At 42.9% G+C, this 72,089-nt stretch overlaps 1 protein-coding gene across 1 annotated transcript; it reads right to left on the bottom strand.

Annotated features, from left to right (window-relative positions):
* Positions 1–20,454: 20,454 nt before the first annotated feature.
* LOC134359247 (C-type lectin lectoxin-Lio3-like) lies at positions 20,455–50,760 on the bottom strand. The gene is made up of 6 exons (XM_063072210.1): positions 50,744–50,760; positions 39,505–39,575; positions 28,445–28,593; positions 26,591–26,728; positions 22,267–22,381; positions 20,455–20,658 (listed from the first exon to the last, which is right to left on the bottom strand). Exons 1-6 carry the CDS (start codon positions 50,758–50,760, stop codon positions 20,591–20,593), a joined length of 558 nt encoding a protein of 185 aa, XP_062928280.1. The 3' UTR covers positions 20,455–20,590.
* Positions 50,761–72,089: the final 21,329 nt, after the last annotated feature.

Raw genomic sequence — 72,089 nt, 5'->3', positions numbered from 1 at the left:
GAATTCCACAGATTCACCACTCTCTGTGTGAAGAAGTTTCTCCTAATCTCGGTCCTAAAAGGCTTCCCCTCTATCCTCAAACTGTGGCCCCTCGTTCTGGACTTCCCCAACATCGCGAACAATCTTCCTGCATCTAGCCTGTCCAATTCTTTTAGGATTTTATACGTTTCAATCAGATCCCCCCACAAATTCTAAATTCCAACGAGTACAAGCCCAGTTCATCCAGTCTTTCTTCATATGAAAGTCCTGCCATCCCAGGAATCAATCTGGTGAACCTTCTTTGTACTCCCTCTATGGCAAGGATGTCTTTCCTCAGATTAGGGGACCAAAACTGCACACAATACTCCAGGTGTGGTCTCACCAAGGCCTTGTACAACTGCAGTAGTACCTCCCTGCTCCTGTACTCGAATCCTCTCGCTATAAATGCCAGCATACCATTTGCTTTTTTCACCGCCTGCTGTACCTGCATGCCCACTTTCAATGACTGGTGTATAATGACACCCAGGTCTCGTTGCACCTTCCCTTTTCCTAATCGGCCACCATTCAGATAATAATCTGTTTTCCTATTTTTGCCACCAAAGTGGATAACTTCACATTTATCCACATTAAATTGCATCTGCCATGAATTTGCCCACTCACCCAACCTATCCAAGTCACCCTGCATCCTCTTAGCATCCTCCTCACAGCTAACACTGCCACTCAGCTTCGTGTCATCTGCAAACTTGGAGATGCTGCATTTAATTCCCTCATCCAAGTCACTAATATATATTGTAAACAACTGGGGTCCCAGCACTGAGCCTTGCGGTACCCCACCAGTCACCGCCTGCCATTCTGAAAAGGTCCCGTTTATTCCCACTCTTTGCTTCCTGTCTGCTAACCAATTCTCCACCCACATCAATACCTTACCCCCAATACCGTGTGCTTTAAGTTTGCACACTAATCTCCTGTGTGGGACCTTGTCAAAAGCCTTTTGAAAATCCAAATATACCACATCCACTGGTTCTCCCCTATCCACTCTACTAGTTACATCCTCAAAAAATTCTATGAGATTCATCAGACATGATTTTCCTTTCACAAATCCATGCTGACTTTGTCTGATGATTTCACCGCTTTCTAAATGTGCTGTTATCACATCCTTGATGACTGACTCCAGTAGTTTCCCCACCACCGACGTTAGGCTAACCAGTCTATAATTCCCCGGTTTCTCTCTCCCTCCTTTTTTAAAAAGTGGGGTTATATTAGCCACCCTCCAATCCTCAGGAACTAGTCCAGAATCTAACGAGTTTTGAAAAATTATCACTAATGCATCCACTATTTCTTGGGCTACTTCCTTATGCACTCTAGGATGCAGACCATCTGGCCCTGGGGATTTATCTGCCTTCAATCCCTTCAATTTACCTAACACCACTTCCCTACTAACATGCATTTTGCTCAGTTCCTCCATCTCACTGGATCCTCTGTCCCCTACTATTTCTGGAAGATTATTTATGTCCTCCTTAGTGAAGACAGAACCAAAGTAATTATTCAATTGGTCTGCCATGTCCTTGCTCCCCATAATCAATTCACCTGTTTCTGTCTGTAGGGGACCTACATTTGTCTTTACCAGTCTTTTCCTTTTTACATATCTATAAAAGCTTTTACAGTCCGTTTTTATGTTCCTTGCCAGTTTTCTCTCAATCTTTTTTCCCCCTTCCTAATTAAGCCCTTTGTCCTCCTCTGCTGAACTCTGAATTTCTCCCAGTCCTCAGGTGAGCCACTTTCTCTGGCTAATTTGTATGCTTCTTCTTTGGAATTGATACTATCCCTAATTTCTCTTGTCAGCCACGGGTGCACTACCTTCCTTGATTTATTCTTTTGCCAAACTGGGATGAACAATTGTTGTAGTTCATCCATGCAACCTTTAAATGCTTGCCATTGCATATCCACCATCAATCCTTTAACTGTCATTTGCCAGTCTATCTTAGCTAATTCACGTCTCATACCTTCAAAGTTACCCTTCTTTAAGTTCAGAACCTTTGTTTCTGAATTAACTATGTCATTCTCCATTTTAATGAAGAATTCCACCATATTATGGTCACTCTTACCCAAGGGGCCTCTCACGACAAGATTGCTAATTAACCCTTCCTCATTGCTCAAAACCCAGTCCAGAATAGCCTGCCCTCTAGTTGGTTCCTCGACATGTTGGTTCAAAAAACCATCCCGCATACATTCCAAGAAATCCTCTTCCTCAGCACCTTTACCAATTTGGTTCACCCAATCTACATGTAGATTGAAGTCACCCATTATAACTGCTGTTCCTTTATTGCACACATTTATAACTTCCTGTTTAATACCATCTCCGACCTCACTACTACTGTTAGGTGGCCTGTACACAACTTCCACCAGCGTCTTCTGCCCCTTAGTGTTACGCAGCTCTACCCATATCGATTCCACATCTTCCCTGCTTATGTCCTTCCTTTCTATTGCGTTAATTTCTTCTTTAACCAGCAACGCCACCCCACCTCCCCTTCCTTCATGTCTATCCCTCCTGAATATTGAATATCCCTGAACGTTGAGCTCCCATCCCTGGTCACCCTGGAGCCATGTCTCTGTGATCCCAACTATATCATAATCATTAATAACAATCTGCACCTTCAATTCATCCACCTTATTACGAATGCTCCTTGCATTGACACACAAAGCCTTCAGGCGCTCTTTTACAACTCTCTTAGCCCTTATACAATTATGTTGAAAAGTGGCCCTTTTTAATGCTTGCCCTGGATTTGTCGGCCTGCCACTTACTTTTCTCCTTTGTACTTTTTGCTTCTACCCTCACTTTACACCCCTCTGTCTCTCTGCACTGGTTCCCATCCCCCTGTTGTGAACTAACCTCCTCACGCCGAGCCTCTTTAATTTGATTCCCACCCCACAACCATTCTAGTTTAAAGTCACCTCAGCAGCCCCCGCTAATCTGGCTGATTGTCCACAAGCGAAACAACCTCTGTCCGGACCATGATGTAGCCACAATACATATATCATGCACACCACATTAAATATATTACCATATTATTTAATAAAGCGTAATTCAAAATGCATATAAGTGCGCAGCACAGGTAAACAGTTCGCTGTCCTAATCACGAGACCTCGGTGGGGGCCGGGTATTTATTAAAATCTATTTTTCCTTCTGAAAACGGCTGCGTTTAAACCCAGCCCATCGTGGGCTTCGATGTACCTGTAAATGGAAGTGTTTCAGGAAGAAAGCCGAAGAATTTGCTTGCTGCGAGCGCGATTTTCAAGCTGTCTTCGCGGACGAATTTGGAATTTCGCTCCAATTTAAACCCCGCTCAAATCCCCTTTAAGGCGCCAGCGCGCCCCGCCCGTGTAGGACAGCCTCGTGTAGTCCGGTTGTCACCGCCAGCCTTGGGAATCTCTTCGCCAGGCTTTCGTACTTCATCGCCGACAGTTGTCCGGATCATTTCAGCGTCATTACAGACGGCAGTAACTGAACTGAGGAATATGGAAGCGATAGAGGGATCGACTGTAAAGCCCACCCACAGAGAAAACTGATAGGTCCAGAAAGAAACCATAGAAAAACTACAGCACAGAAACAGGCCTTTTGGCCCTTCTTGGCTGTGCCGAACCATTTTCTGCCATAGAAACCATAGTCTACTGAGCACAAAGAGAGATCAAGCAGGATTCAAGCAACACACATCAAAGTTGCTGGTGAACGCAGCAGGCCAGGCAGCATCTCTAGGAAGAGGTACAGTCGACGTTTTGGGTATGTGGGAGACTCCCGGAACTCCCGGGAGAGGTGGGATGTCTGACTTTGGTTTGTTTGGGTTGATATTCCTCTGCTGACTCCCCATCCCAAAGCCCTTGAATTGGTGATACTTTACCATGTTTTTGTGGCACATGAGCATAACAGTGGAAAGATTCACAGACAGATCAATGTTGAAGGACTCAACTCCAGACCTTAGAAACAGCAAAGGAAGCAGGACAGAAGTTGCTGAATTAATCCACAGATTATTGGAACTGAGAGTCAACAAGAATCAATGGAATCTGGCACAGCTCTGGAGCACTGGAAAATTGCAAATGTTACACCACTCTTGAAGTGGGGGGTGGGGGAGGCAGAAGAAAGGAAATTATAGGCCATTTTGCCTGATCTCAGTGGTTGGGAAGATATTGGAGTCAGTTATTAAAGATGTGGTTTTGGGGTATTTGGAGACACATACAAAACAGGCCGAAATCATCATGGTTTCCTTTTTGGACAATCTTGCCCAACAAATCTGTTGGAGTTCTCTGAAGAAATAACAGGCAAGATTGACAAAGGTGAATCAATCACTTGGGTTTTCAGAAGGCTTTTGAAAAGGTTGTGCATATGAGGCAGCTAAACAAGAGAAGACCCAGGGTTTACAGGAAAGAAACGAGCATAAATAGAGCATTGGCTAATTGCCAATGGCCTACTGGCTTATAATTTCCTTTCTTCACAGGGCCTCCACAAAGGGAAAACCTCAGCATCAAATCAGAATTCAAAATATGCTCTGTTCCTGGGTATAAATTGATAAAATAACAGGATGGTACAATTTCAAAGAACCTAAATGGAACAGGAACACTGATACTGTGCATTTGTATATGTCCAGTGAATCCACTAATGATAACTAACAGCAGTTGCCTCAGTTTTCTAGTTGCTAGGTAACAATTTAGATGTGTTGAGAATAGTGTGGGAGCCTCCTGTGTCCAGTAAGAATTGTTGAGGTGGTGCTTTCCCACACCATCCACTAGAGGTCGCCCAACACCATCCCTTCTGCAATGAATGCTGGCGAACGCAACAGTCCAGGCAGCATCTATAGGAAGAGGTACAGTCGACATTTCGGGCCGAGGCCCTGTCAGGGTCTCGACTGTACCTCTTCCTATAGATGCTGCCTGGCCTGCTGCGTTCACCAGCACTTTTTGTGCGTTGCTTGAATTTCCAGCATCTGCAGATTTCCTCGAGATTGCACCTGCAATGAGATGCGCAGTGGAAAGCTACGATAGTCAGGACTCTGGAATTGAGTATCACTATGTGGCTCAGAAGGGAAGTGGAGAGAAGAGGTGAGCAGTAGTGAGAGGAGATTTTGTGGACAATAATGAACTTCCGGATGATATGTTGCCCACTCAGGTGCCAGTGTTAGACATGTCCGCAAGCAGGTTTCCCAGAATGTTATGTTGCCTGGTGAGTTGTTGGTAAGGGAGGTAAATACAATGTTCGTATTCATTTTGGGAGAATTGGAATCTAAAAGCAAGCTTGTAATCCCGAGGCTTTATAAGGCACTGGTGAGGCCTCACTTGGCATATAGTGAGCAGTTTTGGGCCCCTCAGAAGACAGAACATAGAAGTCTACAGCACAGGAACAGGCCCCTATTCCACAAGTCTTAAACTTCTAATTGAACCTGTGGATCCTCTTTGAAGGAACTATGAATTTGGAGCCCAAGAACTCTCTGCTCAGCAGCACTGTTATGAACATTGTCCTTAGCTGTCTCCTTGCTTTTGCCTAATCCAGGTTCAATACCTCACATTTATGTGGGTTAAACTCCACCTGCTATTTCGTAGCCCACTTTTGCAACTGGTCTATATTGTGCTGTATTCTCTGCCAGTCTTCTACACCAGACAACTCCATCAATCTTGGTATCATCCGCAAATTTACTGACCTAGCCATCTATACTTTCATCCAGGTCAATTATATACACCACAAACAGCAGCGGTCCCAGCACAGATCTTTGCAGAACTCCGCTAATTACACACCTCCAGCTCAAATAAGTCCTTTCAATTACTAGTCTCTGTCTTCTAAGCGCAAGCCAGCTCTGAATCCAAACAGTCAATTTGCTGTGAATCCCGTGCATCTTAATCTTCTGGTTTAGTCTCCCATCAGGGACTTTGTCAAACGCCTTAATAAAATCCATGTAAACAACATCCACTGCCCTACCCTCATTAATCTCTCTCATCGCCTTGTCAAAAACACTCAAACAAGGCAAAGCATGGACTGCCACACACTAATCCATGCTGGCTCTCCCAAATTAGGCCATCGGTTAACAAATGCTCGTATATCCTATCCCTAAGAAACTTCTCCAACAATTTCCCCGCAACTGACATGAGACTTATGAGTTCATATTGTTCAGGTTTTTCCCCTTGTTCCCTTCATAAATCGAGCTACAGCATTAAGCAGTTGCCAGTCATCCAGGACCTCACCTTTGGCTAGAGGGGACAGAAAGGTATTGGTTAATGGCCCAGCAATCTCATCTCCTCCCTCCTTCAATAACCTAGGGTAAATCCCATCAGGCGCTGGGAACTTATCCACCTTAATAATCCTTCGGAGGCCCAACACATCCTGCTCCTTGACCTCTAAATGCCCTAACGCATTTATACACTCAACACTAATCACCTGGTCCTCCATATCCTTTTGCTTGGTAAATACTGAAGCAAAGTAGGATGCAGAAGAACTTAGATTAGGAGAATGGGCAAGAAAATGGCAAAAGAAATACAATGTTGGAAAATGCATGATTATGCACTTTGGCAGTAGAAATAAATATATGGACTATGTTCTAAATGGGGAGAAAATCCAAAAAATTGAGATGCAAAAGGACTTGAGAATCCTTGTGCAGAACACTGTGAAGGTTAACTTGCAGCTCGAGTCAGTGGTGAGGAAGGCAAATGCCATGTTAGCATTCATTTCAAGAGTTCTGGAATACAAGAACAAGGATGTGATGCTGAGGCTTTATAAGGCACTGGTGAGGACTCACCTTGAGTATTGAGAGCTGTTTTGGGCCCCTCATCTTAGAAAAGATGTGTTGGCATTGGTGAGGGTCCAGAGGAGGTGCACAAGGACGATTCCAGGAATTAAAGGGTTATCATACAAGGAACGTTTGATGGTTCTGGGTATGTACTCACTGGAATTCAGAAGGATGGGGGGGGGGATCACGTTGAAATCCTTTTGAATGTTGAAAGGCCTAGACAGAGTAAATGTGATAAGAATGTTTCCCATGGTGGGAGGGTCTAGGACAAGAGTGCGCAGCCACAGGATAGAGAGGCGTCCTTTCAAAACAGAGTTGCTGAGAAATTTCTTCAGCCAAAGGGTGGTGAATTTGTGGAATTTGTTGCCACATGCAGCTGTGGAGGCCAGGTCGTTTGGTGTATTTGAGGCAGAGACTGATAGATTGGACATGTTATCAAGCTCAGCAGGTCAGGCAGCATCAGTCAGAAATGATGAGTTGACGTTTCGGGCCGGAACCCTTCGTCAGGACTGAAGAATGAAAGGTGGGGACTCAAACATCTTGTGAAAAGATGGTTCTATCTTCTGAGCAATTACATTTTGGGGGGCTCTAATCAAGTGTCAATGAGGATAGAAGGTTTGAGGTGACAAACACTGATATAACGAAGTGTTTGAGAATGTCTCATGTGGTTAAATCAGGTAGATCCAAGCAAAAGATCTTTATGCAGCACTTAGTTTACAAAGTAGTTAACACCTGGAGTTCAGGACTCCTGTGCAATAATATTGAGAGGGTGCAGAGGAAATTCACCAGAGTATTGTCTGAGATGGAGTGTTTCAGATACCAGAAGGGATTGGATAGACTTGGATTGTTTTTCTGGAGTAGAGGAGGATGAAAGAAGACTTGGTAGAGATCCACAATACAGTGAGGGTGGTTGTGAGAAACTATTCCCCAGTACAGAGACTTCTAAAACAAGAGGACATCGTTTAAAGTGAGGTGCAATAGCTTAGAGGGGTTTTGAAGATTTTTTTCACCTAAAGTGTTTCTCCAATCCGGTATGCACTTCCTGAGATGGTGGGAGAGCTATGTACTCATACAGCACTTTGAAACACTGAAGAAGCACTTGAATCACAATGGCATGAATATGGTGAGCCAAAGGGTTTTTGTTGCATCATTTGTTGATTCTAAGGTGAAATTAATGATTATTTCGGGGGAGGGGGCAGAAATCAAAAGCAAAAGGTCAGCAGGATTAGTTGGCTTTGGAAGAATGTCTGACCCATGACAGCACCTATACTTTCTTAGAATTTTGCATAGACTCAGCACGCCATCGAAGACTTTGACAGTTTTATAGATATATAGAAGAGAGTATTGAATAGTTTCATCATGGACTGGTAGAAAAACCAGTCCCCAGGAAAGAAGAATTATACAGAAAGTGGTGGATACAGCCTAGTCCATCACAGACAAAGCCTTCCTGAAAACTGAGCACATTTACAAGGAACGCTGCCACAAGAAGGCTGCATCCGGAGCCCCCACTATTAGATCGTGCACACCGTTCTTTTCGTTTTAATCCGGAGAATGTGGCCAGACCGAAACCAATCGTCATTCGGTTTCATTATGTCCATGATAAGGAACGAGTTATTCGAGCTGCTCGGAAGAAAGGTATGATCCAATTTCGAGAATTCAAGTTCAGGATTGTTGAAGACTACAGCCAAGGCGTACTGAAAAAACGAATGGCTTATAAACCACAGATGGCAGAACTTTATTGTCGGGGCTATAAAATAGTGTTACTGTTTCCAGCCCGTCTGAGAGTGGATATGCGGGACAACTCGCGTAGTCTGTTTGAAAATCCGATGGAAGCCCAAAGTTTTCTTGATGATCTACCTCCCTCTGCAGAGGATTAATTAATGTATCATTTTGTTTTCTCTCTCGTCTTTGATTTGTATAGTTCGAAGGTTTTTTTCCTTTGATCTTGCAGTGTAGGTTCGCTTTATACTGTTAAATGATGTTATGCTTTTCTGTTAGTGATCTTGTATATATTACTCTTAATAATCTTTGAAAGTTTTTAGTTACAATTTTAATGCTTGTCTTCTTTCTGAAATGTTACTGGAGTATTATATTTTAAAATGGTGGATTGTTCTCTTCTTCTCCCCAGAATCCTTTCTGTCTCTAACGCCACTTCCGATCATTTATATATGAAAAATTAATATAGTAATATGTTCTAATGTTCAATGTTCTTTGAAATCTGAGAAAGAAGGAACAATTCGATGCTTATAATCGTTGTAAGCTTTTTCTTACCGTTATAGCTATTTTTTAACTTTTTTTTGAATATGGGTGGTATTTCTTTTGATAAACATTTCTTTTGGGTTGCCTTCTGGAAAGATGGGGTTAGGATTAGCTTTAGATTTAGCATTGGACACTTTCTGGCTTTTTTCTGGGTTTTTGTGGGAGGAGGGTGGTATTTTTGTTCTTATTTTTAAATTCATGTTTGCTTTTTAAACTGGGCTGACCTGAAACTACCAAAATGTCTGAAATGTCGTAACTTCCGGTTCCTCTTTGGATCTTTTTTCCTCTTCCGGGGTCATGACTCTGTACTCTGGTTAACCCTTTACATACCTTATGCTCTAGCTCATTACGATAGATAAGATTATTAATTTGGTTTCTTGGAATACAAATGGCTTAAACCACTCGATTAAACGGAAGAAAATTTTTAAAGTATTCCATAGGATGAATGCTCATATTATTTTTGTACAAGAAACTCATGTCTGGAAAGAGGATAATCAGCGTTATTTTAGAATCTGGAAGGAAAAAAACTATACCACTCGAACTCTCAGGCTAAAGTAAAGTAATAGAAAAGGCGTTCCTATTTTTATAGATCAGTCAATTTCATTTCTGCATTATGAGACAATTTCAGATCCCAATGGCTGATTTTTGTTAATTACTAGCTTATTACTTAACAAAAATTGTTATGCTTAATGTTTATGCCCCAAATGTTGACTGTTCCGATTTTTTCATAAGAATCTCTTCACATCTCTTCCTAACTTAAATGGCTATATGTTGATTATGGGTGGAAATTTCAATTGTTGTTTAAATCCTTTGATGGATGGATCAAAGTCCAATCAAATACTTCCGAACAAGTCAGCTACCCTTATTAATTCTTTTATGACTGACTCCGGAATCTCAGAAATTTGGAGATTCTTACATCCAAATGAGAAAGAGTTCTCATTTTTTACACATGTATATCAGCACTTTTCAAGAATTGACTATTTTTTTAAAGCGACTCTTGATTCATTCCTCTTGTTACTGGTTGCAAATATGATTCTATTGCTGTTTCCTTTGAAATTATTTATTAACTTAAGGGATACATGTACTAATTCTAGACAATGGTGATTTAATACCACTTTGCTTCAAGACTCGGTTTTTGTTAGGTTCATTGAGGAACAGATTGATTTTTTTCTTTGCAATGAATTCTACAGAGGATATTTCCAGTGGGACACTATGGGATACTTTTAAAGCATGTATTCTTGGACAAATTATTTCACATACTGCTGGATTAAAAAAGCGAACTAATAATAAAATACTTCAACTGGTTGACAAGATTAAAGAGGTTGCTAAGAAATATTCTATAGCTCCTAATCAGGAACTTTATAAACAGACAGTTGAACTTCAAATGGAACATGATCTCTTATCATCTTTGATTGAAAGTCAATTAATCAAAACTAAGAGTCAATTTTACATACATGGTGATAGAACTGGGAAACTTTTAGCTAATCAATTGAAATCGGCCTCGGTTAAACGACAGATTCTTAAGATTCATAAACAAGTTGGCCCTTTGACAGTTCACCATGACGAGATTAATAAATCCTTTCAAGAATTTTATACCTCCTTATATCAACCAGAATTTCCTGATGACTCTACTATAATGCAGGAATTTTTTAAGAAATTGAATATTCCAAAATTATCATCTAATGAACGTTCAAAACTAGTTGTACCTATTACAGTAGGGGAAATAAAGAACGCTATTTTTTCGATGAACTCAGGTAAAGCACTTGGCCCAGATGGATTTACAGTCGAATTTTTAAAATTTTTTTTCTACTACACTGACTCCTTGGCTATGTAGTGTTTTTAGGGATGCAGTATCTATAGGTAAATTACCACAATCTTTTTATCGAGCTTCTATTTCCCTAATTCTTAAAAAGGATAAGGACCCTACTGAATGTGCATCTTATAGGCCTATATCTTTGCTGAATGTGGATTTTAAGACTTTTTCTAAAATATTGGCAATGAGATTGGAGAATGTATTACCTCAAATTTCTGCTGATCAGACTGGATTTATTAAAAATCGTTACTCTTTTTTTTAACATTAGGAGATTAATGAATATTGTTTATACGCCTTCACCCAAAATTCCAGAATGTGTTCTTTCATTGGATGCTGAGAAAGCTTTTGACAGAGTTGAATGGACAAATTTATTTAGCACCCTTGAGGAATTTAATTTTAGTTTGATATTTATATCTTGGATTAAACTGATATATCTTACCCTTTTGGCTTCGATATTTACTAACAATCAAAGATCCCCTCTTTTTCATCTATTCCGTGGTACTAGGCAGGGTTGTCCTCTTAGTCCGCTACTATTTGATATTGCTTTGGAATCGCTAGCTATTGCCATTTGTGACTCCCCAAATATATTTGGCATTACCCGTGGAAATGAGACTCGTAAATTATCACTATATGCAGATGATCTACTATTATATATTTCTAATCCAGGAAAATCTATTCCAGCAGTTTTAACTTTGCTTGCTCAGTTTAGTAGTTTTTCTGGTTATAAACTGAACCTAGGTAAGAGTGAACTTTTTCCATTAAATATGCAGGTTCCCACTTATAGAAATTCTCCATTTAGAGTGACTACTGACTATTTTACTTATTTGGGAGTTAAAATTACTAAGAGACATAAGGATCTATTCAATTTCAACCTTTTACCATTAATTAACCAGGTTAAATAACCGATTACTAAGTGGTCCCCATTGTCTCTATCATTGATCGGCCGAATCAATGCTGTTAAAATGATTATTTTACCTACATTTTTATATTTATTTCAAACGATACCAATTTTAATTCCTAAATCCTTTTTTGATACTATTGATTTTAAAATTTCCTCTTATATATGGCAAAATAAAAATCCCAGATTAAGTAAAAAATACTTACAGAATTCTAAGAAAGAGGGTAGTTTGGCATTGCCCAACCTAAGATTTTACTATTGGGCAATTAATATTGGATATTTAATGTTTTGGATGCAAGATTGGAATACAACTCCAAGGCCATATTGAGTAAACCTTGAAGGCCACTCTGTACAGGGATTTTCTTTAGCTTCCATTTTAGGAACTTCACTTCCTTTTGTACCATCTAAATTGAATAAACAAATGTTTAAAAACATACATTGTGAATATGGTTTCAATTTCGTAAATGAATTTATGTTATCAAGTCCTATTATATCTAATTTCTTTTTTCAACCCTCGGTAATGGACCAAGCCTTTTTGATATGGAAAACGAAAGGTATAATATGTTTTCGTGACTTATTTCTGCATAACTGTTTTATGTCTTTTGAGCAGTTATCTAAGAAATTTTATTTGCCTAGATCCCTTTTTTTAAGATACATACAAATCAGAAATTTTTTAAAAATACTACTTTGCCTACCTTTCTGACTTCAAATCTTACTGACATTATTGATGAAATTTTAGGTTCAAATCATTTTCAGAAGGGATTAATAGCAATTATTTATAATATAATTATGAAATTACAGCCAAGCATATCTGATAAAATTAAAAATGAATGGGAAAGGGAACTTCAACTTTGTCTACCTATAGAGAAATGGGATAAAGTTTTTCAATTAGTTAGTACTTCTATATGTGCTAAACATACATTAATACAGTTTAAAGTAGTACATAGAGTCCATATGTCCAAAGATAAATTAGCTCATTTTTTTTCCCATATAAACCTCACTTGTGATAGATGTCACTCTGAGGTGGCTTTTTTAACTCATATGTTTTGGTCCTGTCCTCTTTTGGAAAAATATTGGAAAGATATTTTTGATATTCTTTCAACAGTTCTATGTTCTGATTTAAAACCCCATCCTATTACGGCAATTTTTGGATTGCCAATGGTAGAACATAGATCTTTGTCTTCTTCAGCCTGTCCGATGATAGCATTTGTTACTTTATTGGCTAGAAGATCTACTTTGTTGAACTGGGAGGAAATCAATCCTCCTACTACATTCTAATGGTTTTCTGAAATGATATTAAGTTTAAATTTAGAAAAAATTAGAAGTGATATTTTTGATCCTTTGGTTAAATTTGAAGAAACTTGGAAACCTTTTATGCAACATTTTTACATGATGTAATCTGACCTTTCCGAATCTTGTTTTAAAACTTAAATTATATGAATAGAGGAGTGGAGTTGATGACGTTACTGAGCGTGTCTGATTCAAGATATTGGTCTAGCCCTGTTTTGTTTTGTTCTGTTTCTTTTTGGGTTTTTTTTTCTTTTTCTTTTGGGGATTTTTCTTTGTTTATATACTTTTTTTCTTTTTATTTCTTTTTTTATGACTAATTTCATTATGAGTTTGGAAGTCTATTATACCCATGTTACACAAAATCCTTTTTATATATGCTGATTAAGATTATTCCAATCTCTTTGTATCAACTTTGGTATTGAGTTTATAATTTTGAAAATTAATAAAAAGATTTAAAAAGAAAGAAAGAAATCTGCATCCATTATCAAGGTCCCCCACTATCCAGCTCATGCTCTCTCCTTGCTTCTATCATTGGGCAAGATGTACAGGAGCCATAGGGACCACACCACCACATTCAAGACAGTTATTACCCTGTAAACCTCAGGCTCCTGAACTAGCAGGGACAACGTAACTCACCTCAACTCTGAACACATTCCACAACCTACAGATGATGAAAGTGTGTGTGTACAAGTGTGACTCTATGTCAGGGCACTGAAGCAGGGACCCAATCACAGACCAAGTACTGAGCGCACTGTGATGCTTACGGAGTAGCAAATCCAGAGGGGCAACAAAGTCAGCATCAAAGTTCATGTGAAGATGAAAAATTCCAGAGAAATCCAAAATCGAGAAACAGGCAAAGTCGATATTCAGATGGACAGAGTTCAGATACGAATGCTGGAAAGTCTCAGGAAAACTCACTGGCACAATCTGGTAACAAACAGGTGACAGCCCAGGACTGAAATACACTGAGGAATAAACAGAGAGGTGGCGGATAGGTGGAGCACAATGAGACACAGGTGGCAGCAATACAGGTAATAATGAGAAACCTATGAGAGATGGAGTACTCAGTAATACAGGGGCTGGAGTAAGGCAGGAGCACATAGCAATACAAAACCACAGACTGACAGCTAGGGGGAAACACACAAAAAGACAGAGTTCAACTGGAGTTACTGACACTCTACAATTCAAGTTCTCAGTATGTTGCACAATTTATCTTCTTTTGCGAATGTTGTTGTTCATCGGACTTCATTTATGTCCAAGGTTACACGTTACATCAGAGAGATAGGAAGGTCGGCAGAGGGTGTGGTGTAGCTCTACTGGTAAAGAATGGCATCAAATCAGTAGAAAGATGTGACCTAGGATCAGAAGGTTTTGAGTTTTTGTGGGTTGAGTTAAGAAAGTGCAAGGGTAAAAGGACGCTGATTGCAGTTATATACAGGGCTCCCAACAGTGGCTGGGAGGTGAACCACAGCTTACAACAGGAAATAGAAAAGGCGAGTCAAAAGGGCAATGTTGTGATAATCATGGGAGATTTTAACACGCAGTTTGATTGGGGAGATCAGGTTGGTAATGGATCTCAAGAGAGTGAGTTTGTTGAATGCCTAAGAAATAGCTTTTTAGAGCAGTTTGTTGTTGAGCCTAATGGGGGATCAGCTATACTGGATTGGGTGTTATGTTATGAAGTGGAGGTGGTTAGGGAGTTTAAGGTAAAAGAGCCCTTAGGAACCAGTGATCACAATATGATTGTGTTCAACTTGAAATTTGATGGGGAGAAAGTAAAGTTTGATGCAGCAGTATTTCAGTAGAGTAAGGGAAATTACAGTGAGAGAGGAGTTGGCCAAAGTAAATTGGAAGGAGATGCTGGCAGGGATGTCAGCAGAGCGACAATGGTGTGCGTTTCTGGGAAAAATGAGGAAGGTGCAGGACACGTGTATTCCAAAAATGAAAAAAAAAACTCAAATGGCAAAATAGTACAACCGTAGCTGACAAGGGAAGTCAAAGCTATTATAAAAACCAAACAAAGGGCATACAGCAAAGCAAAAATTAGTGGGAAATTAGAAGACTGGGAAGTGATGGAGTACTTGGTAACACAGGATAAGATGGTACAAAGTCAGCATGGTTTCCTTCAGGGAAAATCCTGCCTGACAAACCTGTAGGGATTCTTTAAGGAAATTATAAGCAAGATAGGTAAAGGGGATGCAGTGGATGTTGTTTTTTGGACTTTCAGAAGGCCTTTGACAAGGTACCACACGTGATCCTGCTTACCAAGTTAAGAGCCCATGGTATTACAGTAGAGTTACGAACATGGTTAGAGCATTGGTTGAATGGTAGGAGGCAGCAAGTGGGAATAAAGGGATACTTTTCTGGTTGGCTGCCAGTAACTCGGGGTGTTCCGCAGGGTTCACTGTTGAGATCACTTCTTTTTATGCTGTATGTAAATAGTTTAGATGATGAAATTGATGACTTTATTGCCAGGTTTGCAGATGATATGAAAATTGGTGGAGGGGCAGGTAGTGTTTAGGAAACAGGTAGGAAACAGAAAGGCATAGATGATTAGGAGAATGGGCAAGGAAGTGGTAAATGAAGTACAATGTTGGAAAATACATGATCATGCACTTTGGTGGTGGAGATAGGTATGCAGACTATTTTCTACTCCAGGAATCTGAGATGCAAAGGGACTTGGGAGTCCTTGTGCAGACCACCCTGAAGGTTAACTTGCAGGATGAGTTAGTGGAGAGGAAGGCAAATGCCATGTTTGCATTCATTTCAATGAGGTCTAGAATACAAGAGCAAGGATGTGATGCTGAGGCTTTATAAGGGACTAATGAGGCCTCATCTTGAGTATTGTGAACAGTTTTGGGCCCCTTATAGAACGTAGAACATAGAACATAGAATGGTACAGCACAGTACAGGGCCTTCAACCCACAATGTTGTGCCAGCCCTCAAACCCTGCCTCCCATATAAGCCCCCACCTTAGATTCCTCCATATACCTGTCTAGTAGTCTCTTAAACTTCAGTAGTGTATCGGCCTCCACCACTGACTCAGGCAGTGTATTCCACGCACCAACCACTCTCTGAGTAAAAAACCTTCCTCTAATATCCCCCTTGAACTTCCCACCCCTTACGTTAAAGCCATGTCCTGTTGTATTGAGCAGTGGTGCCCTGGGGAAGAGGCGCTGGCTATCCACTCTATCTATTCCTCTTATTGTCTTGTACACCTCTATCATGTCTCCGCTCATCCTCCTTCTCTCCAAAGAGTAAAGCCCTAGCTCCCCTAATCTCTGATCATAATGCATACTTTCTAAACCAGGCAGCATCCTGGTAAGTCTCCTCTGTACCCTTTCCAATGCTTCCACATCCTTCCTATAGTGAGGTGACCAGAACTGGACACAATACTCCAAGTGTGGCCTAACCAGAGTTTTATTGTTACATCATGACTCTTAAACTCTATCCCTCGACTTATGAAAGCTAACACCCCATAAGCTTTCTTAACTACCCTATCCACTTGTGAGGCAACTTTCAGGGATCTGTGGACATGTACCCTGAGATCCCTCTGCTCCTCCACACTACCAAGTATCCTGCCATTTACTTTGTACTCTGCCTTGGAGTTTGTCTTTCCAAAGTGTACCACCTCACACTTCTCCAGGTTGAACTCCATCTGCCACTTCTCAGCCCACTTCTGCATCCTATCAATGTCTCTCTGCAATCTTTGACAATCCTCTACACTATCTACAACACCACCAACCTTTGTGTCGTCTGCAAACTTGCCAACCCACCCTTCTACCCCCACATCCAGGTCGTTAATAAAAATCACGAAAAGTAGAGGTCCCAGAACAGATCCTTGTGGGACACCACTAGTCACAATCCTCCAATCTGAATGTACTCCCTCCACCACCACCCTCTGCCTTCTGCAGGCAAGCCAATTCTGAATCCACCTGGCCAAACTTCCCTGGATCCCATGCCTTCTAACTTTCTGAGTAAGCCTACTGTGTGGAACATCTTAGAAAAGAGGTGCTGGCATTGGAGAGGGTCAAATGATTCTGTCTCTATATATGATAATACGCCTTTTAAAGTCACAGATTCTTTTAGATATTTAGGTATTATAATTACTAAAAAATATAAGGATCTTTATAAAGCCAACTTTGTTCCTTTAGTAGACTCTATGAAGTATTTATTTGGTAGATGGGGTCCACTTACATTTTCACTTGTTGGTCGTATTCATATAGTTAAAATGATGATTTTACCAAAATTTTTATATTTATTTCAGGATATCCCTGTTTTTTTGACTAGGAAGTTTTTTGATCGTATTGATTCTATTATTTTATCTTTTATTTGGAATAATAAAAGACCAAGAATTAGTAAATGCCAGTTACAAAAATTGAAAAAGGATGGAGGTCTTGCTTTGCCTAATCTAAGAATGTATTATTGGGCTGTTAATGTGCGATACAAGTCTTTTTGGTTATATTGAGTTGATAAGAGTGATCGGCCAATTTGGATAGACCTGGAACTGAAAGTTGTAAAACAGTGTTATTTTACCTCGTTATTGGGAGCAGTTTTACCTATACAATTTGTTAAAGTTGTTAATTTAAACCTACATCCTGTGATTAAGTATTCTTTACAAATTTGGCTCAAGTTCCGCATTTTTTTTTAATCTTAAAAAGTTTAAACTTTGTAGTTTGATTTAGCGAAATTACTTTTATAAGCCTTCTTTGAGTGATCCAATTTTTTTACTTTAGAAAAATAAAGATATTAATTCTTTTCTGGATTTATTTAAAGAAGATAGATTAAGGACACAAAATAATCTCCAGTGTGTTGTGAGTGTTGAGATACATTGATGTTATTTGAACAATTAATTGATATTCTCTTTCATACTCACACTTTCTGAAATGCCTTCAAGTTAGACATATTTTACAAAAATATTTAAGTAATTTTCCTTACATATTGGAGGCTGACCTGTTAGATACTATTATGAGTACGAATCCTTCGATCAACGGTTCTATTGAAAGAATTTATAATTTATTATTACAATAGGATAAGCGTCCTTTATCTTACTAAACGGGATTGGGAAAAGGAACTCAATTTGACTTTTATGATGGAGGATTGGATGCGGATTTTGAAGTTGGTTAACTCTTCTTCAATTTATGCTAGCCATTCAGTGACTCAATTTAAAATTGTACATCGTTATCATTTGACGAAGGAAAGACTTTCTAAAATCTTTTCTAATGTTGACAGTTGTTGTGATAGATGTAAAACTGAGGTAGCTACACTGACTCATATGTTTTGATCTTGTTCTATATTGGAACAGTTCTGGAAGTCAGATTTTTCAACAATTTCTAAAGCACTTAAAATTAATCTACAATGTAATAAATTAACTGTGCTTTTTGGAATAATTCCTCAAAATATTCATGGTATTTCTGTGTCTGACCAACATGTTATTGCATTTGTTACATCGATAGCCAGGAGGGCCATCTTGTTGAAGTGGAAGGATACATCAGCTCCCACTTTGTCACAATGGTTCTCTCAAGTGATGCTATGTCTTAGTTTGGAGAAAATTAGAAGTCGAACCTTTGAACCTTTATTTGATTTTGAGAAAAGATGGGGCTCATTTGCTCGTTATTATCATCTGAGCTGATTGATAGATTTTTTCCACGATCTAATTATAAATTTTTTGGTATATTTTCTTTTCTTGCTGGCAGTTTGATGTTTATTTTTAGAAGCTTTTTGTATGAGGCATGGCTCCGGGATTGTACACCTAACGGGTTCTTTCTTTTTCTCTCTGTTTCCGTTCAGTAGGTTTTTTTTGTTATCACAAATTTTTTTCAATCTTTAAGATAATGTCTTTTTTGAGACATTGTAAGTGTTGTTACTTCAATGTACTCGTGTTATTTCTTTTGTATAATATAACAATAAAAAGATTTCAAAACAAAGGAGAGAGTCCAGAGAAGGTTCACAAGGATGATTCCAGGAATGAAAGGGTTATTATATGAGGAACGTTTGATAGCTCTGGTTCTGTACTTGCTGGAATTCAGACAGATGAGGGGGATCGCGTTGAAACTGTTTGAATGTTGCAAGGCCTAGACAGACTAGATGTGGAAAGAATATTTCCCATGGTGGGAGAGTCTAGGACAAAAGGGCACAGTCTCAGGATAGAGAGGCACCCTTTCAAAACAGAAGTGTGGAGAAATTTTGTTCACCGAAGGGTAGTGAATTTCTGGAATTTGTTGCCACATGCAACTGTGGAGGCCAGGTCGTTTGGTGTATTTAAGGCAGAGATTGTCTTATGTCTTATGGTTTCGTGTATAATTTGTCATTAATTTTATTGTGTTTTTATCTACTGTAGATGCCTGCTAGAAAATGAATTTGAGGGTAGTATAGGCTGACGTATACATACAAAACACTAAACCAGGGTTTCTGTTGCAAAGATCCAACCTGATACGTTGACAGTTCCTTTTCCTTCACAGATACTGCCTGCCCTGCCCACACCCTCCAGCAGATTCAATAGGCTGGAGAGACTCAAGCAACTCAATGGGTCAGGCAGCCTCAATGGAGGAAAACAGACAGCTGACATTTCAAGGTGAGACCCTTCATGTAGAGTAACAGGTAGAGGGGAAAAAGAATAAAATAATTGGTGGTTTGTGGTGAATCATGGGCTGGCAGATGAAAGTTTGTGTAATCACAAACAACAGAAAATCTGCAGCTGCTGGAAATCCAAGCAACACACACAAAATGTTGCAAGAGCGGGCTGGGCAGCATCTAGGGAAAGGAGTATAGTTGACGTTTTGGTCTGAGACCCTTCAGCAGGACCCCTGTAAAAGTTGATATAGGTAGTGGGAGGTGGTTTGCAGATGAAACATACCACCAGATGCGAGGGTGCTGGGAGAAGATAGCTGGAAGTGATAGAGGGATGACAAAGATATAATCCCATAAGAGACGAAGGCAGAGCAGGAATAATGGGAAGGAGGTGACATCTCTTGGCATTTGAGGTGTTGTTCATCGTGCAAACTCGAATACGTGCTGCTTATTCTGTGAGTAAAGAATGACTGTTTTCCTTCAACATCTCTTGGCAGATCGGGTTTCCCTCCTGCAATGTGATCATGTCACTTGGGGAAGTTTTAATCTGGAAGCAGGGTGATTGGAAACAGGAAAAGCCTGTCGGAAGGTCAGGAGTGGAATTCTCTGAGGGGTGTCACAGTTCCCAGAATTCTATCGGAAATTGTCCCTTTCCCATTTCTGTTAATTATCGAATAGAGATCCTTTATTTCACTCTCATGTGGAATGACCAGAACCCAGCACACCAAGTGTGGCCAAATGGAATTAGTTAATTTTGTGAAGTCTGTGCCGAATTCTCCTCAGTTCAGCGCTGAGTGCAGAGGTGGGGAGGGAGCAACAGTGGGACAGGAAGTCTGCTGGAAACCGAACTCACACAACAACAAACACACAGCTCAGGATGCAAATTCTCTTTATTATTGGCTGAGAAACTAAGTGAGTACAGTCACCACAGACAGTGAGAGCGGCTACAAAGAAATTAGGGCACTGAATCCACTGTTAGAAATGATGAGTGGATGGTTCTGGAGTCTTCCAATTTCAGTGCGGTATGTAGGAACAAACAAAACCATGTTCCTCATCACAGGAAACATCATCCCAATCTCCACCTTTAAACAGAGATTAGGAATACAAATTGAAAAGCTGAAAATAATTCTGGAAGTACTTAGAAGGCCAGGCAGCATGTATATGAGAGAAACAGGAAGGTCATTGATGGAGATGTTATCTCTTTTCCTCTCTCTGTAGATGCTGCCTCACCAGCTCAGTGTTAAAGTCAGAGGGTCATAGAACAATACATCATGGACAGAGGTGTTTCAGCCCAGTAAGACCACATCAACTATGATTTCCACCCATTCAGTCTCTATTTCCTGTATCTGGCCAGTATCATTCTAAACCCCTCCCTCTCTGTACCGATCTACGTGCTTTTCAAATGAGAATACTGACCCAGCCTCAATCACTGCCGTTGGTAGCTCGATCCATTGCCTCACCTCTGTCTGATTGAAGAAGTTGCCCTCAGTTCCCTTTTAAATCTTTCTCCTCACACCTAAATCGATGTCCCTAATTTTCAGATTTGTTTCAGTGTTTATTGTCTGTGAGCGATGAAGTTTCCCTGACCGTGATCCATGAGTTTGCCTTGTAAATAAAGCAAACCACTTCCTCTTGTGGTTCATGTGCAGTCAGAGTGTGTGTTGCTGAAACCTGACACCTCACAATATTGACTGGGGATTTGAACTGTTCCAGACTGAGTGCCGAATTCACCTTGAGCTGGAACTCCCCATGTGGGCTGGAAAATATGACTGTCCCATCAGAGATAAACTGAGGCCTCCCCAGCACTCGGACCTCACATAATGGGTTCAGAGTTTGTAATCCATTGAATAGTTCATAATACCACATGGAGTGATGCAGACATTGAACATGATATTTCAAGTTTTAATTTCAGACTGAAGAGCATCGAACATAGAACATAGAAATCTACAGCACATTACAGGCCCTTCGGCCCACAGTGTTCTGCCGACCATGTAACATATTCTAGAAACTGCCTAGAATTTCTCTCGTGCAAACCCCTCTATTTTTCTAAGCTCCATAAGAGGCTCTTAAAGGACCCTATTGTATCCGCTTCCTCCGCCGGTGCTGGCAGCACTGGTGCCATTGACCACTTCCACGGACCCACCCCACCACTTTCTGTGTCAAAAACTTATTCCTGACATCCCCTCGGTACCTATTTCCAAGCACTATTAAACTATGCCCCTCGTTTTAGCCAGTTCAGCCCTGGGAAAATGCCTCTGGCTAGCCACACGATCAATGCCCCTCATGATCTTATACACCTCTATCAGGACACCGCTCATCCTCCGTCGCTCCAAGGAGAAAAGACCAAGTACACTCAACCTATTCTCATAAGATTAAAAAAAGTTAAAGTCTGTCCCGAGCCTTGTGGCCCATCAGGCCGCTGCTTATGCCGGTTTCGGTGGCGTGAAGTGACTGAGAGTACGAGACTCCACCCCGCCCCCCCCCGGATAGGACGCCAGTCTATCGCGAGGTTAACCCCCAGTATTTGCCGGTACACCTCATCAGCAGGGTGGACTGAAGCAGTGTGTGGTTAGGTGCCTTGCTCAAAGACACAACACGCTGCCTTGGCAGAGACTCGAACCCACAACCTTCAATACTGTGTCTGAAATGGACTTCAAAGAAAATAACATTTCTCTCACTGTTACACTTACCTGAAGCACCACGAATTAACACACAGTCTTCATAGCGTCTGCAAGTATTGGGTTCATTTGCACCCCAATTTCTATAAGAGTAGTATGCTCCATCAACCCATCTGTAAGTCCCTTCCTGTGGGATATAAATCAGTGGTTACTCCTGTGGTAACCTGTCACTTACTGGTACAGGGAGGAGCTGGACCCGAGTCAGAGTGAGAGCAGAATACGAGCAGTCCGGACAAACGGGGCAGTGAATGAGATTTTAAATGACGGACTGTCAGGGTGGGGGAAATCTCATGGAAGTAACAGAATCCTTGGAACAAAAGAAACCGGATCTGAGAGTAAAAGTCAGGAAGAAGGAAGAATGAACATAAGACATAGGAGCTGAATTAGTCTGCTTGGCCCATGGAGTCTGCTCCACCATTTAATAATGGCAGATCTTGTTTTTTCCTCCTCAGCAAACTCTCCCCAGCTTTCTCCCCATAACCTTTGATGTTGTATTCAGTCAGAACCTATCCAGCTGTAGTGTTGGTCTCCACAGCTGCCTGGTACCAAATCCCACAAGTTCACCACCCTCTGGCTGAAGAAATTTCTGCACATCTCTGTTTTAAATGAATGCCCCTCCATTCTGAGGCGTGTCCTCTTGTCCTCGACTACCCCAGCATGGGAAACATCCTTTCCACATGTACTCTGTCTAGGCATTTCAGCATTCAAAAGGATTCAATGAGATCCCTCCCTCACTCTTCTAAATGCCAGTGTGTATGGAAACAGTGCAATCAAACATTCCTTGTATCATAGCTCTTTCATTCCTGGAATAATCCTTGTGAACCTGCTCTGTACCCTCTCCAATACCAGCACATCTTTTCTTCAACAGGGAGCCCCAAAACTGTTCACAATACTCAAGGTGAGGTCCCACCAGTGCCTTATAAAGCTTCAGGATTATCCCTGCTCTTGTAGTCGGGATCTCTTGAGATGATTGCTAACATTGCATTTGTCTTCCTGAACATGGACTCCAGCTGCACTTTAACCTTTAGGGTGTTTGTTGATCCCTGTAGAACTCCACTAGTCATTGGCAACCAACCAGAAAAGGATCCTTTTATTCCTACTCGCTGCATCCCACCAATCAGCCAGTGCTCTAATAATACCAGAAACATTCCTTGTCAAAGGCCTTCTGAAAGTCCAAATATACAAAATCCACTGCATCCCCTTTATCAATCTTACTTGTAATCTCCTCAAAGAATTCCAACAGGTTTGTTAGGTAAGATTTTCCCCGAAGGAAACCATGCAGAACTTTGTCCTATCTTGTCCTGTGTCACCAAGTACTCCATAAAAACCTTTCAACATCTTCACCCTTCAACATCTGGGACACTGCCAGCGTCTTCCACAGTGAAGACTGATGCAAAACACTCATTTAGTTAATCTGCCGTCTCCTTCTCCCCATTATTATTCCTCTAGCCTCATTTTCTCACAGTCCTATATCCACTCTCATCTCTCTTTTATTTTTTACATACTTGAAAAAGCTTTTACTATCCTCTTTGGTATTTCATCTTTCATTGTTTTCATATTTCATCTTTTCCCTCCTAATGATTCTTTTAATTGCTCCCTGCAGGTTTTTCTAAGCTTCCCAATTCTCTGTCTAACCACTATATTTTGCTTTGTTGTATGCCCTCTCTTTGCTTTTACGTAGCTTTGACTTTCCTTGTCAGTCATGGTTGTACTATTTTGACTTTGAATACTTATTTGTTTTTGGAATATGTCTATCCTGCACATTCTTCATTTCTCCTAGAAACCCTTGCCATTTCTGCTCTGCTATCATCCCTGCCAGCATCTCCTTCCAATTTACTTTGGCCAACTCCTCTCTCATACCATGGTAATTGCCTTTGCTCCTCTGAAATAACGCTACGTCAGATTTTACTTTCCTCCTCTCAAGTTTCAGATTGATCTCAATCATATTGTGGTCATGGCCTCCTCAGGGTTCTTTTACCTTAAGCTCCTGAATCACCTCCAGTTCATTACAAAACATCCAATCCAGTATATTTGATCCACTGGAAGACTCAATGACAAATTGCTCTAAAAAGCCATCTCCGATTTAACAACTTCACTCCCTTGACATCCATTACCGACCTGATTATTCCAATTGACCTGCATGTTGAAATCTCCAGTGACAGCCTTAACATTGCCATTTTGACATGCCTTTTCTATTTCCCATTGTAACCTGTGGTCCACATCCCAGCTAGTGTTGGGAGGCCTGTATATAACTGCCATCAGGGTACCTTTACCCTTGCAGTTTCTTAACTCAACACATGAGGATTCAACGTCTTCCGATCCTGTGTCACATCTTTCCACTGTTTGGATGGCATTCTTTACCAGCAGAGAGATGCCATCCACTCTGCCCAGCTTCCTGTCCCTCCAATACAACGTGTAACCTTGGACATTCAGCTCCCAGTGACAATCATCCTTCAGGCATGATTCAGTGACGGTCACAACATCATACCCAACAATCTGTAATAGTGCATCGAGATCATCCACCTTATTTCTTATACTCTGTGCATTGAGATATAACACTTTGAGTACTGTATTTGCTACCCTTTTTGATTCTGCATCCCTAATGCACTGATACTCACCCTGCTGGCTGGACTTTTGTCCTATTATCTGCTTGCCCTTCCTGACAGTCTGACTGCATATGCAATTGTTCCCTTTTTTACCGTCCATCCTATCCTGAGTCCCTTCACTCCAGTTCCCACCCCTCTGCCAAATTAGTTTAAACCCTCCCTAACAACTCTAAGAAACATGCCCATGAGAATATTGGTCCCCCTCAGGTACAAGTGCAACCCATCAAAATACAACCCTCCCTCCCAAAAGAGATCCCAATGATCCAACAATCTGAAGCCCTTCCCCCAGCTTCTCAGCCATGCATTAATCTGCCAGATCATCTGTTTCTACCCCAACTGGCGCGTGGCACAGGTAGCAATCCAGAAATTACTACCTGGGAGGTCCTGTTTCTCAGCTTTCAACCTAGCTCTCTCAATTCTCTTTTCAGAACCTCTTTGCTTTTCCTCCCTATGTCATTGGTACCAATATGTACCAAGACATCTATCTGCTGTCCCTCCCTCTCCAAAATGCTGTGGACATGAGCTGAGAAGTCCCTGACCTTGGCACCTGAGAGACAACAGACCCTTCGGGTGTCCCGTTCACATCCATAGAATCTCCTGTCTGTTCCCCTGACTACTGAGTCCTTCATCACGACTGCTCCCCTCATCTACCTCTTCCCTTTTGCACCACGAACCTATACTTAGTGCCAGTAACCCACGCTCCATGGCATTTCCCTGGGTGGTGATCCCCCACAACAGTATCCAGAATGGTATATTTATTATTGAGAGGAATGGCTACAGGGCTGCTCTGTGCTAACTGATTATTCAGATTTCCAGTTCTTCTGACAGTCACCCAGCGACTCGCCTCCTGCATCTTAGGGGTGACTACTTCCCAGTAACCCTCTCTCTGTCTCTGTCTCTCTCTCTTTCTGAATGGTTACCTGCTCTAACTGTAGAGCCACAGCTACAATTAACACTTGGATGTTAAAGCCAGATGACTGTGTGTGAAATGGCCAAGCAGCTCACTGGGATCCTCCTTCAAACTGTGAAGATCCAACAGGGTCAACACAGAGAAATGCTTCCACTTCTGGTGCTGGACCATAAATATAGGAGACTCACTGATCAATCCAGCAGGCTCCTCGAGAGAAACCATTCTCTGCAGACTGTTCAGAATGTGACTCACTGGGATCAGTGATCAGTGAGGAAAAGACAGAGACACTCATGAGGGAGAAAGGAAAGTCACATGGATTGTGTCAAATGAAGGAGTGTGAGAGAAAGCTCATGTGCAGATAAACAGGGACATAAACATGTGGGATTTACTTGTCACAGGACATGGTGACACTGGTCAGAGCAACATTCATTGTCCTTCCCTGATCATCCTCTGACTATTTCAGAGGGCAGGGAAGAGTCAACACATTGATGGATCTCTGGAGTCACAGTGAGGCCAGACTGGGGAAGGATGGCAAATTCCTCACCCTGAAGAACAACAATGAACCAGATGAGTTTTTACAACAGTCTAGTGGTTTCATTGTCACCATTTCCGATAGTAATGTTTGACTCCAGATTTATTACATTTTATTTACTTGGATCCAAATTCCCCAGCTGCTGGGATGGGATTGAAACTCATGTCCCCGGATCATTAGAACACAACCAGTAACTTAACCCTCACACTGCCACATCCCTGTTACTCTGCGGGACGTTATGTGGAATTCTGTCTGTGGTGGCAATGTAACACGTCATATTAACTTTACCTGTGATATGTCATTCAGGCCAATCCATGCTGATCTCCTTCCTGCCTGCCTTCTGAGAACTTTGGAAATGAAGCTGTTGTGGTCTTTACTGCACACGGAAGCCAGTTTTCCATAATGTGGGGGTATATTGCAGAGCGTCTAGAAATAAAAGAGTATTATTATCTTCAATGCTCACACTGGGCCTTCAGTAAATCATCTGACCTGATGTTGGAAATATCCTTAAACAGACTTCAAAGTGTTTGGTGTCAAAACCAGCTCTGTGTTAACTGCTGGTTGTAGAGTTTCCTCTCAATTCTCCTGTGGCCGTTCTCCTCAATAATAAGAATACTGGTTTGGTGTCCCTTGGGAGGGGACAACCTGTCAGGTGGAAACCGCAGAAGCCAGGTCTCTGGTACTGGGTCTGGCACAGTGGTTCAGAAGGGATTGGAGGGGGTGTCTGAAGAGAAGTCCAGTAGTGATAATAGCGGATTCCATAATTAGAGGAGCAGAAAGCAGATTCTGTGGACATGAAGGGGACACCCAGATGGTATGTTGCCTCCTAGATGTCTGGGTCAGGGATAACTCAGACTGGGTCACGGCATTCTAAAGGGGTCTGGTGAACAACTGGATGTTGTGCTCCATATTGGTACCAAGTCAGGGGTAGAAAAAGGGAGGATATCTTGAAGAGAGAATATAGGGGGTTAGGTAGGAAGCTGAAAAGCATGTACTCCAGGGTATTAACCTTTGGTTTGCCACCTATATCACATGCAAGTGAGGGGGGTAAGAATAGGATGAATTGGCACATGAATGTGTGGCTGAAGAATTGGTATGGGGGCAGTCATCCTGAACAGTGGCAGGAAAGATATTGGAGTCTGTCATTAAAGATGATCTTTTGGGCTGCTTAGAGGCACATGATAAAATAAGCCAAAGGCTGTATGATTTTCTCAAGTGGAAATATTGTCTGACAAATCTGCTGGAATTCTTTTAGGAAATAACAGACAGGATACTCAAAGGAGAGTCAGTGGATGTTGTTTATTTGGATTTTCAGAAGGCCATTGCTGCACACGAGGCGGCCGAACAAGGTAAGAGCCCACAGTAATACAGGAAATGTACTAGCATGAAGAGAAGATTGTCTGACCGGCAGGAGGCAAAGAGTGGGTATAAAAGGGGCCTTTTCTGGTTGGCTGCTGGTGACTAGTGGTGTGTGCAGGGGTCAGTGTTTGGACCTCTTTCGAGGAGTGATTGATTTTCTGGGCCTTTATTCACTGGAGTTTAGAAGAATGAAAGGAGATCTCATTGAAACCTATCAAACCTTGAAATGCCGACATACAGTGGATGTAGAGAGGATGTATCCAACAGTGAAGGAGTTGAGAACTAGAGGGCACAGCTTCAAAATTGTAGGACAGGGAATTGGAACATGGATGTGGACAAATTTCATTAGCCAGAGGGTGGTGAATCTGGAATTTAGACAGCTGTCCAGACAAAGTAAATGGGTTTAATGAAGGTGAAGGTTGATAGTTTATTGATTAATCAGGGTTTTGAGGGTTACGGTACAAAGGCAGGAGAATGGGATTGAGAGGGATAACAAATCAGCCATGATGGAATGGTGGAGCGGACTTGATGGTCTGAATGGCCTGACTCTGCTCCTGTGACTTATGATCTTATGGTTTTATGGTCTTTATTTCCCATTTTTTCACACATTGATCTGACTGATAGGAAGTGGAGCCCACAACCACAGTGAAGCACACCCTGTAACACAAGGACCCATCATTGACAATTCAATTGGAGGCTGTGCTGTGAGTTAATAGGAATGAACCAGCAGAGACCAACATTCCCCAGGCCTCGCTGACCAATTGCCGCGTTTCAGGAACTTACCTGAGCTTCTTCCCATGACTTTTTCACATTGAAATACCGGTAACAGGCGTTTAAAGTCCGATAATAAAACCAGCCTGGATCACAGCGTCCTTGGATTAGATATGCACGTTGGAACAGTTCATTCTCCTCTGCCGAGGTATTGGAATTCCCTTTCATTGAAACAGGTATTAAGAATGAAACATAATAGAACAACTAAAATCATTAAAATACCAATTCCAAACCGTCACAATGCCAGAATCTCTCTGGATCCACCAAAGTTGGCCAATGCTCTTTACCCACATCACGGTGCAAAAGCATGAGGGGTTTCTGGACGGACACCATTCCTTGCAATAGGGACAGTAGTAAACAAGACAAACCAGGTGGGAAATGTTTGTAAACAGTTCTGAGGGATGAAACTAATTTAGAGTTTGGCAGGTTGTTCTAGGACAAAACATTTTGTTACAAGATACAACAGGAATTCTGCAGATGCTGGAAACTCAAGCAACACACATCAAAGTTGCTGGTGAACGCAGCAGGCCAGGCAGCATCTCTAGGAAGAGGTGCAGTCGACGTTTCGGGCCGAGACCCTTCGTCAGGACTAACTGAAGGAAGAGTGAGTAAGAGATTTGAAAGTGGGAGGGGGAAGGGGAGATACAAAATGATAGGAGAAGACGGGAGGGGGATGGATGGAGCCAGGAGCTGGACAGGTGATTGGCAAAAGGGATATGAGAGGATCATGGGACAGGAGGTCCGGGAAGAAAGACCGGGGGGGGGGGGGGGAACCACAGGATGGGCAAGGGGTATATTTTTTCTCTCACTCTCCTTTTTCTCCCTCTGTCCCTCTGAATATACCCCTTGCCCATCCTCTGGGTTGCGCCCCCCCCCGTCTTTCTTCCCGGACCTCCTGTCCCATGATCCTCTCGTATCCCTTTTGCCAATCACCTGTTCAGCTCCTGGCTCCATCCCTCCCCCTCCTGTCTTCTCCTATCATTTTGGATCTCCCCCTCCCCCTCCCACTTTCAAATCTCTTACTCACTCTTCCTTCAGTTAGTCCTGACGAAGGGTCTCGGCCCGAAACGTCGACTGCACCTCTTCCTAGAGATGCTGCCTGGCCTGCTGCATTCACCAGCAACTTTGATGTGTGTTGCTTGTTACGAGATAGTTGTATCTGACGAGCAATTAAATTTTCTGGAGCTTTAATCAAGTGTCAGTGAGGAGAGGTTTGATATGGCAAATGCGGATTTTAACTAAGTATTTAAGAAAGTCTCATGCGATTGATTCAAGTAGATACAAGAGAGACAACTATATGAAATATTTTGCTTGGTCGACTCCTGGAGAAGAGGTGTCCATATTATAGCACAGGAGAGGGTGCAGAGGAGATTCACCAGGACATCATCTGAGCTGGAGTGTTTCAGATCTGAGAAGGAACTGCATAGACTTGTTTTGTTTCCCTGGTGTAGAGGTGGCTGAATGAAGACCTGATAGAGATCGACAATATAATGAGGGGCATAGATTGGGTGGATGTGAGAAACTTTTCCCCAGTACAGAGACATCTAAAATCAGTGGACATGGTTTAAGGCGAGGTGTAATAGATTCAGAAGGGATCTGTGGATTTATTTCACCAAAAGTATGTTTGCAATTAGGAATATATTTCCTGAGATGGTGGGAGAGGTGGGTACTCTCACAGCACTTGGATGCATTGAAGAAGCACTTGAATCACAATGGCTGGACGGATGGCTACAGGGCAACTGCTGGTGAAAGGGATGAGGTTAATTGTACTTGATAGTTGTCATGGAGATGGTGGCCAATAGTTTTTTTGTTGTACAATCTGTTAACTTTAACGTAAAGTTATAGATTGGTTCTGGGAGTGAAAAAAGGAAAAGATCAACAGGGGCTGTTGCAACTGGAAGGATGTTTGATACATGACAACACCTCAATTTTCTTAGAATTTTGCAGAGATTCCGCATGTCATCTAAGACCTTGATAAACATTCATGGATGCAGAGAGGAGAGTATCCTGACTGGTTTCATCATGGCCTGGTATGGAAGCACCAATCCCCAGGAATGAAAAAATCTACAGAAAGTGCTGGAGACACCCAGTCCATTCAAGACAAATCATCCCAAAAATTGAGCTCATTTACAAGGAATTCTACCACAAGAACCCTGCATCCATTATCAAGGACCCTCACTATCCAGCTCATACACACATCTTGCTTTATCATCGAGCAAGAGATGCAATAGCCTTAGGCACCACACCACCAAGTCAACAAGTTATTACCCTGCAACCTTCTGTCTCCTAAACTAGCATGGATATTGTATCTCACCTCAATTCTGAACTCATTCCACAACCTACAGACCTTGAAAATGTATGTGCACAAGTGTGACTCTACAATTCATGTTCTCAATATTTTTGCACAATTTCTCTTCTTTCGCATTATTGTTGTTCATCAGACTTTATTCATGCTATTGTATTTTGTATTTACTGTAAATGCCTGCAAGAAATAAATATCACGGTAGCAACAGCTGATGTATACATACTTTGAGAATTAATTTTCTTTGACATTGACAATGAAGATGTTTGCTGATGATTCTAATGCTGACAGTCTGGTAGGCAGTATAGAACAATGATTGGTTAAGATGTCTGTGGATTGGGCAGGTAGGAACAACAGTGGAATTCAATCTTAAGAGAGTGTGATGATGCATTTGTAGGGAGCAAACAGGACAAGAGTCTACATGGGGAATGGTAGGATAGTAAGCAGTGGAACACGGGTATCCAAGACATCTGGAGACCAGGTTCTGCAGAGTGTCAAAAACCAAGGGGATGGATACAAGTAGTTGCTCACAGGATTGTTCGACTGGAGTCAGGCAGAAGTCAAGATGGTGCTAAACGGCGACTGCTTTGTTTGCATCTTTGGAAGCAGCTCTATTTCTATCTTTGATATCTCTTATTTTCCTTTTCCAGTTGTGGGGGATCCTTTTGAAGACCCTGACCTGGAGTTACACTCTGACCTCGGTTCTTTGTGGGAATGGGGCCCACTCTCAGGGCCTCATGACCAGCCGCTTTTTGATATCTCAAGGACGCGGCCTGGGAGACAAGTGCACCTTAGGGTTCTGTGTGTTTGTGCTCTGGGGATATGCTGATTCTTGGCCAGTGGCCCTGACTGAAGCATTCCAGGAGAACATGGAAAATCAGGAGCAGCAGGTCAGCTGCCAGGGGTTGTGTGTCCAGAGAGATGCACCTTTTTGGTGCCGACACTCTGGGAGCAGAGCTTGGAAACAGCGACGTAACAGACTTCAGCATCATAAATCAGTGAATTGTTTGTTATGTCTCCCCTCTCACTGTGAAACAAGGACATCTCTTTTTCCCTTATTAAGGGAGAGAGAGCCGAGGGTATGTTGATTGAGTAGTTTTTGGGGTACTGCAGATCTATGTCTTTATTGATGCTTTGCTGCATGCTTGAGTGCTCGGTGGAGGATGCTGATGGTTTGTTGCTGGTGGGGGTGGGGCTGGGGTCATTGTCTTGCTGCTGCTTGTGCGTGGGAGGGGGAGTTGTGGGGTGCATTGGGGTCCTAACGTTTTAACTGTCATTCATTCATTTTCTGTTTTTGTGGATGTTTACAAAGAAAAAGAATTTCAGGATGTATATTGCATACGTTTCTCTGACATTAACTGCACCTATTGATTCATGGGAGATGTGGAGAAATAATTTCAGCCTATCTGCTCTGTATCATTCAGGTAGTCCCATCTACCTGCATCTAAACCACAGCCCTCCATATCAATCTCATCTATATACCAATCCAAACTTCTCTTAAATCCATATCTGCAACTTCAGCTGACAGCTCATTCCACACATGTACCACCCTCTGAGACAAGTAGTTACCCCTCAGATTTACCGTAAATATTTCACCTTTCACCCTAAACCTCTGACCTCTAGTTCTTCTCTCACCCACACTCGGGGAAAAGCCCGCAAGCACTCACCCAATCTATGCCCCTTTATAATTTTGTATTCCTCTCTGAGATTTCCTCTCACTCTCCTGTGCTCCAGGGAATGAAGTACGAGCCTATTCAACCTGTTCCTCCAACCCATGTCCTCCCAAGGTACAACACCTCACAATTTTCTGCATTAAATTCCATCTGCCATTTTTCAATCTCGTTTCCCAGCTAGTCAGATCATGCTGCAGGCTTTGATAGCCTCCCTCACTGTCCACTATGCATCTATTTTTGTGTCATCTGTAAATTTTCTGGTCTAATTTACCACATTATTAGGTTATAATTTCAATCATTTAAATGGTGAATATACAGTAATTGATAAGAACAACAGACTTTATCTGGACTGATCATTGCAGCAGAGAGATGACCATCTACCAACACTCCTTGGCTTCTCTTGTTAAGACAATGTTGAATCCAACTGACAACTTCAGCATGAAGGCCAAGTGACTTAAAGTTATGAAACTATATCAAAGTCCTGTTCAGAACTTTGTCACAGGCTTTGCTAAAGTCCATGTAGACAACATCTACTGCCTTTCCTTAATCAACCTTCCATGTGATCCCCTCAAAAAACTCTAGGGATTTTTTGGACATGACCTGTGAAGCAGACCAGTGTTTTCTATCATTGTCAGGCCTTGTTCATCCAAACACTTATATATCCTGTCTCTTAGAATACCTTCAGATAATTTAACCTTGTTTTACATCAGGCTCATCAGTCTATAATTTCTCATTCTTAGAGCCCTTCTTGAACAAAAGAACAGCTTTTACTGCCCTCCAATCCTTCTGCATCTCACCCGTTGTTAAAGATGTTTTAGGTTTCTCTGACTGAGCCCCTGCAGTTTCTGTACTCGCCCCGCTCAAGGTCTGAGGGGACATTTTGTCAGTGCTTGAGGATTTTTGACCCCTAATTCACCTCAATATAGCTCGCAGCTCCTCTTATATAATCTGGATACATTTAGTGACCCCATGACATTTGTGCCTCATTTCCGCAGTCTCTGTGTCTGTCTTCCAAGTAAATACTGATAGAAAAAAAAATTAAGATCTCCCCCATTTCTTTTGATTCATGTATAAATGTCAAGAGGACCAATTTTGTCCCTTGCTGTCATTCTGTTTTTAATATAACTCTAGAAACCCTCAGGATTCTCTTTCACATTGTCTACCAGAGCAACTTCATGTCTTTTTATCACCCTCCTGAATTCTGTCTTGTGTTATTTTGCATTTCTTATACCCTTCAAGTGTCTCATTTTGTCCTATCTGATATGTGCCTCCTTCCTTTTCATAATAAAGTTCTGAATATCCCTCGATATTGATGGTAAAATTCTACCTTCCTCAGAATATACTGGTGCAACTCTGAACTGCCATCACAAAGAGCATCCTCACATCACCCATTACTGTCCAGTTGTGGGCATCATCCTCTCACAATATACAAAAAGTACAGCAAAGTATTAGGTCAGCAGAAAAGGTTACTGGCTGCAGTCTACCATCTCTGCAAGGCTTGCATGTGTTCAGGACAAAGAAATGAGCAGGAAAAATCATTATGACTGTGAAACACCCTGCAAATTGCCTTCTTGAAAAGTTCCCTTCTGGAAAGCATGATAGGGCTATAAAAATAAAATCTTCACACCATCTTAGTATGAAGTTGCCATTACTAGGGAGAAGATTCTTGGGAAACTGAAAGGTCTGCGGGTGGATAAGGTACCTGGACCAAATGGTGTACACACCCCAGGGTTCTGACAGAGGGGGCTGAAGAGACTGTGGAAGCATTAGTAATGATCTTTCAAGAATCAATTGATTCTTGCACGGTTCCGGAGGAATCTTCACTCTTCAAGAAGGGAGGGAAGCCAAAGAAAGGAAATTATGAGCTAGTTAGTCTGATCTCAGTGGTTGAGAAGATGTTGAACTCAAGAGTTAAGGATGTGGTTTTGGGGTACTTAAAGGCACATGATAGAATAGTCAGTACAGTTTACTTCAGGGAAAATCTTGCCTGACAGATCTGATGGAATTCTTTGAAGAAAGACAAAGAATTTGAAGAAAGCTCAAACAGATAAATAGGGGGATAGCTGAAGTGAAGTGGCCAGTAGAAAGCAGCCAGTGCGTGAGTGGGCCAGTGAAGGAGTGGAGCCTTGAGGCTTTGACTCAAGAGGCTTCGACAAGAAGAGGAGGAGGACAAGCTAGCTCGCAGTTAGTTTTTACAACGTCTCCTGAGACGGTGATCTGCCTCTCATGTGAGATGTGGCAGTCTTGGGGGAACGCCCCTCTCCCGCAGAGTCACATCTGCCAGAAGTGTATACAGCTGGGCGACCTGGAAGACTGTGTAAGGAATCTGGAGCAGCAGCTGGATGACCTTTGACTCATAAGGGAGAATGAGGCAGTCATAGATGAGAGCTACAGGGAGGTAGACACACCTAGGCTGTCGGAAACAGGTCATTGGGTGACAGTCAGAGGGGGGAAAGCGAAGGTGAGCAGACAGGTAGTGCAGAGCACCCCTGTAGCCATTCCCCTGAATAATAAGTTTACCATCCTGGATACTGTTGGCGGGGACGACCGACCAGGTGTGAGCCACAGTGGCAGGGCCTCTGGCACTGAGTCTGACCCTGTGGTGCAGAAGGGTGGGACAGAGAAGAGGAGAGCTGTCGTCATTGGAGACTCTATAGTCAGGGGAGCAGACAGGAGATTTTGTGGACGTGAGAAGGACACCCGCATGGTTTGTTGCCTCCCAGGTGCCAGGGTCTGGGATGTCTCTGACTGGGTGCACGACATCCTGGTACAGAGTGAAAGCAACCAGAAGTCATGATACATGTTGGGACCAACGACATAGGCAGGAAGAGGGATGAGGTCCTGAAGTGTGAGTTTTGGGAATTAGGCAGAAGGCTGAAGAACAGGACCTCAAGGGTGACGTTCTCAGGATTGCTGCCAGTGCTAAGTGACAGAGATGGTAAGAATTGGAGGGGATGGCAGTTGAATGCGTGGCTGAGGAGTTGGTGCAGGGAGCAAGGTTTTAGATTTTTAGATCATTGGGATCTCTTCTGGGGAAGGTGGGACCTGTACAGATTGGATGGGTTGCACCTGAACTCGAGGAGGAGCAATATCCTTGCAGGTAGGTTTGCTAGCATGGTTTGGGAGGGTTTAAACTAATTCGTGAGGGGGAATGGGACCCAGAGCGATAGAGCAGTGAAAGAAGTGCATGGAGTAAAGCCAGATCTAACATACAGAGAGGCTTTGAGGAAAGAGAAGCAGAATAAATGGTGTAAAGACAGTAAGGTAGAAGGGCTGATATGTGTGTACTTCAATGCAAGAAGCATCAGGAACAAAGGTGATGAACTGAGAGCTTGGATACATACATGGAATTATGATGTAGTGGCCATTCCAGAGACTTGGCTGGCACCAGGGCAGGAATGGATTCTCAATATTCCTGGATTTCAGTGCTTTAAAAGGGATAGAGAGGGCGGAAAAAGGGGAGTAGGGGTGGCATTACTGGTCAGGGATACTATTACAGCTACAGAAAGGGTGGGTAATGTAGCAGGATCCTCTTTTGAGTCAATATGGGTGGAAGTCAGGAACAGGAAGGGAGCAGTTACTCTACTGGGGGTATTCTATAGGCCCCCTGGTAGCAGCAGAGATACAGAGGAGCAGATTGGGAGGCAGATTTTGGAAAGGTGCAAAAAAAAAAGGGTTGTTATCATGGGTGACTTTAACTTCCCTAATATTGGTTGGCACCTGATTAGTTCCAAGGGTTTAGATGGGGCAGAATTTGTTAAGTGTGTCCAGGATGGATTCCTGTCACAGTATGTGGACGGGCCGACCAGGGGGAATGCCATACTAGATCTAGTACTAGGTAATGAACCGGGTCAGGTCACAGATCTCTCAGTGGGTGAGCATCTGGGAGACAGTGACTACCGCTCCCTGGCCTTTATAATTATCATGGAAAAGGATAGAATCAAAGAGGACAGGAAAATTTTTAATTGGGGAAAGACAAATTATGAGGCAATAAGGCTAGAACTTGCAGGTGTGAATTGGGATGATGTTTTTGCAGGGAAATGTACTATGGACATGTGGTCGATGTTTAGAGATCTCTTGCGGGATGTAAGGGATAAATTTGTCCCGGTGAGGAAGATAAAGAATGGTAGGGTGAAGGAACCATGGGTGACAAGTGAGGTGGAAAATCTAGTCAGGTGGAAGAAGGCAGCATACATGAGGTTTAGGAAGCAAGGATCAGGTGGGTCTATTGAGGAATATAGGGAAGCAAGAAAGGAGCTTAAGAAGGGGCTGAGAAGAGCAAGAAGGGGGCATGAGAAGGCCTTGGTGAGTAAGGTAAAGGAAAACTCCAAGGCATTCTTCAATTATGTGAAGAAAAAAAGGATGACAGGAGTGAAGGTAGGACTGATTAGAGATAAAGGTGGGAAGATGTGCCTGGAGGCTGTGAAAGTGAGCGAGGTCCTCAATGAGTACTTCTCTTCGGTATTCACCAATGATAAGAAACTTGATGATGGTGAGGACAATATGAGTGAGGTTGATGTTCTGGAGCATGTTGATATTAACGGAGAGGAGGTGTTTGAGTTGTTAAAATACACTAGGACAGATAAGTCCCCGGGGCCTGACGGAATATTCCCCAGGCTGCTCCACGAGGCGAGAGAAGAGATTGCTGAGCCTCTGGCTAGGATTTTTATGTCCTTGTTGTCCACAGGAATGGTACCGGAGGATTGGAGGGAGGCTAATGTTGTTCCCTTGTTCAAAAAAGGTAGTAGGGATAGTCCGGGTAATTATAGACCAGTGGGCCTTACGACTGTGGTGGGAAAACTGTTGGAAAAGATTCTTAGAGGTAGGATCTATGGGCATTTAGAGAATCATGGTCTGATCAGGGAGAGTCAGCATGGCTTTGTGAAGGGCAGATCGTGTCTAACAAGCCTGATAGAGTTCTTTGAGGACGTGACCAGGTATATAGATGAGGGTAGTGCAGTGGATGTGATCTATATGGATTTTAGTAAGACATTTAACAAGGTTCCACACAGTAGGCTTATTCAGAAAGTTAGAAGGCATGGGATCCAGGGAAGTTTGGCCATGTGGATTCAGAATTGGCTTGCCTGCAGAAGACAGAGGGTGGTGGTGGAGGGAGTACATTCAGATTGGAGGATTGTGACTAGTGGTGTCCCACAAGGATCTGTTCTGGGACCTCTACTTTTCATTATTTTTATTAACGACCTGGATGTGGGGGTAGAAGGGTGGGCTGGCAAGTTTGCAGACTACACAAAGGTTGGTGGTGTTGTAGATAGTATAGAGGATTGTCAAAGATTGCAGAGAGACATTGATAGGATGCAGAAGTGGGCTGAGAAGTGGCAAATGGAGTTCAACCCGGAGAAGTGTGAGGTGGTACACTTTGGAAGGACAAACTCCAAGGCAGAGTACAAAGTAAAGGGCAGGATACTTGGTAGTGTGGAGGAGCAGATGGATCTTGGGGTACATGTCCACAGATCCCTGAAAGTTGCTTCACAGGTGGATAGGGTAGTTAAGAAAGCTTATGGGGTGTTAGCTTTCATAAGATGAGGGATAGAGTTTAAGAGTCGCGATGTAATGATGCAGCTCTATAAAACTCCGGTTAGGCCACACTTAGGGTACTGTGTCCAGTTCTGGTCACTATAGGAAGGACGTGGAAGCATTGGAAACGGTACAGAGGAGATTTATCAGGATGCTGCCTGGTTTAGAAAGTATGCATTATGATCAGAGATTAAGGGAGCTAGGGCTTTACTCTTTGGAGAGAAGGAGGATGAGAGGAGACATGATAGAGGTGTACAAGATGATAAGAGGAATAGATAGAGTGGATAGCCAGCGCCTCTTCCCCAGGGCACCACTGCTCAATACAAGAGAATATGGCTATAAAGTAAGGGGTGGGAAGTTCAAGGGGGATATTAGAGGAAGGTTTTTTACTCAGAGAGTGGTTGGTGCGTGGAATGCACTGCCTGAGTCAGTGGTGGAGGCAGATACACTCGTGAAGTTTAAGAGACTATTAGACAGGTATATGGAGGAATCTAAGGTGGGGGCTTATATGGGAAGCAGGGTTTGAGGGTTGGCACAACATTGTGGGCCAAAGGGCCTGTACTGCGCTGTACTATTCTATGTTCTATGTTCTAAGACAAGCAGAATAGAGAAAGGAGAATCAGTGGATGTTGTGTACTTTCAGAAAGCCTTTGGCAAGGTTCCATTTATGAGGCTGCTTAACAACTTCAGAGCCCATGGTGTGACAGGAAAGGTGCTAGTGTGGATAGAGATTGGCTGATTATGTACTCTCAATGTTTCATTTTATAAGGACCTTACTTGCCAAACATCTCTTTGCTGGAAAACAATCTATTCTAATATACACCTGCCAGATCCATCAGAATTGGCCTTCCTCCAGTTTAGAAATGCTTCCGAGGACTAGTCCTATTCTTCTTCATAATATTTTGAAACTGATTAAATCATGATCACTTAATCCAAAGGTCTCCCCTACTCTCATTTCTGTCACCTGTCCTGTCTCATTCCTGAAGAGGAGATCCAGTACTCCATTCTATCTACTTGGGACATCTACATATTGATTAAGTGATACCATCTGCAACATTTTTCATATTTTGAAGAGACGTTGGGTGTCAGCTAAGTTATCAAATCAGGCAGAACTACAAACTAGCTATTCCTCTCCGAATTCCAGGACTGCCTCACTTCCCACTGTACCATTGCCAGCACTGTGGATATCCTCCCTTATGCCTTACCATTATGGGTACAGGTACACTGCACCCAGTGCATTTGTCCAGTATCTGTAGATCTTTCTTCTTCATATCCCCTGCGTTCCTGACAGAACATCACATCTCCCTCTTCCTGCAACTTTGTTTTCCTACGAAGCGTCACTGTGGAGAAATCTCTGTCTCCCGATCTATAGGAGACACTCTGACTCATCATCCTTCTCAATAGCTCAGAGATGAATGACCCAAACAAGAGATATTTCCTTCCACACCCCAACTGGACCCAATGCCCACAAATTGATATGCCCCACAGTCCCAGCACAGTGCATGTACATTCATTCCTCACAGCAGTATATTTATAAAGCTTCCGGGATCAATGGACCTTACCTGCCACATCACTGACAAGCAGTGCGGTCACCACGAAAACCAACACCAGCATCATGTTTCTTCGCTCAAATCTGAAACACAAGAAAATAATTCAGCATTAGTGTCAAGTTTCCCAGTGAAAGTGGGGATATCCTGCTGCCATTCCCACCTCTCTCTCTCAGCTTTCTGTGTCAATTAGATTTCCAATCCTGATGCACTCCTATTTATGTGTAGATCTTAGACCTTGGAGGCATCAGGATCCATTGAAATCAAATCCGATTGGTTGTACCCACCCGCATAAAAATTCTGCCAATCAATCATTGAGAGATTTTATTGAGATGAATGGGAAACCACAGGAATGTTTTGTGAGCTTCAAGTGTGACGACAGAATGTAGAATGCAAATGAGCACTGAGAAATGGAGGCTGCAGAGAACATTTATGTTCCCACGATGTTTTTCATGCCATCAGATTTCAATATATATTACCGATGACAATGACAATGTAATTTTTAGGTGAATACTTCGTAAGGTACAGTTGATTTACACAGATGAACTCACTCATTCATATACAAGAGAAAGTCTGCAGATGCTGGAAATCCAAGTAACACCCACAAAATGCTGGAGGAACTCAGCAGGCCAGGCAGCATCTATGGAAAAGAATACAGTTGAAGTTTCCAGCTGAGACCCTTCAGCAGGACTGGAGAAGAATGATGAGGAATCAGAGTAAAACGGTGGGGGAGGGGAGGGAGAAACACAAGGGAGGGGAAACCGGGAGATGGGGAGGGGTAAAGCAGAAAGCTGGGAAATAGATTGGTGAACGAGATACAGGGCAGGAGAAAGAGGAATCTAACAGGAAAGGACGGAAGCACATGGAAGGAAGAAAAAAGGGGAGGAACTTGATTCCTCCTGTCACCTCTCATCAATTTGCCAATTATCGAAGATCTCTATCCTCTCATTAGTGTTTCTGCTGTCGGACAGAGAGCTGTTGGAAGTTGTTTATTAACCAGCTGATAAAGATTGTGTCTGAGACCCTGACCTAAGCCAATCCTGCAGTGATGTTCTGGGTTGGAATATCCTACTATGGCCATCTTACTTTGAGTGAGAAATGAATCCAACCATTGAAATATTCTCTCCGTGATGACCATTGTCTCCAAATCACCAGGTTTTCTGAATGCTGCAGTCGATCAAATGCTGCCTTCTTTTAAAGGAGTGACACTGTGACCTCACCACTGGAATCCAGCTGTTTGTTCTGCATTGGGACCAAGTCTGTGATAGGGATGATCTTCATGAAACTGACACTGAGTGTGAGCGAGGAGATAATACGAAGGTGGTATCACTGGATTTGTCAGGGTCACTAGTGAACTCAAATGCAGGAATCCCAGAGACTTCAGAAATTCAAACAAAACAAATGATTTATTACAAAAATTAACCAGCAAAACTAACAAGTAGCCAAGCATACTATACAGAATCTTGAAGGACTGAAATCACTCACGATACACAGAAGGGAACAGTCAGTGTCTCACCAGACAAACAACCACAATGACCAAATGAAGAGGGGTTGGCATGGCCAACTGAAATACACGCTAGAGCACGTAGGAATTCAGGAGCAATTCAGGATGAAGCAATAACCCCAAAGACAGCAACTACAGTGTGATATTGAAAAAAACGTGCTAATTCAATTACTCCATATTGAAAAAAGTGATAAATTCAAACAGTTTAACAATGCAAATCATACCACTTGAGACACCTTCAACAGAAAGTGAAAATCCAGAGTGAGTTCAAAGATAAACAATTACAAATGGAAATTGATCAAAAGAACACTGCATACGTACGAGATGAGACTCAGAAAATGCCATCCACGCACTAACTGGAAACAAATCCAGCCTTTCTTTTTCAAAAAATGATCCCTGGTTATGACAGGACTGCTCTGTGGACAACTCCTTCTATCAAGTTTGATCGAGAGAGATTGTCTAGTATTAGCCGGAATGGGCATGTCCTGCTTCATTGGACACGTTTGCCCCATGTTTGTCCTGGGGGTACCACCTGTCATTTATCAGCACTAAAAACTGATGCATTCATCATGGGGACAAGAAGAAGACATTAACAATTTCCTGGAGAGTTTGTTTAAAAGAACACAAAGCTAACTCTTATTTAGAAGAAAAAATGTATAGATGTTGAAAATCTGATATGAAAAGGCTGCAAATATTGCACATTACACTGCATTCTCACAGGGAGACATGGGAATGTACAAATAAATATGCACTGGAACTGTGTAGAACAAGTTTCGCACTGGTTCGACACACTGATGTTTCCTAATATCAAGGGCAGGGGCTCCCACTGAAATCACCAACAGTTTATCAGAACTAAGATGTGAATGGTTTAGAGTAGTAACATGTAGACAGAGTTAAAAGAAAGTTTGTAGGTTGTTGATTGGACAGTAATTGAAAAAGTTTAATGAAACTGAAGCAAATGTCAGATTGTGAGAGATGATTTTCAGAACATGTTGTTATGTAACTCTCAGTATTCTTTGAACATGTCCCTTGTTTTGTTCTCTCTCTGAGAGTTGAGATGTATTGAGATTTTGTTGATAAACTAATATATCTTGTACTACAATGTTGCTGGTAAGAGTAGTTGATATAAAGATTTAAGATATAATTATACATTTTGAAAACATCTGTGTGAATTTGATGAACGACAAATGAGGTTTCAGGGTAACAGTGTAGAATATCAGTGAGACCTCCTTGTTTCTGTTCTCCAAAGTCCAACAATAATTGACCAGCTGCTATATGGCTTCATAATTTCTCATTCTACCAACAGATTAAGTTTAGGCAACATTTGAACTAGCATGCCAGAATCCATCCACACACCATCATTTACTGGTTCCTCACTGTGTAAAATCTTCTGTTTTGCTATTTCTCCCATCAAACAACCAACTTCCCATTTCCGTTTCGTACACTCCGAGTGTAGCATTTACCAATTCATCATCAATATAAGCTGGTTCAGAAGATTGTCTGTATCACAACATTCACTGTCAGTACAGATCTATTGGGTACAAATACAAAGGATTTATTGGATAGTTTTCAAAGAAATAAAATATCACAAAAATGATAGTCAAGGACTTCCTTGAAACCTCACAAACTCACTCCCTCATTTTGGCAGCATCTCTAGGAAGAGGTACAGTTGACGTTTTGGGCCGAGACCCTTCGTCAGGACTAACTGAAAGAAGAGCTAGTAAGAGATTTGAAAGTGGGAGGGGGAAGGGGGATCTGAAATGATAGGAGAGGACAGGAGGGGGAGGGATGGAGCCAAGAGCTGGACAGTTGATTGGCAAAAGAGATATGAGAGGACCATGGGACAGGAGGCCTAGGGAGAAGGAAAAGGGGCAGGGGGGAAACCAGAGGATGGGCAAGGGGTATAGTGAGGATGACAGAGGTAGAAAATGAGACCTGACGCAGACTGGGAGACTACTTTGCTGAACACCTATGGTCTGTCCACCAGAGAAAGCAGGATCTCCCAGTGGCCACACATTTTAATTCCACGTCCCATTCCCATTCTGATATGTCTACCCATGGCCTCCTCTACTGTAAGGATGAAGCCACACTCAGGTTGGAGGAACAACACCTTATATTCCGTCTGGGTAGCCTCCAACCTGATGGCATGAACATTGACTTCTCAAACTTCTGCTAATGCCCCACCTCCCCCTAGTACCCCATCCGTTATTTATTTATATACACACATTCTTTTTCTCTCTCTCCTTTTTCTCCCTCATTGAGCAGGTCTAGGTATAGTGTTATAGGAGGAATTTGTGCATTTGGGAGGAGTACTGTTGGAAGATGGATGGGAGCAAAGGGGTTAGCACAACACTTTACAGTAGGAACGACCAGGGTTCAGTTTCCACCACTGTCTTTAAGGAATTTGTACGTTCTCCCCGTGACAGCGCAAGTTTCCTCCGATTGCTGCCGTTTCTTCACACAGTCCAACGACGTACTGGTTGGTAGGTTGATTTGTCATTGTAAGTTGTGCCACAATTAGGCTAAGGTTTAATTGGTGGGCAGCCCAGCTAACAGGACCAGTAGGACCAATTCTACACTATATCTCAATCAATTAATACATTAATAAATACTACCAAGGAATTTGTTGAGTGCACTGGAATAAAGAGTTTACAGGAAATCCAAGGGCACTGGGATCGATATATAAAGGACAGGCACATTGGACCAAGGTTACTTTAATTCAGCAAGAGTCAAAGGAGAAAGTTAAGGATCGGGTTGAGCAAAAATATCAGGCCAATGCACAACATCAGATTATGAGGACACGCAGTCTTCTTTTATTGTCATTTAGTAATGCATGCATTAAGAAATGATACAATGTTCCTCCAGAAAGATATCACAGAAACACGAGACAAATCAAGACTAAAAAAACTGACAAAAAACACATAATTATAACATATAGTTACAACACAGCAAAGCAATACCATAATTTGATGAAGAACAGACCATGGGCACGGTAAAAGAAGTCTTAAAATCTCTCGAAAGTCCCATCACCTCACACAGAGAAACTCTCTTCCTGCCATGAGCTTTCAGTGCCACAAACTTGCTGAAGCAGCATCCTGGAAGCACCCGACCATAGCTGACTCTTGAGTCCGTCCGAAAACTTCGAGCCTCCGACCAGCCCTCCGACACCAAGCATTGAGCGCTTCGACCCCAGCCCCGGAAACAGGCAATAGGCAAAGCCGAGGATTTGGGGCCTTCCGCTCCAGAGATTCTCAATTGCACAGTAGCAGTGGCAGCGAAGCAGGCATTTCAGAAGTTTCTCCAAATGTTCCTCCATCCTTCTCACATCCGTCTCCATCAAATCAGGATTGTGCATGGCATCCTACTTCACAAATACGACATCATTTCGGAGTGGCTGCGTGCGCTACATCACGCCGCCATCTTTGCCTCCCCTCCTCCTAATGGCCTAAATGTGCTGTACAGGACCATGACATCCTCTTACAACTGAGTGGGTGGAACAAGATCTCAGATCAGTTGAAATGGATGCCGGAGGAAGATCAGACCATTTTGTATCTAAAGCAAACCAAGCTGTTGAGTCAGCTTTGGACTTAAGTGACATGAACAAACCAGTCTGTGTTTTCTATAATGACTGGGGTGGGAGAACTTTTATTCTGCTATTGTATGTCAAGAACGTGGTGACAAGTTGCAGCCTGCAGCGTATTATTCTGTAGACTGAGTCCAGAGATGGAAGGAATGCATCAATATATACAAACAATGGGCTGAGCAACTTGGGCTGTTGGATTATCAGAACCTATTACTCTGATGGGTCAGGTAGTTTTACACACACCTCACAGCGTCATCACTCTCCTGAACGCAGGGAATCTACAGGCAGTGTCTGACAGCAGGGGAGTGAAACGTGAGGCGATATTGTTACTTGCTGACAAACACGTACAGACAATAAATCTCTTATTCACTCTTCCTTCAGTTAGTCCTGACGAAGGGTCTCGGCCTGAATCGTCAACTGCACCTCTTGCTAGAGATGCTGCCTGGCCTGCTGCGTTCACCAGCAACTTTGATGTGTGTTGCTTAAATTTACCGCATCTGCAGAATTCCTGTTGTTTACACAGTCAATAAGGGATAGTTTGGTTAACCCTGCCAGTTTGATGGGACAAGATGGATCCCCACAGGAGTGCATGGATCTAATGTGAGGGCCTGAGGAGTCACTGGCAGGAGAAATGCCCTTGGAGGGTAATGATACATTGACTTTGTTTAGAGATGGGTAAAGGAAGTAGCATGAGGGCACTCCATGAGGAGAATGGGCTGTTGTGAATAAGGATGGGAAACTAATGGCAGGAGGAAGACTCCCAGGCCACAGGTCAGCACAAGAGGCAGAACTAAAAGCACTAACAGAGGCTCTTAAATTACAAAAGGGGCAGAGGATGAACATTTTCACAGACAGTAGGAATGCTATTGGAGTAATACATGATTACGTGGCAGATTGGGCAATTGTGGAGGGATCGGGTCCAGTCCCAGGAGAGGTAGCGAGGGTCAGGAAGGAAACGAAGGAACACTGAAAGGTGATACATGAGGGTGCGTTGTTGGAAGATAAGCAGGTTTGGTTACGGATAGGAACCTTGCAAAAGGAAGATGGATGTGGTGAGGTGGTGAACATTTCTAGCCCCAGAGCTGATCAGGCAAACACTGTTAAAAATCTACCATAGTTTAGCCTACACAGGGTGGGATAAGATGAGGATAAGGTAAGGTAAGGTAAGGTGAGGATGTAGCTAGAAGGATGTACTATTGGTGGTGTCTGGAGAAGGGGAGGGATATTGATATATTCTGCCAGTGTATAAAGATGTGCACAATATGACTCAGGAAAAGCTGTTAAAATGGGTAAAACTTCAGTGAACTCCACAGGACGAGAGGGTAAATGGTATTGTTCAGTGATCACTTCTCCAGGGAAAGGAAACATTCCAGTGTTGGGATTGATCAGCCAAGATGATAGCCCGTGTGCAAGCTGAGACAGTAACAGCCAGGTGGGGAGTACCAGCCAGCCTTGACTTGGATCAGGGACACAATTTACTGGAAAGGTGATCAAGAGGGCTTGCAAGTTGTGGGGGGTGAAAAAGAAGTTTCATGTTCCAAACCAACCTCACTGTTCTGACATGGTTGAGAGAATGAAACACACCTAAAGGGAGCCTAATGAAGGCCCTCATGGAGACTGAGAAAGGTGGTCCAGGGCCTTACCAGCACAGCTGATGAAACTACAAGTAATCCCTATTCATGGGGCAGGATCCACTCGATTTTAATGAATGACAGGATGGGCTATGCAAGGACTGGAGAAAGTGATTATTGGACCAGAGAGTTGCACTTGTAAATACCAGATTAATCCAGTTTGTACAGGCGTTAGCCATTCATCTGCATGATCTAAACTGGGACATCTGTATAGAGAGTATAAGAGTGGCCAAGTGAAGGAGAATCTGCTGAAAGCAGGAGGTAAGGTCATAGTTAAGGTTTTACCATCAAAACCAGGACTATATCCCAGATGGACAGGACTGTTTATGGTAATCTTGACTGGAGAAACATGTGCTCATGGAAACTACAACATCAGCTCTCTCTCCATCAAAAGCAAATGCAGAATCGAGGGAATAAAGAAGGGCAACCAGCTGTGGAGTTACCAATGGTACGTGGTTTTACATGGGCAATGTGATAGTATGCGGTACTGTGAACACTGCACGGTGCTTGGAGGAGATCCTGTGGGGAGTGGGTGTACTCGAGAGGGAGATTCCACCATCATATTTCTCATGCAGCAACAGTGTAGTGACAGCAGAGGGGCACTTGTGGGGGGACAAGGGGGGGAGCAGAGGGTACAAGGTGAGTTTGAGGACATGTGGAAATAGTTTTTAACCTGACTGCTTTACGATTCCTTAGTTTTGTGGGGAGAGTATTTATCACCTGTTACTGTTTCGACAAGTTACTCAGGGTGAGTTTAGAGTGGAAAGGCGGGGATGAAAAAGGGGCTTGATGGTGTTGTTAGGAGCAGCATATTCTGCGGGTATGTCCACAGTTAATACTTTAGATATAGTAGATATAGATAAAGAAATCAGTTCCCTTTGGCAGAAGTTGAAAGAGATCCTAAGACAAAATCATGGTGATCTGGGACGAATGAGTAGAATGGGGAAGCAAGGGGCAGACGTGGAGTTGGAAACTATGCAGTTCTTGCAGCCATTTAAGGACATAACTGAAGCGGTTATTGATAGAGTGAATAACGACACCCAAAGCCATGATAAAATGTAGTGCCGCCTGGATATTGCCAGTAGTCGGAGGGAACGTGTATATCTCTAAGCAATTCACATGCCTATGCAATCGAGTTGTACCAGTCCAAGAGAGGAGAGGAGCTGACGCAGTGTTACCCAGAGGGAACCACTGAGCTTGTCTGGACTAGATTGTAGGAAGAAGCCTGCCTAAATGTGGTTCTTCCACATACGAAAACTGTTCCCTGTCCATATTGCCTATTAAAAACAAAAGCTTCCAGAGCTTGTTACAAGGGGAAGTTTCAATGCAATCTGACTAGCAACTGAAATCATGTGACGTAGTGACTGAGTTAAAGATTACAGACAGAGCTCCCTTAGCCAGATATGGAAGGTTTCTGCAACAGACTGTTTATGACAGCGACCCAGACAAAGGATTGCACAAGTACGTAGCCACTGGACTAGCACCCATTCCACATTTAACTGTTGATTGGGAAAAGAGCATCGGGAAGGGTAAGGAAGTCATGAGCAACTGTTGAAAAGGGTAAAGGATCATGACAATAGTGCCAAAAATTACTCTTGAGAATCCCGGCTTTTGGAACAGTATTCAGAATTGGGGCTTGAATGTACACGTCCATTCCTGCATTTGACTCACCTCTCAAATGCTCATTATTGTACAGCTGATTGTTATCATGATCATTATTATTTTAGTTTGCAGGTAAAATATTGCTTTATTGGCACGGACATGTAATGGAATAAACAACAGAGGTGCAAGGGATCTAAACTTTAATGTCTTGTTGGCTATTCTAGAGCAAGGGCCTAGAGGGGGATCTGTGGTAGAGGAAAGATTAATCACGACCACCAATTAGCAAATAGAGACGTGGATTGAGCTAATGTGGTTATGGAACCACAGGCAATGTCTAAAAGTAGACAATATCTAATGTTCAGGAATTTCATTAATTATAAACAAAAACACAGAAGATATTCTGCAGAGGTTGGAAATCCAGGGTAACACACACAAAATACTGAAGGTCCTCAGCAAGTCAGTCAGCATCAACATGTACCTGTTGTTAGAAACATAGAAAACCTACAGCACGATACAGGCCCTTCAGCCCACAAAGCTGAGCCGAACATGTCCTTACCATACAGATTTCCCAGGGTTACCCATAGTCCACTATTTTTCTAAGCTCTATGTACCTATCCAGGAGTCTCTTAAGAGACCTCATCATACTCACCTCCACCACCATCACCAGCAACCCATTTCACGCACCCAGCACTCTCCATGTGAAAAACTAAACCCTGACATTTCCTCTGTACCAACTTCAAAGCACCTTAAAACTGTAGCCTTTCATGCTAGTCATTTCAGCTCTGGGAAAAAGCCTCTGACTATCGACACAATCAATGCCACTCATCATCTTGTACACCTCTATCAGGTCACCTCATCCTCCATCGCTTCAAGGAGAAAAGGCGGAGTTCACTCAACCTGTTCTCATAAGGCATGCTCACCAATCCAGGCAACATCCTTGTAAATCTCCTCTGCACTCTTTCTATGGTTTCCACATCCTTCCTGCAATGAGGCGACCAGATCTGAGCACAGTACTCCAAGTGTGGTGTGACCAGGGTCCTAATTAGCTGCAACATTACCTCTCAGCTCCTAAACTCAATCCACGATTGATGAAGGTCAATGCACTGTATGCCTTCTTAACCACAGAGTCAACATGCGCAGCAGCTTTGAGTGACCAATGGACTAGAACCTCAAGATCCCTCTGATCCTCCACACACTTCACACTTATCTGGCTTGAACTCCATCTGCCACTTCTCAGCCCAGTTTTGCATCCTATTAATGTCCCGCTGTAAACTCTGACAGCCCTCCACACTATCCACAACTCCCCCAACCTTTGTGTCATCAGAAAATTTACTAACTCATCCTTACACTTCCTCATCCAGGTCATTTATAAAAATCACAAAGAGTAGGAATCCCAGAATAGATCCCTGAGGCACACAACTGGTCACTGACCTCCATGTAGAATATGATCCGTCTACAACCAATCTTTGCCTTCTGTGGGCAAGCCAGTTCTTGATCCACAAAGCAATATCTCATTGGATCCCATGTCTCCTAACTTTCTTGATAGGCATTGCGTGGGGTACCTTATCAAATGCCTTGCTGAAATCCATATACACTACATTTTCATTATGTGTTTAGTCACATTCTCAAAAAATTCAATCAGGATCGTAAGGCACAACCTGCCTTTCACAAAGCCATGCTGACACAAAGCCATGCTGACTATTCCTAATCATGTTATGCCTCTCCAAATGTTCATAAATCCTGCCTCTCAGGATCTTCTCCATCAACTTACAAACCACTGAAGTAAGACTCTCCGGTCTATAATTTCCTGGGCTACCTCTACTTCCTTCCTTGAATAAGGGAACAACATCCTCAATCCTCCAATCCTCTGGAACCTCTCCTGTCCCCATTTATGATACAAAGTTCATCGCCCGCGGCTCAGCAATCTGCTCCCTCGCCTTCCACAGTAGCCTGGGGTATATCTCTTCTGGTCCCAGTGACTTATCCAACTTGATGCTATCCAAAAGCTCCAGCACATCCTCTTTTTTAATATCTACCTACTCAAGCTTTTCAGTCCACTGTAGGTCATCCCTTCAATTGCCAAAATCCTTTTCTATAGTGAATACTGAAGCAATGTATTCATTAAGTACCTCTTCTATCTGCTCTGGTTCCATACACACTTTTCCACTGTCACACTTGGTTGGTCCTATTCTCTCATGTCTTCTCCTCTTGCTCTTCACATGCATGTCGAATGCCTTGGGGTTTTCCTTAATCCAGTCTACCACGGCCTTCTCATGGCCCCTTTTGGCTCCTGTTAGCTTTATAATCTTCTAGATATCTATCAAAACGTGAGAGGTTTTTCAAAAGTACCAGTGATAGATTAAACTTTGCACAAAAAGCATCTCCAATCCAGCAGATTTTTCATGTGCATTCCACTGTTATCAACGATCTCACGTCACAAAATCCAGGTAAAACATGTCAGGTATTACAGAGAAAGACAACAGATGCACTTTTCAAAGAATATGAATTGTACACAAACTTGTTGGTTGTGGCAGATAGATACTGTACCTGGGAGGTAACAAAGTTCTTTATTCAATGCAGCAGATTTGGAGGATCTATTTCTCTTTTGTCCCTACTTTGTGTTTAGACTGTTTTAAAACACAAAGCGAACAATAAATAATTGACTACAGTTTTAAAGGCTACATTGAGAGCTTTGATTGTGTGCCAGTCTTGTTGGATATTTTTCAACCATCCACATCCGAAAATTGCTGGCCCTCTACTTTTCAACACACAGAGCTCTAACTGCTGCAGTTGGTTTCCATACCTCACACTTATGTTCAATTTGCCTTGGAAAGACACTCATTCACCTATGTATTCTTTAGAATCTCTGAGATCTCCTCTCATGGTAGCTTAGAAAATAGTCTGCTGTAGTCTGAAATTATCAACAAAGCTTACCCTGTATCCAGCTCCATTTTCAGTTTTACACTGGACACATCTGTTGTGATCCATATGATTTTGTGATCTGCTTCAGTAATACGATATGATTCTAGGCTTGATAACTCACCTTTATTAGATTCTTTGTTGTCTGATTCTGTTTTACATTCAGTCGCTTAATGCTTTTGCTTAGTTTTGTGTTTGAAACTTTCACTCAGTTGTACTTTTTGTCTGCCTTGCACATTGTCTATGTGACTTTGTTTGTGACACTTTCTGCAGACTTCTTCTGTGAACCAACAGTCATTTGCATCATGGCAGGATTTGTTTCTCACATCAATAACATTTTGGCTTTCTGCCTTATTCAGGGAAATTTCATGCATTTCACATTTTAAACTCCTAATTTGCATTTCTGCTCCTTCCTTTGCTGCAATATCTCATGATATTGCAATGATCAATGTCCGTTCTAAGGTTAGGTCTCTTTCTGACAGTAGCATTTTTTGAGTGTTTTGACTAAGCATGCCACATACAAGCCTGCCCCTTAATGCACCAGAAAGTCCATCTCTGAAGTCACAGTATTGGGAAGATTGTGCAGTTCTGCAATGTATTCAAAAAAGCTTTCATCCTTTGACTAGTTACTTTGGTAAAAACAAAATCTCTCAACTCTTACCAGTGGTTCAGGGCTCAAGTGGTTTTGTAAAATTGTAACTATTTAGTCAAACATCTTGCATTCTGGCTTTTCAGGGGTTACAAAGTGACATAAGAGTTTGCACACTCTAGCACACATTACGCTAAGATGAGTGGGGTCTTTCATTTCCTTATCCACGTTGGTCGAATTACGATACAGTTCGACCCTCTCCATATGCAACTCCCAGTTTTCATCAGCACTATCAAATTTGTCAGCTTTCCCGACTAAAGCCATTGCCACATTATTTTTGCTTTAAATTTGCTAGTTGTGCATCTTTCACTGTGCACCATATACTCACGCATCCCTTCACAAACGACCGTGACAGCACTGCTTAACTCTTTCCTGTCACGGTCTCATTCCATAATCATCCCATAACTGCAGTTGGTGACATTCTCTGACATTCAGGTTCGTACTCGTTGTTAAGTTGTTGTGTCTATACAACTACATAGTAACTAAAAATAAAAGCATGCATGCGGAAGATGGCTTTAACTGGTGTATTCCCATTGCAGCGAGAAAGAGAGAGAAATGTACATGTGTAGACAACAGATCAATACACATGCATAGACAACACTCCATACGTAGTGCTAAGGGGAGTCATTGCTCTAAAATAATAAATCCATACAATACATCTCATCGGCGATGGCGATCCAAATACTCATATAACCACTCCCTTAAAATACCCTCCAATAACTTCCCCACTACTGACAATAGGCTCACCAGCCTAATATTTCCTGGTTTCTTTTTAGAGCCTTTCTTAAACAGCAGAGTCATGACTTCTCAAAACAAGTCACTGGAGAGCAAGATTGAGGATCTAATGGCAAGATAGCTGTATCGAAGGGAAATGAGAGATTGTTGCATTCTATGTTTTACAGAGATGTGGCTGACCTCAGATACACTGCATACATCAGGAAGACCAGAGGGTTTCTCGACAGACCAGTCAGACTGGACTGCTGATTCGAGGAAGGCAAAAGGTTGTGGTTTGTGTTTCATGACAAACTTTTCGTTGTGCTTGAATATAATGGTTTTGTCACAGTCTTGTTCTCCCAACCTGGAACATCGAATGATTACGTGCCAACCATTCTGCTTCCTGACAGATTTTTGCTCCATGATCCTGACCACAGTTTACATACCAGCAAAGGCTGATGTTAAGCAAGCACTCGATGTATTGAGCACTGCAATCAGCAAACAACCTGGCGCCTTTCAAATCATTGCTGTGGACTTCAGTCAGGCTTGTTTGAAGGAAGTTCTACACAGCAATCATCAATATGTCACCTGTAACGCAAGGGCTCCCAAAACATTCGACCAGTGTGATACTACAATAAGGAATGCTGACCCCCAGATAGCATTTTGTGAAATGTGATCATCTGACTGCATATAGGCAGAGGAAAAAGAGCAAGACTCCAGAGGTAAAATGCTAGAGGTGGTCCAGGAAGGAGAAGTGTAATTATGGATTTACTTCAAGTTGGGCCAGGTTCATAGACGCAGCAGAGGATCTGAATGAATATGTAACGGTTGTCACAGACTTTATTGTCAGAGATGAGTGTGTCCTCACAAAATCATTATGTCTTCCCCAAGCAGAAGCTCTGGTTAAACCATGAGATCTGCAATCTGCTGATGGTTGGGCCAGTGGCATTCAGGTCTGGCAAGCAAGTAAAATAGAAGAGGCCCATCTACAACCTCCAGAGAGACATCTAACATGCAATTCTGGAATAAACTTGAGTCACTGATGGATGTTCGACTGCTTTGGCAGGGCTTAGTTGCTATCTTCTTCAACAAAGTGAAACCAAGTGACATACAGTAGAGAAGAGCAGGGTTTGTTCCCAGTTGACCAATGCCTTTTATGCTTGCTTTGACCAACAAAGCATGAAGGCACCTTCACAAAATCCCACAGAGCTCATTGACAGTATGATTTCAGTACCTGAAGCTGACATGAGAGTATCCTTCAGGAGAGTGAACTTATGAAATGCATTTGGCCCAGATAGGGTACCTGGTCGGTAATGAAGAGCTGTGCTGATTATCTACTGGAGTGTTCAATAATATCTTTAATCTCTGACTTCAGCAGGTTGCTACTTCAACCGAGCTTCAATTATGCCAAAGCCAAAGAAGAATGTGATAACTTTCCTCAATGTCTATCATCCAGTAGCACTTAGATCCACTGTGATGAAGAGCATTCAGAGGCTGGGGATGAAGTACATCAAATCCTGTCTCAGAAGCAACTTCGGTGTGTTCCATTTTGCCTTTTGTTATAACAGGTCAACAGGAAGTGCCATTGCATTGTCTCTTCACTGAATCCTGCAACATCTGGTCAGTGAAGATGCATACATCAGGATGCTCTTCATTGACTACAGCTTGGCATTCAATACTAGCATTCTCTCAAAACTAATCAATAAAATGCAAGGCCTAGGCCTCAATACCTCCTCAGTTTCCTCACTTGTAAACCTGAGTCTGGTCATATTAGCAGCAACATCTCCTCCAAAATTATATCAGCACAGGTGCATTCAACGCTGTGCGCCTGGCCTCCTGTACTACTCTCTTTATACATCTGACTGAGGCGAAGCACTGCTCCAATTGCCATTTTTAAGTACGCTGATGACAGCACTGTTGTTGGCTGAATCAAATCTAGCCGAGTGGTGTCACTCAATGTCATCACGAAGAACGAGCTGGTTGTTGACTTCCGCAAGAGTAAACTGGATATTGATGAGTCAGTCCTCATTGGGGGATCAGAGATGGGAAAGATCAGACACTTTAAATTCTTTGGTGTTATCATTTCAGAGGATCTGTCCTGGGTTTCGCACGTAAGTGTTATTATAAAGAAATCATGGCACCGCCTCTATTTTCTTAGAAGTTTGAGGTTTGGCATGTCGTCCAAAACTATGACAAACTTCTATAGATGAACAATGGAGAGCAAGCATATTGACTCGCTTTACAGCCTCGTATGAAAACACCAATACCCTTAATTAGAAAGGCCTACAAAAAGTTGTGTATAATGCCCAGAGAAAGCCTTGCTACGTGGAGAACATCTAGATGGAGTTTTGATGCAGGAAAGCAGCATCCATAATTAAGGAGCCCCACCTTCCCATCTATACCCTCTTCTCACTGCTGCCACCGGGAAGGAGGTACAGGACCCTCTGGACCCACACCACCAGCTTCAGGAATGGCAGCACATTTGGGTTCTCTGTCAGGTACCATGTCATTGAAAACTTTATTAGCATTTTGCGCAGTGCGGTACAGAGTCAGCTGTAAGATCAGGGGTTGAGTCTCGCTGCTCTCTGTAAGGAGTTTGTACTTTCTCCTCATGACCATGTGGATATCATCTGGGCGCATCAGTTTCCTTCTATGTCCCAGTTCTGTAGTGGTCACGGTTGGTGTGCTGTGGGCATGCTATGTTGGCGGAGGAAGCCATCGACACATTTTCAAAGTACATGTGACTAGTAAATAAAACTAATGAATCTAATAAACTATGTTGTTTGTTGTGTAACAAGTTGCATTTATAAGGATGATTCTGGGAATGAAAAGGTTATCATACACGGAACGTTTGATGGTTCTGGGTCTCTAGAATTTAGATGGATGGGGTGGTGGATCTTATTGAAAACTTTCAAATGTTGAAAGGCCTAGACAGAGTAGATGCGGAAAGGATGTTTCTCATGGCTGGGGAGTCTCGGACTAGAGGGCACAGCCTCATGATAGAGGGGCGGCCATTTAAAACAGAGATGCAGAAAAACCTCTTTAGCCAGAGGGTGGTGAATTTGTGGAATTTGTCATCACTGGTCACTGTGGAGGCCAGGTCATTGGGTGTAGTTAAAGCAAAGATTGATAGATTCTTGTTTGTACATGGCATCATAAGTTATAGTGAGAAGACTGTGGATTGGGGCTGAGGAGGGGAGAAAGGTTCAGCAATGATTGAATGGTGGAGCAGACTTGATAGGCCTAATGGCCTAATCCTGCTCCTATGTCCTGCGGTCTTATGGACACCGTGGCCTCTCCAGGGTCAACCAAAGGGGTATTTTTTGTATTTCTTTTAAAGTATTTTTTATGATTGCAAGAGAATGCTGGACTTTAAGACCTTCAAGAACTGAGGGACTACCCTATGAAAGAACTGCTCGTTGGTGGAGGACCTGGAACTGATGTGGACCATTTTACTGACTCGTACAGAAAGGCATCAGTGCTATTGCACAAAAGTAGTGTGCAGTTTAGCAGCAAGTAATTGTCTTGGATGTTTCTCTTGTGATCAAATGCACTGTTTGACATTGGTAATGTAAGATACTGTTTCGCTTATTTAGTGGTGAGACAGATAGCGTGGGAGCTGTGCGGCCTCGTTTGTAGTGAGGACTGGGCCTCAAGCCATGGACTTGCAAGTTGCAGCAGTTCAGGAGAGGAGATGGCAGAGGTGGTATTGAGTGGCGTCTATGCTGGGTTGGGGGCTGGCCTCTTCTGTCGATGCTGCCCTCCAGTGTTCGCTCAGCTGGATTGTGTGCGTACGTTTGCCTGAGGATTACTGAGAACTGTCTGTTCTTGCGGACAACACCCATGCACCATCAATTTACAGGATGTCTCACTTAGGGTCTCGAGCTACATATATTTTGGTGTGTCTATATATTTACTTGCTCTCTTGTATGTGCTCTGTGTGCCTTGAGCTGTGTATGACTGTGATCTCTGCACTTTGCATGTTGGCTCCGGAGGAACGGCCTCCTGTTTCATTTGGCTGTGTTCATGGTGATTCATGTGTGGCTGATAGATCTGAGTCTACCACCTCTGGATTCATTTACAGAGGCTCTTCATCCAATGTTTTCAATATTTATTGCTTACCTATTATTATTATTATTATTTCTCCTTTTGTATTTACGCAGCTTGTCATTCTTAGTGCATTGGTATTGGTCTGTCTTGTTGGATGTGGTCTTCATTGATTCTATTGTGTTTCTTGACTGCCTGCATGAAAATGAGGCTCATGATTGTATTTGCTGACATACGGTAGCATGCAAAGTTTGGGCACCCCTGGTCAAAATTTCTGTTACTGTGAATAGCAAGGCAAGGAAAAGATTACCTGATTTCCAAAAAGCAGAAAGTTAAAGATAACACTATTTTTAATATTTTAAGCAAGATTATTTTTTTATTTCCATCTTTTACAGTTTCAAAATAACAAAAATAGGAAAAGGGCCCAAAGCAAAAGTTTAGGCACCCTCATGGTCTGTACTTAGTAACACCCCCTTTGGCAAGTATCACAGCTTGTAAACACTTTCTGTCGCCAGCTGAGAGTCTTTCAGTTCCTGTTCGGGAGATGTTCGCCCACTCTTCCTTGCAAAAGGCTTCTAGTTCTGTGAGATTCTTGGGCTGTCTTGCATGCACTGCTCTTTTGAGCTCTATCCACAGATTTTCGATGATGTTTAGGTCGGGGGATTGTGAGGGCCATGGCAAAACCTTCAGTTTGCGCCTCTTGAGGTCGTCCATTGTGGATTTTGAGGTGTGTTTAGGATCATTGTCCTGTTGTAGAAGCTATACACTTTTCATGTTCAGCTTTTTTACAGACAGTGTGATGTTTGCTTCCAGAATTTGTTGGCATTTAATTGAATTCATTCTTCCCTCTACTAGTGAACTGTTCCCTGTGCCACTGGCTGCAACACAAGCCCAAAGCATGATCGATCCAATCCCATGCTTAGCAGTTGGAGAAATGTTCTTTTCATGAAATTCTGCACCCTTTTTTCTCCGAACATACCTTTGCTAACTGCCGCCAAAAAGTTCTATTTTAACTTCATCAGTCCACAGGACTTGTTTCCAAAATGCATCAGGCTTGTTTAGATGTTGCTTTGCAAACATCTGGTGCTGAATTTTGTGGTGGGGACACAGGAAAGGTTTTCTTCTGATGACTCTTCCATGAAGGTCATATTTGTGCACGTGTCGCTGCACAGTAGAACAGTGCACCACCACTCCAGAATCTGCTAAACCTTCCTGAAGGTCTTTTGCGGTCAAGTGGAGGTTTTGATTTGCCTTTCTAGCAATCCTATGAGCAGTTCTCTCAGAAAGTTTTCTTGGTCTTCTGGACCTCAACTTGACCTCTACCATTCCTGTTTACTGTCACTTCCTAATTACATTACAAACTGAGGAAATGGCTACCTGAAAATGCTGTGCTATCTTCTTAAAGCCTTCTCCTGCTTTGTGGGTATCATTTCTTTTAATTTTCAGAGTGCTAGGCGGCTGCTTAGAGGAGCCCATGGCTGCTGATTGTTGGGACAAGGTTTGAGGAGTCAAGGTATTTATAAAGCTTTGAAATTTGCATCACCTGGTCTTTCCTAACGATGACTGTGAACAAGCCATAGCCCTAACAAGCTACTTAAGGTCTGAGACCTTGGTAAAAGTTATCAGACAGCTCAAATCTCTTGGGGTACCTAAACTTTTCCATGGTGCTCCTTTCCTTTTTTCACTCTAAAATTGGACAAAAAAATAATACTCTCATCTTGCTTAAGATGTTGAAAAGAATGTTTCATCTTTAACTTTATGACCTTTGGAGATCAGTTCATCTTCTACTCACTTAACTATTCACAGTATCAGAAATTTTGACCAGGGGTGCCCAAACTTTTGCATGCCACTGAATGTACACTTTGATAATAAGTTTACTTTGAGCTTTGAACTTTGAAACCAGTGACATCTCTTTCCATGACCAACGTCTCCAGCTCACTGCTTTGGTCTCCCCATCAGAAATATTTCCATTATTCCATGTGTCCCTCACACACCTTTTCTGATACTGGAAACTAAATCCTCATTTATGTCGAACAGTCCTTCACATGGAACATGAACTCTATTTCCAGCACCTGCAGCTTTTTTCATTTCCAGCAAAGCAGAGACTTTTCTCCCTCCCACCCACCCATTCACACTCACAGTCACACACATGTGAGGCCATCTTCTTCATTCTGATGAATACCTGACTGTTTCATCTTTCAGTTTGTTCTCTCCATCTCTCATTCAGTCTGTTGACCTGAATTTACTTGTTTCCATTAGCCTTATTTCATCAGTATATTCCTAGTCAAATTAATTCTGTTGTTCTGATCCAGGCGGTTCAAGATCCAATGCAAAATTACTGACGAAATCAATGCTCCAGTTTTCACAGCTGGTCAGTGTGATAGAAAACTCAGTTTCAGTAAATATTTTATCACCAGTACCATTTTGTGACCTTGTTTTATTTTCCAGAATCCCCTGCAACTGTTGTGAGTTATCCCAGAATCTCAAGGTGGTTAGGCGACACACCCACTTGTTTGCAGCTACAGAAGCTCCTTTGTCGACAAAAACTTCCATTCCCATTCCAGCATGTTGGTCCATGGGCTCCTCTACTGCCTCAGTGAGGCCACTCTCAGGTGAGAGGCACGACACATACTATTTTGTCTGGGAAGCCTCCAACCTGACGACACAAACATTCATTTATACAAATTCTGGACATTTCTATCTTCTCTTCCTTGTCTCTTTCCCCATTTCTCATTCTGGAAACCTTTTAAAGCCTTCTTTTTTCCACTCCTGCCCATTACTTCCCTTCAGTGCTCCCTCTCCTTCCCTCTCTCTAATGATCCACTATGCTCTCCTATCAGATTTCTTTTTCTTCAGCCCTTTCCCTCTTCCACCTATCACCTCCCAGCTTGTCACTTCTTTCCCACTCCCCCACCCACACCCATTCCCCCGCCACCTGATTTCACCCATCACTTCCCGGTTTCTAACTTCATGCCCTATCCTTTCTGTATCTTTCTTGGCTGTTGCTGTCTGACGTTCAAGTATTAGCTGCACTATAAATTTTCACTTCAGTAATCCAAATACTGACCCACTGGAGATAATGTGTGACATCCTTGACTGGATGATCGGGCATGCATTTCTCTTCACAAATCCATGTTGGTGCTCCTCATCAATGGATTCCAGAGCTACCGTACCCTGACACTGTCGAACATGAACATTATGTTTGATTTGTGACCTGCCCTGCCTCCTCCCCTAACCAATGGACCATTCCATATCATCATGACCTACTGCAACACAGACTGAGCAATTCCTCAAACAGGACCCGCACACTAATTGTCCGCAGTCTGGTGACAGATGTTCAGATTCAGATTCAGTTTTTATTCGAGACTCATTTATTTTTCACATGTAGTTCTAAACATGCAATGAAACATGTCACTTGTATTAACAGAGAAGTTGCATTTGCTGGGGGCAGCCCACAGGTGTCGCCAAACATTTCAGCACCAACAAAGCATTCCCAGAATCCTCAGCAGAACAACACAAACAACAACGAATGGAACAGAACAAACAACAGAACAACAATGCAAAATAAGCCCACTTTCATCCACACACCGACTCACACACACAGACAGTCAGGGAAAGGATGGTAGGGTACAGGAACCATGTTGTACAAAGGCTGTAGAAAATCTAGTCAAGAAGAAAAGAAAAGCTTACGAAAGATTCAAAAAACTAGATAATGATAGAGATCCAGAAAATTATAAGGCTAGCAGGTAGGAGCTTAAGAATGAAGTTTGGATAGCCAGATGCCTTGGATAGCAGATTTACAAAAAACCCCAAGGCATTCTACAAGTATGTGAAGAGCAAGAGGATAAGATGTGAGAGAATAGGAGCAATCACATGTTACAGTGGACAAGTGTGTATGGAATCGGGGAAGGTAGGGGAGGAACTTAATGAATATTTTGCTTCAGTATTCACTATGGAAAAGGACCTTGGCGATTGTAGGGATGAGATACAGCTGAATGAAAAGCTTGAACATATAGACATTAAGAAAGAGGATGTGCTGGAGCTTTGGAGCTTTGGAAAACATTGCTGAGCCTCTGGCAATGATCTTTGCATCATCAATGGGGACAGGAGAGGTTCCGGATGACTGCAGGGTTGCAGATGTTGTTGCCTTATTAAAGAAAGGGAGTAGGACTAGCCCAGGAAGCTACAGACCAGTGAATCCTTCTTCAGTGGTTGGTAAATTGATGGAGAAGGTCCAGACAGGCAGGATTTATGAACATTTGGAAAGCCATAATATAATTAGGAATAGTCAGCATGTCTTTGTCAAAGGCAGGTTGTGACTTATGAACCTGATTGAATTTTTTTGAGGATGTGACTTCACACATTGGTGAAGGTAGAGTAATAGACATAGTGTATATAGGTTTCAGCAAGGCACTTGATAAGGTACCCAATGCAAAGCTCATCGAGAAAGTAAGGAGGCATGGGATCCAAGGGGAAATTGCTTTGTGGATCCTTATTTTGCCCACAGAAGGCAAAGACTGGTTATAGACAGGTCATACTCTGCATGGAGATCAGTGACCAGTTGTGTGCCTTAGGGATTTGTCCTGGGATCCCTTCTCTTCGTGATTTTTATAAATGACCTGGATGCGGAAGTAGAAGGATGGATTAGTAAATTTGCTGATGACACAGACTGGGGGGTGTTGTGGATAATGTGGAGGGCTATCAGAGGTTACAGCGGGACATTGTTAGAATGCAAAACTGGGCTGAGCAGCAGCAGATGGAGTACAACCCAGGTAAGTATGAGGTGGTTCATTTTGGTAGGTCAAATATAATAGCAGAATACAGTATTAATGGTAAGACTCTTAAAAGTTTGGAGGATCAGAGGGATCTTGGGGTCCAGAGGACACTCAAAGCTGCTGCACAGGTTGACTCTGTGGTTAAGAAGACCTACAGTGTATTGGCCTTCATCAACTGTGGGATTGAGTTCAAGAGCTGAAAGGTAATGTTATAGCGATATGGGACCCTGGTCAGACCCCACTTGAAGTACGGTGCCAAGTTCTGGTCACCTCACTACAGGAACAATGTGGAAGCAATAGAAAAGGTGCAGAGAGATTAACAAGGACGTTGCCTGGATTGGGGAGCATGCATTATGAGTATAGGTTGAGTGAACTTGGCCATATCTCCTCAGAGCGACAGAGGATGAGAGGTGACCTGATAGAGGTGTGTAAGATGATAATCGTGTGGATAGTCGGAAGCTTTCTCCTAGGGCTGAAATGGCTAACAGGAGAGGGCACACTTTTAAAGTGCTTGGAATAGGTACAGAAGAGATGTCAGGGGTAAGTATTATTTACGCGAGAAGTGGTGAGTGCGTGGAATTGGCTGCAGAGGACGGTGGAGGAGGCGGACAGAAAGGGGTCTTTTAAGAGACTCTTGGATAGGTACATGGAGCATCGAGAAATAGATGGCTATGGGTAATGCTTGGTAATTTCTAAATGAAGTACATGTTTAGCAGAGCATTGTGTGCAGAAGGGCCTGCACTCTGCTGTAGATTTACTGTGTTTCTATGTTTATAGGCCAGTTCATCCACATCACTCCCGAATATCTCATTCTTCTGTTTGTTCTCTCCATCTCACAATCGGTCTGTTGACCTGAATTTACTTGTTTCCATTTGCCTTACTTCATTAGTATATTCCTGAATTAATGCAGTTGTTCTGATCCAGGCGGTTCAAGGTTCAACAGAAAGTTACTGACTCTAGTTTTCACATCTGGTCAATGTGAAACAAAAATCAGTTCCAGTACATATTCTATTATCAATCTCATTTTTTTGACTTTACTTTGTTTTCCAGAATGCCAATGTGAAACATCCGTGACTCTTGTACCTGGGAGGTGACACTCTAAAGGGGACTGCTGCTTGTGGCTACAGAAACTCATTGTACACAGAAAATTCTTTCCTATTCTGACACGTTGGTCCAAGACCTAGTCCATTGTGATGATGAGGCCATTCTCAGTTAGGAGGAGCAAGAGCTCCTATTAGGTACTGAAGTCAACAACATGACGGCATCAGCATTGAATTTTCTGATATCTGGTAATTTCTGACCCCTCTCCCTTCACTGCTTTTCCATTTTTCAATTGGGCACTGTTTTAAACCCTTCTCCACATTTGCACATTGCTATCCTCCCTATCAAATTCCTTCATCTTCAGCCCCAAAGCTCATCCAGATATCACCTCCTAGCATCTAACTTCATACTTCTCCTTAACTGCATCTTCACATCCCGATGCTGTCTGATCTTCGAATATTTTCTGTATTGGGAATTTTCATTTCAGTGTCTAAATCGAGAGAGTATGTGACATCATTGACTGGATGATCAGACAGGGATTTCCCTTCACAAATCCATGTTGGTTCTCCCTCATCATGCCCTGATTTTCCATGCAGTTGGCACCCACTTCCTCATTGGTGGATTCCAGTATTATTGGACAGTTCCTGTTAACCAAACAGGTTTATAGTTCCTGATTTCTTTCTTTTTTCTCCATGGAAACATGCAGTCAACCAAGATCAAACATTGAATAAAAGCCAACACTGAACTTAGTGTGAACAATAAACAGACTGATAACAATGCGTTGACAGAGGGAGGTGATTTACACAGAAAAATGTTTTGCAATGTTGTGCATAATGAGATACCTCAGTCGACCTGAAAGAATGTACTGGTATGAGGTTGATACTCTGGGACAGACAACACTTTGTTCAGTGCCTGTCCACATCCAAGTTCAATTCCGATCAAGGCGTAAAATTACTGAGTGACCATGAACCTGAAGTGCCATTTCTCCAGATGATAGTGGCTTCTGGATGCGTGGATGTGGAATTTCAAAACTTGCAGAATTGTTGCAGCAGTTAAGGAGATGTTCAGCCTGTCAAGTCTCTAGGACCAGTGGTTAAGTGTAATCCAAATACTTGCACTCCCCTATCCACTGCCCACAGCCCCGCACATTCCTTTCTCCCTCATCACTCCCCCAAAAACTGACACCGCCTTCCATAGGAAATGTCTCCACTCCACTGATATGGCTTTCCCCCTCAGACATATTTCTGTTGTTCCACATGCCCCTCGCACACCCTCTCCGATAGAGAAATATAGGTCTTCATTTCAGAATAAAATATTTTTGACATGAATTAACTACATTTGAAGATTCATCTCTATCACAATTACATGTCCTCATAGTATTCTTGCACAAGGGCATTCTTGAACAATGTTGTGGCATAAATATTGTGACGAGAATACACATAAAATTAAGATGTTTGCTGGCCTGGGCTAGCATCAGTGGCATCAGCAGTTGGTCTGCCACCTGCCCTCAGGGGAAGGAGAGATAAGGAACAATGGAGCAGCGTCTGGAGATGTGTAATGAAGGGACGTGGGAGAGAGAGCTGTCTGGAGCGGCTCCCCCCTTTGAACCTTGAACTGTTTGAAGTGATGGACAGGCGATACCCCAGCAGGGGGATAAAAAGGGACCGGTTCGCTAAGGGACACACACGCCACCCGATGTAACGAGACCCTGGAAGCGGTGCGCCTCTCACGAGTGGGTGAGAAGTATCAGACAACAACCAGGGTGGAAAGGTACGATCAGCGGGAACCCGGTGTGTGTCCGCCCTTGCCTGGGTGCCGGGTTCACTGCAGAGGATCGACCACATCTGGAGGAGGGGTCACAGTCGGTGACCTCAGGTGACATCACCAAGGACCCGCCCAAATGCTGTTTGTGAGCCATCTCGCTGGTCTGTGAGTGAAGCAGTGTTCTGAATGATCAGTTGTTCCTGTTCTATCTCTCTCTTCCCCCACATTGTCCATCGCCATGGCAACGATTACTGTGAACTGAACTGGACTGAACTTTGAGTCACTTTAAATTTGGTCATTTACCCCTAGACAACGATAGAGCTTGATTGATGCTGTTATCTTAATTCTGTGCACATGTGTGTCTATCATCGCTGAACTGTTGCATTTATTATCCTTTCGATTACTGTGTTGCTTGTTTCTTTAATAAAACTTTCTTAGTTCTAGTACTCCAGACTCCAACTGAGTGATCCATTTCTGCTGGTTTGGCAACCCAGTTACGGGGTACGTAACGTAAGTGGGGTTCTCGTCCGCGATTTTGAACGCTAAATTTGGGACGGAGTACATTGATTGGGTTAAAATTCCCGAAAGAAAGAAAAGACAAACAGCAGAAATGGAGGCTGAGGAATTTATAAAGGCGCCGACCTTGGAGGCATTAGAGGATGCCAGGAAATCGGAATTGATAGCTGTGGCCAAACGGTTGAATCTTGCTAAGGTGAAGTCGACAATGAGGAGAGAGGAAATACACAGAGCTATTGTAGAGCACTATGTATCTAAAGGTGTGTTTCCCCAAGGTGAGCTCGGGGTGGTGTCTATTGAAAAACCTGCTGGAGACGCGGTACAGGTACAGCTTGAAAAACTGAGACTCGAGCATGAGTTCCGGGTACGGCAGTTAGAACACGAAGAGAGAGAAAGACAGTTGGAGAGAGAAGAGAAAGAGAGGGAATGGGAGCGAGAAGAGAGAGGGAAACAGAGGGAAAGGGAATTTGAGCTGGAGAAGTTAAAGATAAGGGCCGAGCAGGGGCTCGTGCCGAACCAAGGTGGAGGGTTCCGGGCGATCCAGGAGGTTAGGCTGGTTCCCCCATTTGACGATACCGACGTGGATCGGTACTTCCTCCACTTCGAAAAAGTGGCTATAAGTCAGGACTGGCCGAGGGATAAGTAGGTTGTTTTACTTCAGAGTGTACTGAAAGGGAAGGCCCAAGAAGCTTACTCAGCTTTGTCCGCGGAAGATGCCCAGAGGTATGAGGTGGTGAAAGAGGCCATCCTCAGGATTTATGAGTTGGTCCCGGAGGCATACCGGCAGAGGTTCCGGAATGCGAGGAAGCAGTGGGACCGCACGTATTTGGAGTTTGCCCGTGAGATGCAGACATATTGTGAGCGTTGGTGCGCCTCGAAGGGGGTAGAGGGGGATTATGACAGACTGCTACAACTGATTCTGATTGAGCAGTTTAAAGGTTGTGTCCCTGAGAGTATGAGACCCTACCTCGATGAGAAAGAGGCAGCCACGTTAGCCGCAACTGCTAAGTTAGCGGATGAGTATGCGTTGACGCATAAAATGAAGTTTGCCTCGAGTAAAGGCTACCAGAAGGGTAGTCAGGACGGCGGGGAGAGTCCGCCGGAAAAGTCAGAAAGTAAGCCGGGGACTAGTGAAAAGGATAAGGTAGACCGGGAGCAGTCTGGTAGGAAGTCTCCTGGGGTCGTCTGTTATAATTGTGGGAAAGTTGGACACTTTGCGTCCAGGTGCTTTGCCCCAAGGAAGGAGACGGGGAAAGGAAAAACGGCAATGTTGAATGGCTGTATCGAGCTGTTAAGCGAACCGCTAGGGAAGGACAGGTCTGAAAAAGTCCAGGAAGGGCGCGAGAGGTTTATCTCGGCCGGACTGGTGTCAGTGAAGGAGGGGTTAAAACCAGTTCCAGTGCGGATCTGGACAGACACGGGAGCGTGTCAGTCACTAATACTGAAGAGTGTATTAGAGTTTAGCTCAGAGACCCAGACTGGGGAGGTAGAGGTCAAAGGTGTTGGGGAAGGGACAGAGTCAGTCCCTTTGCACCAGATACACTTACAGAGCAACCTGGTCTCTGGACTAGTCATGATCGGGGTGAGGTCCGAATTACCGATGAAAGACGTGGAAGTCTTGCTCGGTAATGACATCGCCGGAGGAATCGTGTTCCCAGTCGTGAGACTGACAGGTCAGCCTGCCAGCATTGAGGCCCCATCCATGGACTCACAGGTTCATCAAGAGCCCGCGATAGTGAATTTAGCTGAAACATTTCTGCCAACCTTGTATGAGACAGGGTGTAGTGAGATAAGAGGTAGTGAGGGAGCTGGGACGGACGTAGCAGTAGCCAGGAAAGAATTTGTGCAGACGCAGGAGCGAGACGAGGGGCTGATGGTTTTTGCCGAGACCGCTCTCTCTGACACAGCCTTGACAAGCTATTGTGCGGAGGAGGAAGTGCTAAGGAAGAAAGGGAAATCAAGGACAGTATCCGCAGATGAGGAGTGGGGGGTGGTGCAAAAGAGTTATGGGGATGAGGTTTTTAACATGGCCCACGAGGTACCCCCCGGTGGACATTTTGCGGTGCTGGAGGAAACAGTTGGTGGAATCATGAAAGAGATTTACCGGCTGCCCAGGGGGAAAAATGTTATTGATCATGACCGACGCGAACTGAGACGGTCACCGGCTTTTGATATGCTAACAAACCTAGTCGGTGTTAGCGTGGAAATCAATGAAGTTAGGGGCCCCCTGATAAGAGGAAAAACCCATTTTGAAAAGATTAGGATGGGATCGGTCAGATGGGAGAAGGCTATTGATTTGGCCAGGTCTACTGATAAGGTCTCTCCCTTAATCCCCGAACAAAGCGAATCTTTAGAAGGAGTAATTAAACGACTCGCACCCATGTGTTTGATTGTCCCGAGGAAATGCAAAGAACTGGGACGTTGGGTGATTGTGGTTACAATAGGCTAGCCAAGTAAACAACACCCATATTTAATGAGTAATTCAGTGACTAAAGGGCTGATGAACACAGAGGTGTGTATTGGCAATTTAATACGGCTGGCTGAAGCCAGTTTGATAGTGAACCTTGAAAAAAATGAATTCGGCCACACGAGGGTCACTTACCTGGGAATTGTGGTGACACAGGGGCAGCTGGCAGCGATACAAGCTACAGTGCAGACTATCGCTGACCTCCCAACCCCAACAGACAAGAGGGCCCTCAGAAGGCTCTTGGAGATGGTGGGGTACTGCAGGAAGTTTTGCAATAATTCTGCGGTCAATACCCCTTCCCCCTCCTACTAAGCCCTTGCGAGAGAAAACTGAGTCGGAATGGGACGACCCTTGTTATTGTGGTCCGGGAAAAAGCCAAATGAGAGGTTACATTGATCGCAATTCATCAGTGTTTTTGGCCACTATGAAGTTTGCTGAGTTGGAGCCTGGTCTAAGGGATTATTAATAACACGTGTAAAAGGAACAGAAAATGTGATGACTATCTGTCAAGGTGTTGACAGCTTCAAACTCGCTGTGTTAGCCAAATAGCTGATAAAGATGTATATTTGTGTATGTATCAAATAATGTATTCATGTTTGTAATTTTTACCTCCCGGTAAAAATCCTTAAAGGGGGGAAGTGTGACGAGAATACACATAAAATTAAGATGTTTGCTGGCCTGGGCTAGCATCAGTGGCATCAGCAGTTGGTCTGCCACCTGCCCTCAGGGGAAGGAGAGATAAGGAACAATGGAGCAGCGTCTGGAGATGTGTAATGAAGGGACGTGGGAGAGAGAGCTGTCTGGAGCGGCTCCCCCCTTTGAACCCTGAACTGTTTGAAGTGATGGACAGGCGATGCCCCAGCAGGGGGATAAAAAGGGACAGGTTCGCTAAGGCAAGACACACGCCCCCAGTGGTAACGAGACCCTGGAAGCGGTGCGCCTCTCACGAGTGGGTGAGAAGTATCAGACAACGAGCAGGGTGGAAAGGAACAACCAGTGGGAACCCGGTGTGTGTCCGCCCTTGCCTGGGTGCCGGGTTCACTGCAGAGGATCGACCGCATCTGGAGGAGGGGTCACAGTCGGTGACCTCAGGTGACATCACCAAGGACCCGCCCAAAAGTTGCTTGTGAGCAATCTCGCCGGTCTGTGAGTGAAGCTGTGTCTGAATGATCAGTTGTTCCTGTTCTATCTCTCTCTTCCCCCACGGTGTCCATCGCCATGGCAACGATTACTGCGAACTGAACTGGACTGAACTTTGAGTCACTTTAAATTTGGTCATTTACCCCTAGACAACGATAGAGCTTGATTGATGCTGTTATCTTAATTCTGTGCACATGTGTGTCTATCATCGCTGAACTGTTGCATTTATTATCCTTTCAATTACTGTGTTGCTTGTTTCTTTAATAAAACTTTCTTAGTTCTAGTAATCCAGACTCCAACTGAGTGATCCATTTCTGCTGGTTTGGCAACCCAGTTACGGGGTACGTAACAATATCAAGAATGAGCAATGTTAGCATTCGGATCCTTACAATGAAATGAGTGGATGTTGAGTGTTCTTGACCAAGGGCATGTTGAGAGAATTTCCACTCAGATGAGTCTAGACCACAGGAACATGGGTTCAGAATAAATGTTTTCCTTATCATCCTCACTGCACCGCAGATAGAACAATTTCATAAACAGAGCCGTCGCACTAATTGTCCACAATCTGGTGACAGATCTTCAGATACAGATTCATTTTTTATTCTAGACTCATTTATTTTTCACATGTAGTTCTCAGCATGCACGGAAACATGTTGCCTGTGTTAACAAAGAAGCTGGATTTGCTGGGGTCAGCCCACAGAAGGTGACAAATATTGCAGCACCAACAAATCATTCCCACAATTATCAGCGGAACAACACAAACAGCAACAAACAGAGCAGAACAGAGTGTTCTGGTTATCCACATCACTCCTGAATGATTCAGCTTTCAGTTTCTTCTCTCCATGTCTCAATGGGTCTGTTGACTGGAATTTACTTTTTAACATTTGCTTTATTTCATTAGAATACTCATAGATGAATCAATGTTGCTTTTTCTGATACAAGCGGTTCAAGGTCCAACAGAAATTTCTGATGAAATCAGTGCTCTCGTTTTCACATCTGCTCAGTGTGAAACAAAAATCAGTTCCAACAAATATTTAATTGTCAGTTTCATTTTGTTTTCCAGAATGCCGATTTGAAACATCCCTGACTCTTGCACCTGGGATGCGACACTCGAAGCGGGACTGCCGTTTTCTGTTACAGAAACTCGTCGTACACAGAATTTTCACATTCCCATTCACGACATGTTTGTTCATGGCATTCTCTACTGCGAGGATGAGGCCACTCTCTGGTAGGAGGAGCAGAAGCTCCGATTAAGTACTGAAGCCACAACATGATGGGATTTGTATTGACTTTTCTAATATCTGGTCATTTCTAACCCCTCTCCCTTCACTCATTTTCCATTTTGCATCCCGGCACGGTTTTAAACCCTTCTCCTCCGCATTTGTCCATTGCTATCCCACCCCTATCAAATTCCTTCACCTTCACCCCAAACCTCATCCACATATCACCTCCTAGCATCTAACTTCACACTTCTCCTTAACTGCATCTTCACATCCCGATGCTGTCTGATCTTCGAATATTTTCTGTATTGGGAATTTTCATTTCAGTGTCTAAACACTGACCCAATCGAGAGAGTATGTGACATCATTGACTGGATGATCAGACAGGGATTTCCCTTCACAAATCCATGTTGGTTCTCCCTCATCATGCCCTGATTTTCCATGCAGGTAGCACCCACTTCCTCATTGGTGTATGCAGTATGTATTGGACAGCTCCTGTCAACCAAACTGGTTTATAGTTCCTGATTCTCTCTGTATTCTCCATGTAAACAAGCAGTCGACAAAGATTAAACATTGAATAAAAGCCAACACTGAATTTACTGTGAACAATAGACAGACTGATATCTATGTGTTGACACAGGCAAGTGATTTACACAGAAAAATGTTTTGCAATGTTGTGCATAATGAGATACCTCAGTGGACCTGAAAGAATGTACTGGTATGAGGTTGATAATCTCAGTGCCTGTCCACATCCAAGTTCAATTCCAATCAAGGCGTAAAATTACTGAGTGACCAAGAACCTGAAGTGCCCTTTCTCCAGATGATAGTGGCTTCTGGGTGCGTGGATGTGGAATTTCAAACTTGCAGAATTGTTGCCGCAGTTGTGGAGATGTTCAGCATGACAAGTCTCTAGGACCAGTGGTTAAGTGTGATCCAGATACTTGCACTCCCCCATCCACTGCCCACAGCCCCGCACATTCCTTTCTCCCTCATCACTCCCCAAAAAACTGACATCTCTTTCCATGGCAAATGTCTCCACTCCACTGATATGGTTTTTCCCCCTCAGACATATTTCCGTTATTCCACATGCCCCTCGCACACCCTCTCTTACAGAGAAATATAAGTCTTCATTTCAGAAAAAAATATTTTTGACATGAATTAACTACATTTGAAGATTCATCTCTATCACAATTACATGTCCTCATAGTATTCTTGCACAAGGGCTTTCTTGAACAATGTTGTGGCATAAATATCAAGAATGAGCAATGTTAGCATTCGGATCCTTACAATGAAATGAGTGGATGTTGAGTGTTCTTGACCAAGGGCATGTTGAGAGAATTTCCACTCAGATGAGTCTAGACCACAGGAACATGGGTTCAGAATAAATGTTTTCCTTATTATCCTCACTGCACCGCAGATAGAACAATTTCATAAACAGAGCCGTCGCACTAATTGTCCACAATCTGGTGACAGATCTTCAGATACAGATTCATTTTTTATTCTAGACTCATTTATTTTTCACATGTAGTTCTCAGCATGCACTGAAACATGTTGCCTGTGCTAACAAAGAAGCTGGATTTGCTGGGGTCAGCCCACAGAAGGTGACAAATATTGTAGCACCAACAAATCATTCCCACAATTATCAGCGGAACAACACAAACAGCAACAAACAGAGCAGAACAGAGTGTCCTATTTAACCACATCACTCCTGAATGATTCAGCTTTCAGTTTCATCTCTCCATGTGTCAATGGGTCTGTTGACTTGAATTTACTTTTTAACATTTGCCTTCCTTCATTAGAATACTCCTAGATGAATCAATGTTGCTTTTTCTGATACAAGCGGTTCAAGATCCAGCAGAAATTTCTGATGAAATCAGTGCTCTCGTTTTCAAATCTGCTCAGTGTGAAAGAAACATCAGTTCCAGCAAATATTTTATTGTCAGTTTCATTTTGTTTTCCAGAATGCCAATATGAAATATACCCAACTCTTGCACCTGGGATGCGACACTCGAAGCGGGATTGCCGTTTGTTGTTACAGAATCTTGTCTTACACAGATTTTTCACATTCCCATTCACAACATGTTTGATCATGGCATTCTCTACTGCGAGGATGAGGCCACTCTCTGGTAGGAGGAGCAGAAGCTCCGATTAAGTACTGAAGCCACAACATGATGGGAGCTGTATTGACTTTTCTAATATCTGGTCATTTCTAGCCCCTCTCACTTCAGTCACTTTCCATTTTGCATTCCGGCACAGTTTTAAATCCATCTCCTCCGCATTTGTCCATTGCTTCACCCCCCCCCCCACCACCCACTGCGCACAGCCCTGCACATTTCTTTCTCCCTCATCACTCCCCAAAAAGGTGACATCGCTTTCAATGGCAAATGTCTCCACTCCACTGATACCGTTTTTCCCCATCAAACGTATTTGCATTGTTCCACATGACCCTCACACACCTTCTCTGACACAGAATTATAAGTCTACATTTCAGTAAAAATATTTTGACATGAATTAACTACATTTGAAGATCCATCTCTGTCGTTGTGGCTTAAATGTCATGGATAAACAAGGTTGACAATGGGAACCTTACAATCAAATGACTGGACCTTGAATGTTCTTGACCATGGGCATGTTGAGGGTAATTCCAATCGGACATGTCTAGATCACAGGAATATGGGTTCAGAATACATGTTTTCCTTATCATCTTCACTGCACTGCAGACTGAGTAATTCCTTAAATGGGACCCTCACGCTAATTGTCCACAATCTGGTGACAAAGATTGATTTACAGATTCATTTTTTATTCCAGAGTCAATTATTTTTCACATGTAGTTCTAAACATGCACTGAAACATATCACTTGTGTTAACAAAGAAGCTGGGTTTGCTGGGGGCAGCCCACAGGTATCGCCAAATATTCCAGTGACAACAAAGCATTCCCACAATCCTCAGCAGAGCAACACCAACAACAACAAATAGAACAGAACAAGCAGCAAGACTTCAACAGCAAAATAGGCCATTTTTCACCCAC

The sequence above is a fragment of the Mobula hypostoma genome, chromosome 20 (genome assembly GCF_963921235.1).
Source record: "Mobula hypostoma chromosome 20, sMobHyp1.1, whole genome shotgun sequence".
NCBI lineage: Eukaryota > Metazoa > Chordata > Chondrichthyes > Myliobatiformes > Myliobatidae > Mobula > Mobula hypostoma.
The sequence above is the reverse complement of the archived record's forward strand: the minus strand, read 5'-3'. Positions and strand labels throughout refer to the sequence as shown.

Coding starts and splice junctions, on each gene's coding strand:
- LOC134359247 (XM_063072210.1), bottom strand. Junction 28,594..39,504: donor GCTTGTCAGTGATGTGGCAG/GTAAGGTCCATT, acceptor TTTCAATGAAAG/GGAATTCCAATACCTCGGCA. Junction 26,729..28,444: donor AGTCATGGGAAGAAGCTCAG/GTAAGTTCCTGA, acceptor TTTTATTTCTAG/ACGCTCTGCAATATACCCCC.